The 72,089-nt window shown below is 37.7% G+C and overlaps 1 protein-coding gene across 1 annotated transcript; it reads left to right on the top strand.

Moving 5' to 3' along the window:
• The first annotated feature begins 17,341 nt into the window (after positions 1 to 17,341).
• On the top strand, positions 17,342 to 56,487 carry TACR3 (tachykinin receptor 3). The gene is made up of 5 exons (XM_042049891.1): positions 17,342 to 18,103; positions 31,036 to 31,224; positions 32,974 to 33,124; positions 49,924 to 50,120; positions 53,026 to 56,487. Exons 1-5 carry the CDS (start codon positions 17,628 to 17,630, stop codon positions 53,339 to 53,341), a joined length of 1,329 nt encoding a protein of 442 aa, XP_041905825.1. The 5' UTR covers positions 17,342 to 17,627; the 3' UTR covers positions 53,342 to 56,487.
• Positions 56,488 to 72,089: the final 15,602 nt, after the last annotated feature.

Genomic DNA, 72,089 nt, shown 5'->3' with positions numbered 1-72,089 from the left:
AACACTACTAAACTTTCCCATATATGAATGCTAAAAATGCTGGAACTGAGAGACATCTGATTGCCAGCATGTCTATAAAGGAAAAATAATGTCTGCTAAGGAAATAGAAGGAAATTACATAGCAGGGTGATAGATAGCAAACCTCAATAAAAAGTTGCTGCACATAACAGACTGGTGAAGTCAGAGAGGCACTCTGCTAGCTTTGGTAGAACAAACACAGAAGACTTCAGTGCAGACAGAAAGCAACACCTTAAAAAGCCTTCTTTGAATCAGTATTTTCTTATGAAATACTAAATGTGGGGTGATAAAAATTCTGAAACAAAGTGACTAAAATGAAATGGATTGGGATGAAATGAGGGACAGTGAGATGGACTGAACGAGCCTTGCCAAACTGATCTTCATTGAAATCGCAAGATTTCATTTCCTTTCATGAAATGAAGAATTTCTTGAAATCAGAGAAGAAAGTCTAACTAACACTCTGGAAAGGAGATATGATAAAACAAAATGCAGTTAAAAAAAAAAAGAAAATTTTGAAATGGAGTGACTGCAGCCAAATGAATTGCGATGAAATGAGGTGCAGTGAAAAGGACCCACATTTGCCAAAATGATACTCACTGAAATCTTGAAATCAGGGAACAAAGTCAAATGAAAAGACAGGAGAAGAAATTGACAAAAGGAAATTGTAAAAAAACCCAAAAACCTATGCAAGTAATATCCAACTGGGCTTACACTATCAGTAGCTACTCCAGGCAGTGTAAGTAACATGGATGATTTAAGAACGTAGTATTATTCTCTTTGTTAATGTCAGTTTTCTTAAATATTTCTTCAATGATCCATTTTCTCTCACTCACTTCCAGCATGTATTAAAATTTTCTTAAGTCATGATGCTTAAGACGATTCTGTGTCATAGTCTTTTCTGTACTATTATAACAGCTGGCAGAAAAGACAAGAAACAAAGCTCTGTTAGAGTAAGTTTCCATAGTAGTAAGTATTTCTCACAATGGGAACAGCTGTGAAAAACGGAGATAGGTAAGCAATTGTAACCAAAAGTCCCAAATTGCAAGGATTTCTATTCAGTCTCTGTCAAGAAGTGATGGCTGTCAAAACTATTATTTCAGTACTCTGAAACAACAATGTGAACTGGCTGATGAATTTACCTTTGAGCAGGCATTGTCACTCCCAAGCTATTCCTCTGTACTAGAAAGTCTGGGCTTTCAGCTATTTTTCCAAGACAAGAATATTATTTGTACCATTTGAACAATCAACACTTACAGGAACTGCTATTACGCATAAAAAAAAATTCACAGGATTTCTATTAGAGTCTCCATATAGAACGAAAATGTTAGGAAGAAGAATTGGTTTTCCTCCCTAAATAACATGAAAAAGTCAACTCGGACCTCCTCATTAGCCTAGAGAAATGCATCCCATGAAACCCATTGTGAGATGGATTGGCTCCATGCCTGAGACAAGTCATTGCTGTTGTTAATGCAATGATTCACACGTAGTAACAACAGTGAGCATTTGCACACTGTTCATATTCATATTTTCCAAAAAGCTTTATAAACATCAGTCATTTACTTTACAAAATAAGCATCCAAAGGAAGTGATTATTAGATAAATGCCTGAAGAACACAACTTAGAGGTATTTTCTTTAACCTTTTCTCATGCTTTGACTTTCACATACTTCTAACATAAATCTCTGCCAGAAAATTATTCAGATAATTACTGTGAATTACTGTTTAGAAGTTTATTTTTTCTACTTCAGCTGCAGAAGTGAACCATTTAAAAGACAGACTGTCTTACCCTTTTTCAAAAAATCTTCCTATTAACTAAGGTCTTTGCAATTAAATAGCATCAAAGGACAGGCAATGGGTGACTTTGTGAAAGGTGGCTGTTCTTTGTTCAGAATGCTGTTGCTGTCCTAGATGGCCTGTACCTCTCCAAGCACAGCCAATTAGACACCATGGTAAACTTTATTAAGAACAAAACAAGATGTTTCTGCTCTATGTTTCTCACTGCTCTCAGGCAGCTATTTTCAAAATATTCATATTTAGAGAAAAAAAATATTGCCAGCTTTTATAAAAGGGAATAAGTAGCTTGACTAACATTTATTAAAAGTTTGACTATTATTAATAAGAGCTTGGTGGTGGAAGGTCCTTCTTTGAAATTAATTCTGCTACTTTTCCAGAGGCTTTCTTTAGTGGACAGCAGCTACACAGTGAGCTCTGTCCTTTGTGCTTCTATACATCCATCAGCTGCTTCTTCCTCAAGACAAGCACCTTTACATTTTCTTACCTCTCCTTCTCTCTAATTAGCACCAATCTTACAGGTATCTGGAAGGAGCTGGAAGTGCCACCTTCAGCAAGGAAGTGGCACACACAAGTCACTATAAGAGCAATGGAGAACCCTCCCAGACTGCACAATTTATTCACGGATGTCCATACCAGAGGCTTTGAAAGGAAGGACTACAGGGTATTTTCCCAAGGTGTAAAAGCAGACTAACATTTCATCACCAAAAATGCAGTACTCTCTTCCAAGAAGATCCTGTACCTCAATTTAGATGCTTTGGAGATTATCTGAATAAGTGCTAATGATTTTTGTTAACACCAGGCTCATTTACAAACAAGAGCTCCTGAGCAGTTCCTTACACAGTTTTGTTAGCTTCCACTGGAGTAGCTAGGCTGATGAAGGGCTCAAAATTCTACTTCAGCTGCTCTAAATCAAAATTCAGCCCCAAGTGCCTGAAATGAATGCCATTACTGAACTGCAAATACTGTCACTCTCATGAAAATATCACTAACTCTTATTAATGTTTGAAAATAAATAATTTCCCCTCTTCAGTGTTTTCCATTAGTCAATGGAACATCTCTTACAAAATGTCAGCATTCTTCTTCAATGACAGTGTATATTTTTTACAGTGTTTGATGTCTTATTGCTGTATTACTTAATTTATTGTTTTCTTAAAAAGAAACTGTATTGACCTTTAAGAAGTAGATGTGACAGACATAAATGTAAACAGCCTCCTGCCCTTCTGAAGCAAATGCTAGTTTTTCCCCTTATCATTTAGGCTGTTTTCAGTTTTCTCTTGTCAGTGTAATTCTTAGATTCTTATCCCAAGAGAATAGCAGTTATGCAGTCAAGGTATTTCTGGCACAGACTGTTTTTCAGATACAAGGCAGATTAGAAGATAAAATTAATCAACCAGCCTAATTATCATAGAATCATAAGATTGGAAAATACTTCTAATATCATCAAGTCCAACTGCTAACCCAGCACCACTAAGTCACCACTAAGCCATCTCCCCAAGTACCACATCTACCCATCTTGCAAATACCTCCAGGGTTAGTGGTTAATGATTCCACCACTTCCCTGCGCAACCTGTTCCAATGCTTGAAGATATTTTTCTTATTATCAAACCTAAACCTCCCCTGGTTCAAGTTGAGGCCATGTCCTCTTGTCAAATTGCTTGTTATGTGGGAGAAGAGAATGACCCCCACCTATCCACAGCCTCTTTCAGGCAGTTGTAGCCTAATACGGTTCCCTCTGCCTGAGCCTCTTTTTCGCCAGGCTAAATACCCCCAGCTCTCTCAGCCACTCCTCACAGGACTTGTGCTCCAGACCCTTCTGCAGTTCCATTGCCCTTCTCTGGACATGCTTCAGCACTGCAATGTACTTCTTGTAATGAGGGGCTCAGAACCAGACATAGAATTTGAAATGTGGCCTCCTGGTCCTTCTGGCCACAGACACAAGCCAGGAAGCCATTGGCCTTCTTGGCCGCCTGGGTACACACTGGCTCATGTTCAGCCACTGCTGACCAGCACCTCAGGTCCTTTTCCACTGGGCAGCTTCCCAGCCACTCTGTCCCCAGCCTGTGGCACTGCCTGGGGTTGCTGTGACCCAAGGACAGGACTTGGCCCTCGGCCTTGTTGAATCTCATACAACTGGTCTTGGCACATTGATCCAGCCTGTCCAGACTCCTCTGCAGACCCTTTCTACTTGCCAGCAGATCAACATTCCTACCCAACTTAGTGTTGTCTGCAAATTGCACTCAATCCCCTCATCCAGTTTGTCAATAAAGATATTAAACAAGACTGGCCCCAATACTGAGCCCTGGTGGGAAACACCACTTGTGACCTCAAAAGTAATAATTAATGAGGGACTAACTGTATATTTTGCCTCTTTTTTTTCTATGTTATTTTGCTAAATAAAGGGTATATTTATCCACTTCTAATCCACAGTCCTACCAGTTTGGAGACTTACTACTTAAAGCTGTTGCTTGCTTTTCATCTAATGCATATTCCTTATAGAGGAATTATGCATTTTACCCATGATGGTCATTTTCCAGAAACTTTAAACTGCCAACAAAAGGCTGGGAGAGTTTGGGTTGTTCAGCCCAAAGAAGGCTCCAGGGGTACCTGACAGCAGCCATCAAGTACTTAAAAGAGGCTTACAGGAAAGATGGAGAGAGACTTTTAACAAGAGCATGTAGTGACAGGTTAAGAGGGAATGGTTTCAAACTAAGAGGGTAGGTTTTGATTAGATATTAGGCAGAAACCTTCTAATGTGAGGGTGATGAAGAACTGGAATAGGTTGCCCAGAAAAACTGCAGATACCCCATCCCTGGCAGCGTTCAAGGCCTGGCTGGATGGGGCTTTGAGCAACCTGGTCAAGCAGTAGGTGTCCCTGCCCATGATGGAAGGTTGAAACTAGATGACCTTTAAGTTCCCTTCCAACCCAAACCATTCTATGATTATTCAGTAGTTTCCTTCTACATTTTCTGCTTTCTATACTTCTGAAAGGCACTGCTAAAATCTCTAGCTAAAGCCTACTATGAATCTAATTTTAAAATTCATCCCAACTAGAAAAATCTTACAAGATTTAGAAGAAATGTTATTTTTATACATTGTAAAAAAACAGTAGCATGTAATAGGGAGTGATATTTTTATACAGGTTTTTGACAATCTATTGATGTTCCCTTTTTTTTAAGTCCTACAGGAATGCCTATATTTTCTCTTAATAGTCCAAGAAAATACAAGAAGGTAAAATCATGTTACTGCCTCAGTTATAAATTATCAACTCCTCATACAACAAAAACCTGCCCTTTCCTACCTCATTAGCTGATACATAGATAATTCTAAAAGAAATTAATTGACAGGTGCCCCAGCTTTCTTCTACCAGGGCAATTCTCATGTCTCACTTATCCTAATCTATGTCTTCTCCTAAGGGATAGCTGCTTCAAAGATTTCTACAGCCAGACTCCTATCCTCTCTCTCTGGGCATTCATCCATTGCAATTCCCTAACACAAGGACAATCATATCAAGAATCCAGAAGTTAGGATTCTGATCTTGGAAGGCAAAAGCGGTCCAGTGAAAATCCTTCTCATTTGCCTTCTGGTTTCTCAGGGTATGTTTTCAGTTCTTCAAATTGCCTTCTGCAAGACTTTTTAAAATATTATTTTAATGAAAGGAATTTAAAATCCTATAAATAACAACATGGCATGTATAGAAAGAGCCTTTACTACCAAGAGTCAGTAACAAATTTCACAGAATAAAGAGCTTTTCCCTGTGGCTATGGGCCCACCATGTTAGGCTTTAAATGGCTGCTTGACTCTTAAAAAGCATTGGCTTATAGCAACTAAAATTCACATATTAACTATTCATGCTAATTCACATATTAACTCTTCATATTAACTGCCAGAAAGGGTATAAAGAACAAAACACAATTATACTCCTCTATTAATATATAATGCAACTATAACCATTCAGGAAAAAAGATACAGGTAACTACAAGATTTGCAGAGGAAGGCAACAACATTTAACAGAAATGAGACTTATGATGTATTTTACACTTGGGAACGTTTAAAAATACTATAAATCCTCTCCTTGCAAGAGAAAGACATCTGATACATCTTAACAGATTTGGAGAAAATAGAGAATGGCTATTTTTTGAGTTTTATAAACCACAATATTAGGGAGAGTCCAAAGAAATTATCAGGCCACAAATTTAAGAGACAAGATGGAATACCTTTTTGGGGAAGGATATTATTTACTTTTGGATCTACCAAAAGTGTAAATAAAACCACTTTTTCTAGGTCTCATCATGACTATTAAGAATGGTACCCTAAATCTGATCTCCTCAGTAAGTTCCCAGGACACCATAGAACAAAAAGTTGAATAGCACACTGGGGGAAAGACCGTAATACACGTCTTCATTTCTTTATATGTCTGACATAGAAAGTTACAGCTGATCATAGTCACATAGAAGGTTCAGCTTTACCCATCTTTGTACTGGAAAAGACCTAGTGGCCAGCTCTTCACCCAGAAGCCCACCTTTCAAGAGCCATCCCGTACTTACCTGGAACTATTGAGGCATCTTTTATTGGATTAAAACAAACAGAGGCAGCATCACTTTATTCGAAACCCTCAGTGGCTGTTGAATAAAATTTTCATTGCAGCAGAAATTCAGGAAAGTAATTTACTTCACTTTATTTTAAAATAAAGCTTCCTTTATTTTAAAAATTGAAGGTTTTTATCTCTAAATCTAGCCTCACGCATTCTGTGCCAACCAGGAAATACTATATATAGAGCTTAGAACTAGAACTTTTGGATACATGTGCTTTTCAAGACTTAACATCATAGGATTGAAGAAGAGATTTCCACTGGACCAACTGCTCAGTGAAATCAATGGTAAAGATAGAAAAACTTATAAATACATACATACATACCTATATATATATATATATATATATATGCATACATATACAGTAACCCCTTTGCATGGGATTCCCAGCTAGGGCTGGTAACAATTTACAATGATAAAATGCATCGTAGATGTATCCAAGAGTCTATGATTGCACCATGGACAAAAGATGCAGAGTATATACAGCAGAGAAGATGATGTCAGTTCTCTGTGCTGGGAGATGATTTCCTGGATTAGATGATTAATTGCATTAGCAGAGCATCTTGCAGAAAATAAAGCCTGTGGGACAAAGAGCCATTCTGACAGGAAAGAGCTTGGCACAAAGGTGACAACATACATTGATTAACATATCAATGTGAATTTGTCAGTCATATAAACCTGGAATGCCAGGTTGCACTTTGTTTTACAAAAAGAACAGTTTGCTCTTTTCAAACAAGAGGTGACAGCAGTGAAAAACACATTTGATTGCTGCAGACTGATGGCAGTTGTGGTGAGGAAGTTGCAACTGGGTAAAGAAAATCCTTAAGTGAAACATACCATTTTATGTCCATATTATCAAAATGCAATTTCTTGACATTATGACTTAGGGATGCCGGTAAGAGATGCCATAATCTGGATAGTATGCAAAAACTCAGCCTCCAGTGTATAGCCATGAGAAATTCCAATATGTACTTTGGTCCTGAATCAAGACAAAAATATCAACATAGAGCTGGAGATTTTTCTCCCAAGTGGAAATTCTCAAAAGTTTAGATTTAAAAAAAAATAAAACCCAAACATTAAAAATCCCACCCCCAAGCAAAATGCTTTGCTGTATTTCACAACAGAAACAATTTCCACAGTCTGCAAGTCAAATGCTTTCAATTGAAGTCTGGAGACATGAGAAGCATCTGGACTCTGTGGTAATGGAGGATGAATAAAATTCTGCTGCTGAAAGACAGGGGTCTAAAAAAGGCTGCTCTGTGATGACAGATAAAACTGCATCCATCACTATGGATGCCTGTCAAAATTCATCATTATACAAGCCTTAATACAACCACAGACAAAAGCAGTGTTTCAGTCCTTCCTTCTCTCCCTCATCCCCCAAACAATTTGGTTCAGTTTCCAACTATCTTCAATGCTTTCTTTCCAATCACCCATTTCTCTGCTATTCAGTGATTTTTCTTTTACCCTTTAATTCTTTCTTTGGATTCCTTCTCTTCAGTTTTCTCTCTTTTTGTAGTGAATGTAAATTGGTTTTAGTAGCTGTCATTGTCTACTTCCACAGATTCAGACTCCAGTTGCCCCGTGCTTTTCCTTCTTGGGCATCCCCCACACTAACTCAGTAAGGAACAAGAACACGAAGGAAAAACACTGCTTTGCAGCAGGGAACATTAGTTCATCTTTCTAAGATAGCAGTGTTTCATTAGGGCAATGCTGGAATTTGTATGCCAACCCAAGATTTCCCTATCTTTATCATCCATAAAAGAAAATGTGTGTTCTACAGCAGGAGAGATGGAGGGCCCTTTCTCCATCAGATAAATCCGGAAATAAATACATTAGATAACACTCTGAATACATGAAGTCAGACACAAGAAATTCGTTTCTTCAGCCTACAAATGCTACCTCTACACATAATTCCTACCACTACAAATTCTACTTGATAAAATGAGATTATCTGAACAATTTAGAGAGACAACAAACATTTATCAACACCCACCATCTGGTTTTAAAAGAGCTAAAGATTTATAAAATAGCTTCAATCCCCAGTGCTTGCTATATGAGAACAAATTATTTTCAGACAATAGCTGGAAGGGAATGTAAGAGATTTAATAGAAAGATTTTTTTTTTCCTGTTTGCCTCAGGAAGGGTAAGGAAGACTCACATTTTAATTTTTACAATTCTGGTTCCCTTACCTCCTTTGATAGACTGTTTATCAGCTACTCTCTTATAAGAACCATTGCATCAGGCAAGGGTAGTTGCATCTGTTTTTCTACAGCGAGGTTTAGTTTTTAAGTTCATAATTCCATAGAACTCATTTTCATTTGTCACTTGTTGGAGTCAAACATCTTATTCAACCATAAGACAAAAAAATTATCTTCAAAACAACCTTGTCTGTATTTGTTTAAGTCTTTGAACAGGGGTGTGCACATGTGTGAAAAATTCAAGCTGTGAGCCTCTTCCTTCGCTGTTTACCTAGACATGAAAGGCTGTTCATCTTTATTTTAAAAGAAATCCAGCAAAGCTAGAAGGCATTTTTAGCAAGATATAGCTACCTGGTGCCAATCCTAAATAAATGGTACTCTTTAAAGAGAACAATGTCTTTGCCAGATTAATGTGGTTAGAGAAATCGCCAGAGGATCAATTACCGTCACTGTTAACACAATGACACGTTACAGGTGTAGACACACTGTCAATCCACCTGCCTTGACTCTGGGATCAGGAAAGCCGTAACAAGGCTATCTACTGATTTTTTTATCATTTCCACATGAAAGTTGCTTTCTTGTTCCAAAACCAGCAATGAGGATCAGAAGTGGCTTGTTACTTGAGAATTAATTTAAAAAACTGTAAAAGAACCTTATGATAAAAATCTAAGTACCTTCTACATTGTTCAAAAGTTATTAGTCACCAAATCTAAATGCTAATGCTTGGAGCCAAATTAATAAGATGCATTCTTTGCAAATTATATTTAGTTACTACATTTTGCTTTCATGCCTCTCCCTCCCTCTTTGCTACTGCTTGTTCAAAACTCATCTAGTGATATATGTCATATCCACAAAAAATAAATTAGCCTAAGTCATTTCACCTCAGAAAATTAATTGCCTTCCTTGCTGTTGCCTTACAATACCTCCGGAACTTGCTGAATTATTGAGAAAGGTTAGGTCACGCGAACTCTTGTTCTCACTTAAATAATCTCTTTCAACACGAATATAGAAAATCAAATTAATAGGAACTCCTTTGTAAATATATGTCATAGCAGAAATAAGATAGTGCAATGGTTTGCAGAAAAGGTGCAAGAGATTGACTGACTTCTTGAAGCCACAAATTGAATTTCACTGATATGGCAGTAGTTTTTTTCCTTTCATTCCAATTCCAAAGGCAGAAGAAAGATCACACAACAGAGAAACAGACCCTTAATATTAGGGAGAAGAAAAGAAATACATTTTGGAACAGATAAACTTTCAGCAAAAAATACTAGTTCTTAAAACATGATAATTTCAGTAATAGGCTCCATAAAAGTCTACAGAGGTGATTCATATGGGATTTTGGACAAATAAATGAATTATTTTGCTGAACACCAACTAACCAGCAGAAGTTTTGGCTTAAGAAACTCTATAGTTTAGAAATAGAAGGTGTGTGATAACATGTCATAAGAATACCATAATCTGTGTGCATCAGTTTTGACAGTAATTTTTTTTTGCACTGACAGTCACCTGGGCAAATGCACAAGATATGACAAGACATTGTCACCATTTAGCCCACAACAGTAGTTTAGGATGTGGAAAAGACAAGTTCAGATATCCTTTCCACTTGTATCTCAGATGAAAAAACTGGATTCTGAAAAAGGCAGGGCACAAATCAGATTAGAAAATGTAGACCAGGAAACACAAGTGTTGTTGCACATTTGAGAGAATAGCTGAGAATATCTTCATTTTATCCTTTACTTCCCATGCAAAATAGATATATTTCAAGACAAAAGTTTGCTGTGTTGCCAAAGGCTCCCTCCTATATTTATTACACATTGGCAGATACAGCTTTTCTAAATTATCACATGCCTACCACACAAGCAATTACAAAATTCACTTACTCCGATCCTGCTCTAGCACTTAGAATGTAAAATAATTTTTGGTCAAAAGTCATATGGACATAGTAACATCATATGTAAATTTATACCTTTTTTCCTTTTTTTTCCCTTGTACAACAAAGGGCAACCAACTATTTCTATGCTGACAGAATACAGTTTCATACAAATATTCCAATTAGTCTTCTAAAGTGGATGAGATTCTATTGTTTTTTTTTTTTTAATACTCTCTAGACAGTATTTTAAATCTGTGAATTGCCTGTAGTGCTTTATATGAAGACCAAGCCATAAAAATTTTATTTTAGTTAAGGAAAAAAAAAATAGAATATTCTCTTGATACCACAGTGATAAAGTAATATCTCCTGTTATTAAAAAAACAAGGCAAAAAGTCTGTCTGTTTTACTTTTCTGGTAACAGTGAAACACAGACGTGTCACTAATGCTATATAAATAACATGGTAAAGCTATCGGAAAATCTTATTTTCTGATTTTACTCAGCACTGAACTCCTGTGACTCCATTCATGCCTTTTCAACTTGCTTGAGACCTTAAAATATGCATTTTATTATGTAAGAATATGGATGTAAATTTATTATACGCGATATATATAACTGAATAAGTAGCTTCAAGAGTCAGAAAAGTGACCAATAAAATCCCCCTTAATTTGGATGTTTGCAAGGAAATATTGCTGGAAAGAGCCCCATAGGTGACAGAGGAAATGGCTTTGCCAGTAGGTGTATTTTCAATTGACATCAGTGGACTTGCAAACAGGCCCACAGGAATTTAAGGTGGCTACAGCAGCTACCCATTAATTTCAAGACTGTAGGTTCTGAACCTACAAGATCCAATTGAACACATTCTGACTTACGTATAATTCTGTTGTTAAATGTAACTTTTTAAAAAGTTATTTAAGCAATTTAAAAGAAGATAAGAATATGGGGAAACACGTCTTCAGTGCACACATAGAAGTTAGTTGCTAATTCATCTCACCTATGTCATTAGATGGCCACTTAAGAAGTTGGAGAAAGATAAAAAGGAAGAGGTTCCTGGATTTACAATTGCAAAGAAATTGTCACCCACTAGAGAAAATAAAGCATGTACAGCAGTTAGGGGAAAAAAAAGATCATGAAGGTTCCCCACTAATTTGTGTCAAGGACTGTCCCACAGAATGTAAAGGGGAAAACAATAATAGCAGGAAAGAACACTAATCACAATAACCCAAGAAAATATTTATTTTATACCATGGTCCATTTCACTTTGCCTTTACCTCCTCTCCAGATATACTGCTGTCGGGTAGAAGAACCACTTGAATAAATCCACTTAATTTCTTCCAAAAAATTGGTAGTATCACACTTTGTATAATGTATTTTCCTCTCAAAGCCCTAGCTGACCAGGAAAGCAAATGAATAAGAATTACTTTTCACAGAATGACTGTGCCCTACAAATTACATTTTGGCACGGGCACCTCACTGTACCAGCTATTTAGCACCTTCACTCATGTCCTGTGTGTAGCAGCTAAAGAACAGAGGGTTAAGCTATGCTGATGAAAATGTAAAACACATATATTTATCCTTTCAGGAGGATAAGAAGATTCTTAATGGCTGAAGAAATCTTTCATCAAAGAAGAAAAAAGTTTTCTCATAGAAAATAATTTGTGAATACTATCTGAAATTCAAAATAGTCTTCATTTCTATTTACTGTTTGTTTCTCATACCTGATCTCTAGACACATTGAGTTTTACTTTATTCTAAAAATAGTTCCAGCAAAGTTGAATCTCAGCATCATCTTCCAGAAGAAAACTTCTTTCTGATCAGTTCTTTGGCTCTGATTTTCCCCACCCTTTGACCCACTCTAGCCATGATGAAGAGCCACGATGAAGAGCCACATACCATATTTCTGGTTTTGGTCTACCTCTTTGCTGCAACATCTGAGACACTGGGGAAATGAGGGGATTTTCCCATGGAAAATGGCCACCGTTCACATCCAGGCGCATATGGCTGACAGTGGGGTGCTGCCTCCTAAAATGGTGAATGGCGCAGGATTTCTCCCAGACCAAAGCTGCCCACATCTAGGACTCGTTATGCTTGGAGCCCCAGACACCACCTCTGACCTGACCCCAAGACACCTGGGGGCTGAGGTTTTTGCCCCATTGAAAATGGCCATCTTTCTCCTCCAGTCACATATGGCTGACAATGGGGCGGGGTCAGGTGAGAGGCGGCATTTGGGGCTCCAAGGGCGGCCACCATCCTAGTTACTGGCAGCTTTAGTCTGGGAGAAATCCTGCAATGTTCACCATTTTAGGAGGCAGCACCCCACTGTCGGCCACATGCACCTGGACATTAATGGTGGCCATTTTCCATGGGAAAAAAAAACCTCATTTCCCCAGTGTCTCAGGGTCAGGTCAGAGGTGTCGTTTGGGGCTAAATATCCTACTGAGTCATTTGCAGTTGGTGACAGGAATAAAACTTTTGCATTCATAAACAATTATCAGAAACCAAGTTCAAACAGAGTTTTCCAACTGTGTTTTAAGCTACACAAAAGTAACCCGTTCAAAATCTAGGTAGTTTGGCACTGTCATGACAGCAGCACAATGCAAATACGCAGGCATGATAAATAGGACAGTGCTGAACATCCTTAAATTGCATAAATTCTGCTGCCCTAGCTGAACCTTTTCATGACCGACTGATGAACGGGAGCTATCAAAGCTGAAGAATAAAAAAAGTTCCTGCTGAAGGATCATTTCTTGCAGCTGGGCACTGCAGGAAGTAGGCAGGGAATGAGGTTAATAGGCTAAGCCTAATCAAGCAAGCAAATCCAAAAGCAAACTTCACAATGCCCTCTGTTCTATATACAGAAGAAAGGACAGAGGACAGGCCTTGTAAAATATTTTAATGATGCAGTTATCGCTTATGCTAATTAGATATACTATGCAGGCTGCTATTTTACCACCAATCCCTACTTGTGCAATAATGATGATATTCTCTGTCTATCATTCCCATAGCACACAGAAAAATTTACTGGAAGAACGATTTCCAACAAAAACTTCAAGAACACCAGAAGAGCTGTAGAAAATTAAATCATAATCTCATAAATAGCTAAGAAAAGCATAACTATTAAATCTGCCTTCTAGTCAAGATGCTAAGTCAAGAGCTTAGCTTCCACTCTGGCTATGTAGGAGCCAGCTAAGCTGGAACTGTGAAGAAATAGCTTCAAACTATATAACACAAAGAAAGAAGTAGAGACAATCACAGCTACTTTTCTGTTCACACTTCAGATATTTCTTTTACATTTCCTAGTGTTTCTGTGAAGCTGGGAATGGGGAGCTGCTAATAGTGGCAAGCTTAACCACAGTTTAAAAATACAACATGCTTTTACACAAGCACAAAGTAGCAAATCAGTGGAAAAGCAAAGGAGCAAATGACCATCAGCAAATAGCAGATAGCAGACGACCAGAAAAAAGTCACTCTAAAATTGAGTAGTCTTACAGAGCGGAAAATCAAACATTCCCACTGCAAGTATGCATAAGCTGGAATGGCCAAAAGTTAGCGTAAGAAATCACATACCTGTAAGAGTTGTGGAAGAAAATGCCAGCACAGTTACCCTCTATTGTCTAGGAGATACTGAGAAAAAACACAGATCCTTCTCTTTTGTACTACTCGTTTGCATAAGGTGCATCCCAGTTAGGCATATTATGCTACTCAGAAGTTATTAATACAAACATTTTCACCAAAGTCACTGTGGAACTTTTTTGAGAAACTCAATACAGATAGCTTTCAGCTGACTAAACTCCAATCAGTACATGTGTAACCAATACAAATTTTGATGGAGAAGCACAGCTGACATCTCTCTATATATGTGAATTTCCCCTATAGATAAGATCTAATTAATGACTGGCTGCCTAGCATCTTTTCTTATTTAGTTAAGTAAAATTTTAGCAAGGCAGGTCACCCTATTTTTTTGCTGTAGCCTTTTGGGTGTAGGACAATCTAGTTTTTCTCCAATTGATTGTACCAAACTGCTTCTCTATGGTTTCAGTAAGAATGAATGACAGAACACAGAGAATTTATTCTAACAAATTTTTACATCTCCAAAAGGAGCCATAAATATTCCCCACAGGAGAGTGATCTAGCTGCCCAACATTTGTCCTGTGCTGTTCAGTTTCTCACTTTTCAAAACAAAGCAACTCCGGGTAATTAGCCACCTCTTCTGCCAGTTTCAGATGCATACTGCAGGCCAATAACATTCACCTTACTGAGCAAATGACTAATAAAAAAATCTAGGTTGTCCTTTTATGCTAATGGTACCCCACAGTTTTTCTTCTCATCTATGGGGGAGAGGGGATGGGGAACAGCATAGCATATAAAAATTTCCCTACAGGAAAGGCTTATTTCCTCAGGGTACCTCTGAAGAAGAAAACAGAATGAATGATACTTTGATTTCTACACTGCAAAGCTGACACTCCTGTGTTGGTGGCCTGGCTGACATTTCATAAACACAGACTACAAAGCGCTCCCTGATTTGTGTTTAAAGGAAGCCTCAAGGACTCAGTTTACCTATAGCTCTGCTAGAATAAGGAAACGTTACCTTGTACTGACTTCTCACGTTGTGACTAAGAATGCATTAAAAACAAATTCCTTTGGGGGCACTGTAGATGATTAGGAAAAAACACATGGGAATGGTCTCTCCTGAAACCCTGACATGCAATGGCAAGCAGTTTTTCAAGACAAAGCTAGAATAAGCCTCATTCCAGAACAGGAAATTAGACTTCTGCTTTCAAACTCAAAATCCAGCCCCTAGTTTGCAGCACTACTGCATATTGCACATTTTTCAGGAAAACATGAGACAGAATTTGCAAGTGTGACCAGAATGTGACTCCATGAACTATAGCAAGTAGTTCAAACAGATCCTTTATGTTCCTATACAGGGAAAGTTACCACAGTGCTCTACAGGACTCTGCTCCTGTATGTTTGCACTCTGCTGCACACTTGTCAGTACAGCGTGCACGAAATAAGGTACCTGTGTCTCTGCTGAAATCAAGGGAAAGGAATAATAGAGCTGAGGTTGGGAGAGCTGGATGGAAGCAACAGAAGCATGTGGGACACTTGTGCTGCTGGTGTGGGAATGTGAAAAACACATCAGCTTAGTAAAAGGATAAAGTCCTAGTCCTAGTTTGTTCCTAGTTTGGCATAAAGGTAGAAAGGTATAGGCTACAGGGCTGGGTTTGTACTCTCTGGCTTATAGCCATATGAAAATCTTGAATGAAACTGCTGGAGTCAAGAGCTGAGTGTCCAAGTCTCTGCTATAACTAGTCAGTCCATTGTTCCTCACTCTTTGGAACCACCATTTGAATTTTTTCATCTCTCAAACTCAGAGATTTTCTACCATGCCTTTCTTCAGGCTCACCTCCAGGGAGAGGAAGAAAGAAGAGGTAGGTGGAAGATTTAGAATTCAAAATGGAACTGTGGGATTAACTCCAGTGACTTTCCTGTTACAAGCATCTGCAGTGTATGGGTGGGTTCTAGACATGCTATAGCACCAGGTGATTTACAGCAGAGCCTCTGTGGTTTTCAGCAAAGCTTCTAAGCCTGACGTGGGCTGCTGCTTGGGCTGGGGTCAGCTGGTAAAAGCTCATATAGAAACAGCCACAATTACAGTCATTCAAATTAAAACTGCAGTGAAGACCTGACAATTAAAGTGCAGGCACTGCTTCCACTGGGTAAATACATCAGGGAGGACATGGTACACGGGAGTATTTGATTTTTGTTTGAAGCTTTTGTTTAAAAAGTACTGAATGTGTCATTGCTGATAGGGACATTGAATAGCTCCCACTGCTGTGATACAATTGAAATCTCTGCTGATGAAAGTAGTAGCTCTAAATTGTTGAAACATGAAAGATTGTCACCAAAACAGATTTTCTCCCTTAAGAGTGCAGCTTATTGAATAACAAAGGTTTGTTAGTTGAAGTCCCTTACAATCAATCCTTGCATAAAGCATGCATTCTAATGCCAGCTGCTGTTAACATATTAAGAAGAAAACCGATTTGGGATGTGAAAACAACAGGTCTTAAATTTCCTCATTTACCCTCTCCTACCATTATAGAAATCATACAAAAAAGGCACATAAAAATATTGTTTGCTCAAAATAATAATAGTACTAAAAGCAAAATAAATGCAAATCAGTAAAAAGAACTAAAATAATGTTTTCCAAAGACAAAGAAAACAATATTTTGCCCATAACTAGGGACACATATGTTAAGGGCTGCATACTGTTTCAGTAAAAATCAGTGTCTGCTGAATATGCAAATGGCTTTATAAATGTTTCTTGATATCAGTTACGTATTACAGAATGAAAAGTGAAATTAGAGAGCAGCAGGATGTATTTATTTGTCTGAAAGAGTCACTATTCTAAATCTGTAGGTAACAGAATGGTTTAAAGGAAAGTGTGTACTAAATTAAAACACAGCAGCAAAAAAGCAGATCTGAATTGATCTGGAATAAATTCATCTGGAAAGAGCTTTAATAAAAAAGGCAGCCTCAGTCCTGGGATTTTCAACTAAGCCAGCTGATTAGCCCTGCAAATACAAAGCAAAAAGACTATTTAAAAAAGGAACCACAATAATGAAACTTAAAGAAAGACAATATAAAACAAATCTCTCAACATAAATGAGATGAGAATTCATTTTCCCTGTGATGGTCTCCACAGCTTCTGAAAGCGCCTGCTGCTGGAAACGAATGAAATAAAAGGGGAGGGAGAGCAGAGGGAAAGAGGTGTTAGCTTACCAGCCGATGGAGTTTATCGCTCCACTCCCTTCATGACGCTGGGAACTCACAAGCCTATAAAACGTGCCTTGGCTCCCAGTCCCCTTCTCCTTGAGCAAAATCAAAAGCACGAGGCTGTACAGAGGAGAAGTAGGATGCTGTTCTACTCTGAGGTAGCTCTCCTGACGTGTCTGTTACAGCATTTCTAACAGTTTGAGCAGCATAGCCGAAGATTTTTTCTCACAGAGCTCTCCTTCCCAGTACCTGCTCAGCTGCCTTACTTCCCCTTTTCTTCCTTCCCTCTTCTTACCTGGTGCTGGGGATTTTGGAGGGTTGGGAGAGGGAGGTGGGAGAGGTACATCATTTCTGGAAGAGAGGAGAGGAACACCCAAGATGACTTTGGTCCCCACAGCCAACTGGAACATGAGCATGAGCAGCAGGTGGAATGTGAGCCTTGCTGAAGCAGGCAATCCCTGGGGACAGGCACCAGAAGCACCAGCTGCAAATACTTCTGCCCCTGTAGCCTCCTCGGAGGGCAACTTCTCCAATCAGTTCGTACAACCTTCTTGGCGCATTGCCCTGTGGTCTCTGGCTTACGGTGGTGTGGTGGCAGTAGCTGTTTTTGGAAATCTTATTGTCATCTGGATTATCCTGGCTCACAAGCGCATGAGGACAGTGACAAATTACTTCCTGGTGAACCTGGCCTTCTCTGATGCCTCCATGGCTGCTTTCAATACTCTCATCAACTTCATCTATGCACTGCACAGTGAGTGGTACTTTGGAGAGGCTTACTGCCGCTTCCACAACTTTTTCCCAATCACGGCTGTCTTCGCCAGCATCTACTCCATGACAGCGATCGCTGTGGACAGGTGAGAAAAGTTTAGGGGTGAGAGATTGCGATCAGATTCTCTGCCAAAATAAAAATACAGAGATAACAATCATAGTGGTGAGAGGCAAAGACCTCAATAGTTCATTCCTTGTGCTCCTCTGCACTTCTTTAGGATCTCTCCCTAACACACTTTTTCTCCTGGTCTCTGGTCATTCTCCTTCAGTCTTTCATTGTTTTTATTCTTCTGCTTTCTTTTACAATAAACATTTCCTCTCTCTGACTTCAGCTGCTTTCTGTGCTCTGTCTTTTAACACTTTGTAACAGCAGCCATTGCTCAGGGTTTTGCTTCCCATTGTGAAAATAGTCTGTTTCTCAGCCAGTCATCTAATACATACTGACAAGGAGCTCTAGAGATTGTGTGTAAAGGGGGAGGATTTCAAATTTCCTTCTTCTCTGTATTTCTGCAGCTGGCAAAGACATTTGCCTCCTCTTCAGAAATCACTTCAGACCCTGTTTTTAACAGCTTTTCTCACAGACAGCTCTGAGATGCTTTGTTCCTCCTGATTTTAACTAATGAGACTATTTATGTTGCCATCTGTGCATATCTGGAGGTCTGGTAAGAACATAGTTTCAAAGTGCTCTCTTTTTTTCCTGATTTCTTGAAACAAAATAAAGCTTTGTGACTGTCAAAGAAAAAAGGTCAGGGAAAAACTTTACGTTTGTACTCCTGACAATAATGGAATAGGAGAGCTGTAGTACCCATACAGCAAAGGGGAGATGTAGTTCCCAGGTTTCCTACACAGATGCATTGATGGACTGTTTCTCAGAGAGTGCTGCAAGTCTCCCCTGGAAAATGTTTCTTTATTATTGTTTACACATTTGCTGTGCTGGAGAGATAACTTACTGTATTTTCTTTTAGAAAAACACATCTATTTGTGTTTCAGATCTTTTATTCCTTTTAGCAATGCACTGAAATTACTCACTAAACTCCATTCTACATCTTTGCTGAATTGACTTGTCACAACTGCAGTATTTCCAAGTGAGGGTAGTTAAGATTTTATAAGGTTCAATCCACCTTCTGAAAAGTTATTTCTTATTTCCAGGTACAAAAATTGGGGTACGTTGTTGTGCCTTTTGTTTGTGCTTATGGACAAGTTCATAATAATGCTTTTCTGTTTACCCTACTAATTGCAAATTTTTGGTGGCATTCTCAGCTAGATGCATTTCTATTCTGTAAAGCTAGAAATGAAAGAGCAAATGAGATTCTTGGCAACTCTTGTACTTCTCTGCTCTGGGAATGGGTGAAGACATGAGGAAATCAGTATGCTTTCCTCCTGCCAGTGATGTATCTTCTCAACTGTTAGTCCCCATTAAAAATTGAGAAGATAGTGTAACACCAGTGATTGTACCTTTAACCAAGCAAAGATTTCTTTCATTGTCTTTTTGAGTTTAGCTTAAGAGCCTCATCTAGCTTGAGGTTTTCAGAACCATAAAAGAGCTTTAGTTAAAGTATTTAACAGTTAGAGCTGTGTATTTATTAGTTACTGCTGCAGCTCATCAAGGCATTAGTTGAGCAGTTACTTGGATGCTCTGAGTAAGGCTTTATTTCATTTTTCCTGAAAAAATTATCCACAGACATGTAGTACTTACTACTTTGGCAGTTCCTAAATTTATGCTAGGAAACTGGGAACAAAAGTGAATACAGTTCCTTAGGAATCCAAACTGCATTTCCAGAGTGAGAGAAAATAGCTCTGCTCCACACTGACAATGTGCAATGGACAAATATATTGGAAATGTTTTCCTTGGTTTACCAATGAAATGCTGGTGCTCAGAAGTGAGTAAATAACTACTGTTATTCACTCTGATCTACTTCTTGTCTGAAAATCCCCTGAAGAAATCACAATTTGCACCCCATCACATCCTCCAAGTTCACCTGCCTCCAAAGGCAAATCGAAATCTTCCCAGTGAACAATGCCATAGCTGTGTTTAGGTGATCTCTCTGTAGTACCATGCAGCATCACATAAAACAAACAGAAGAGCAGTCTATGCCTCCTTCCCTATTCTCACTGCTATTCCTTTTATACCAAATCACACCTGATGCATTCAGTGCTTTTAAACATTCCCTGGCTACCTCTGAAAAACAATTCTGCCGAGTTGAGGAAACCCAAGGGTCAAAATAGATCCCAAGAAATGTCCTTGGATGTACAGACTGCCCTATTCAAGGCAAAGATCTGCTGGGTGGATGATTTTTAGAAGTTGGGTTCCCATGTGCCTTTCGTAAAAGTTCAGCCAATACTTTAGACAGAACACTCTGCTTTAGTCTTAACCCAGTAAACTCATCTTTAAACATTCTTTTAATTTAAAACAAAACTGCAAATTAGGATAAAGCTGCTGAGGAAACTGAAATGATGGGATCAGATGACTTTCCATTAGAAATTGTTACCATCCCAAAATACTGAAAGGTCATGGGTTGTAACTCACTAAAAAGTATGTTGTGATATTCTCCACTGGTTGCTTTAGAGCATCCAGATGTTCATAGAGTATAAATGTGTCACTGTAAACCTGGACATCACTGAACATAGGTCATGGGTAGTACATGTTTCCTTTCACATCTGATTCTGTAGGGCATTCTAAACTGTGTGAACTGTGAGATTATTGAACTGACACAGAATTTGTGCACTAGGCAGTTCCTGCAGTGGGGTGAGCTGCATCTGGAAGCTGAGGATGAAAGTATCCAAGACTGGTGTAAGAGTACCTGATCATTGAACACAGACTCAAATTTATGTGGGTTTATTCACACTTCTGACCACCCCTTCCTGGTGGTTTTTTTCCCCCCTGCTTTCTCCTTTTCCAACAGGCTATCTGCAGTCTACTATAGAGATGCCATAGGTAGCTTTAACGGAGTTGTCTCAGGTGCCAGAAGCAGCACAGATTTTACACTGTGCTGCTTCATGGGCATTCATTCCTGCATTCTTCTGTAGCTTGTGCTGCACAGTTCCACAGTTACATTGCTTCCAGTGCAACAGTTCCTTTAGCTACCTTATGGGGATAAACTGGTAAACAGTCCAAGACAGACAGAATAGGAGATAATTCTGGAGCCAATATGCCCTTGTCACTGACCAGTGCATGATCCTAAAGGGCCCATCCATGATCCTAAACTCTGTGATCATTGCAATACAGTGTGTGACTGCAGTACTGTTCTTGGACATACTAATGACAGTAAATTAGGCAGAATTTAAGCCACCTGGTCATTGAAGACCCACTGTCCTTTCCTGTGAGATCTTTGCATGCAAAGAAAGTGGCTCAGGTATGCCAGCAATTGATTTTGAGTCCCAAGACTGCCTCATCATATAACCAGTTCTGTGTGTGGGCCTAAAAATTCTCTGCAGATACCTGATGGTTACAGTGCAAGTTTGGGGGTGTAGTAATATAGCATAAAATAACATGCCTTCAGTAGAGCACTTAGTATTATGCATTTTTTCCTGGTTTTAGCACATGTAGAGTATTACTTCCTCAGTTACTTTTCCCTCTGCAATTCCATAATGATTTTCTCATGTCAATGAATTTAACTCTTTTTAAAAACAGCTCCTCTGGACTTAAAGTATTTTAATAGCGATGGTGAGCAGTTGCTAATCCTATTCATATCTTAGCATTTCTTTTTTTTTTCTAGTATGCAAGCAAGTTTTTGGTCTTTGAAGCAAAAAACATTTATGTGACTTTAAAATATATTTAATATACAGTTTTATTTCTCCTCTTGTACAGTCTTTTCTCATTTTTATGAACCTTAGTATTACCTAGTTTCTAGCATACATATATATGTCCTTATTCAATACTTGTCATTCTAGTTTCCCACCTTATTTTCTCACTTTCAATAGATCTACAGAAGTACACATATACTAGGTCAGTTTTCTTTTTTTTCTGTGACATTTTTCAGTTACTGATGGCTGTTAATAATCTCTCTATACACTCATTAGACTCCAGCATAAGTAATATGATACAAGCTTGTAACAGAAGACAGATATGAGGCATAAACACATGATTCACCTTATAAAATAAAACCCAAACTCATCATATATACACACTCACAGCCTCAAAATATCACTTAGGCTCTTCAATCTCTCCAGGTGTATTCCGTAAGAGCAGTTATTATTGTCACAAAATAGTAGCACAAGCCCTATAAATTAATGTTACTGAAATTCTGAAGTAGGCAGTTGGCACACTGAAAAATGTCTTATCTTTCCAGTAGAATACATTTTGGTATCAGTCTCTGCATGATTTCCTATTCCTGGGACAAATTACTCACGGCCTTCATGCACCATAAACATTTTAAACTGATATTCCTTCCAAACTATCTATTATCTAACTGTTATTAAGTATCTGTTACCCACCTTGTGTGCCCAGAAATACTGAAGTACAGGGAAAATGTATGTGTAAAAATGATCTCAAACATTTCTAGCAGGTTAAGATATGGAGTGCACAGGGCATGACCCTGTTTTGTGGTCACATGGTAGCAGCATGAGCAGAAGATGCACACTGAGAAGATCTATTGGTACTTGCATCCTTGAACATGAGCTTGGCACCAAGTGTTTTGTTCTTGGCTCACTGGTCAATGGAGGAGGCTGAAGCAGTCCCAGACAGGAAAGCTGCACTGCCCAGACAGTTGCCAGCCCTGGCAGAGCTTAGCTCAAACAGAACTGCAGCCTTTGGCCTCTCTCTCGTTCCCTTTCCCTCAAATTTAGATGTCTCAAAATAAATTATTTTCATGTAAAAGAAGTGGGAATTTGCACTGAAGACTTGTGAGAGGAAGAACATCAGAACAAGAAAAACAAAAAAGAAGATGGAGTTTTTTTCAGGTTTCTTGTGCTTCACAGGCTAGAGATCTCCCCCTCATACCTGAGAATATTTTCACCAGAAGAAATGGATAGCATTTCTGTCTTTTTTTCCATAAGATGCCACTATACTGTTACCTAGCTTTTCCTAAAGCCTCTGGTGCCACATAACTACAGAAAACACTACCTACCATACCCCCTACTGCCACACTGAAGTGCAATACTACGTTTTTTTCAAACTAATGGATGAGTTCATAATCATGACTTCAGGAATCAGCCTTGGTCACTGCATATCATGAAGGGAAAAAATGCAAGATATGCTTTAGAAATTATCACTATTATTTCTATTCTTACTTTGCCCATCAAACTATAGAATTCAAAGAGGAAATCTCTTCCTCATTTCTCTGTCTTCCTTAAAGAGTATTTGAAGATGAAGCACATCTTATTTGTGCATTCCAGTACCTGGGCTGCCCTCAGAAAAATACTAGTCCTCAGAACTGGAGGGAAAAAGTTGAATAGGAGGGCATTAAGGGTTCAAATATCAAGAGCTGAAACATGAAAGACTCTCTATAACCTGGGGGCCTAAAAATATTTTCTTGGATTTGACAATTCTCTTTCTTTCTCTCCTAGAAAAGAGAAATCATTTCTGCAGAACATTTTGATGCAATGGCTGCAGAATTCAGCATGCAGAACCCTAGGAAAAATAATCCTTTTCTTGCAATGGGACAATTTCATAGTGATCAGGCAAAAAGACAGGATTTTTTTTTTTTTTTTTTTTTTTTTTTTTTGCAGTTTTGGTCAAAATTCATGTCAGAGTTACATTATTAATAACATACTGGGGCAGTCTGGGAAGAAATACAGGCATAACAGCTATATTTTCCTTTTTGTTTTGTACTGAGTAAGTATTTTAAAAGCTGCTTTCAATAGGCACTGTAAAAAATGGAGGTTGATACACCAATATCTTTAGAAATATAAGCCACATTTACAACAGCAACGGCAACTAGCCCCCAGACTCCTTTGTCCAGACAGGAAATATCCGATAAGTTTCAACCTTATGTTCAAACAAGAGGTTCCTTTAAGACAGTCTTAGCCTTAAGTACATCCTCTGATTTATAATTTAATGAAAACTATCAAAATATGTATCTGTGGTTTACTATGCAATGTAGCCTGTGGTACTTCTAAAAGTTAGTCAAGGGTTGAGGTGTGGAGTGTTTTGGGGAGAGAGGTTTGCTTGATTATTTTCTTATATATTATTGCCTAAATGCATGCTTTTCTGACTGATTTACCAACCAGGAGAGAAAGTTGTATCATTCACATATTTGTGTTTACCTAAAATAAAATTATTTCAAAATAAATGCAAAAAGAAGAAGTAAGCCATCTAGATGACAGTGGCAGAAACACAGACACTAAAAGTGGGTTTATGCAGATGGAGCTGTTTCCACAGACTTTGCACTGATACTGGTCCTTGATAGCCCATAGATCACATTAAAAGAAAAGGAGAAACAGAAACCCTTTTGTCAGGGGAAGTCAGTTAGTCTATCATTTTACGAGACAGACCAAAGAAAAGTCTTATCCCTTTTCTATCAATATTCATAGGTATGGAATATATTGTGTAAAATCAATTACATACTCATAAAAATCTAGCCCATTGTCAGTTACCAGATGCTCCTCAAGTAGAAAGCACTGTTTATGAGAGCTCAGCCTTCCTGAAGACTTTCAGTATTCCTGGTTTTCATTAAGAGGTACTTGTAAATAAGGCATTGGAAGCCAGTCCTGATTTCAGAAAAACTTCAGTGTTTCTCCCTTCTCAAAGCACAAACAGCCATTCACCCAGTGTAACACTCATTCCTCTGGGTAAATCAAGGCCAGGTTACACCCCTGGGATATTGCCCACTGATCTCTCAAATGTACCATGTGTTTATCTGACACTTTGTCACACACTCTTTCTTTTTGGCGTTAGCTTTAAGGTGATCACTGCACAACAGACCCTTCAGGCCACCAAAACCAGTCCTTCTCAACAGCCGGTTACAGCCCTACAGAAAAGCCCACAGCCACTCTTCCTGCAGAGAAAGTGAGTCTGAATAAATGAATACAAACCAGTCCTGCAAGAGAAGAAGAAGCCTTGCTCTAGTAGGAGGCAGATAGAGATTAAAGGATACAAAAGTTAAAGACTTGGTTTCCAACATACAAAAAATGCCTTTAAAAGCTCAGTTCATTCCATTACCTTTAGTCTACTCTATATAGCTTACCTTTTGTAGGATTTTCCACAGCAATGTTTTAAACAAGGACAGGGAATCACAGCAATTTCCCTACCTAAGTTTCTTAAATACCAGTTGATTCTAAATACAAAGCCTCAAAATCAGCTTCTGTCTTGAGGGAATAACAGCTTCTGTGTATTCAAGAAGGAAGCATGCTCTCCTGTCTCCTGTTGACAAGCCACTTACATGCAAGCATTATGATTTTTCTCTCAGTCTCTTCCTCTGTCAAGTTCCAATTTCCTGTTGCAATCTGGGACGATTACATTTTGCCCCATGTGAGTTTATAAACACATTGTAAACAGGTGAAACAAATCAGTTAGGATGATTAAAGGCTTCCAACTGTGTCTCCAGATGGGCATTTGTAGGATCCAGTTCTGAACATCATTTTGTTTTAATAACATCTTGTGTATTTTTGCCACAATTTTCTAAACGATGTATTAAAGATGAAAGGTTTTCCTGGCTGTATTAGCCAGTGTATGCTATTTTACAAAAAGACAAATTAGGTTTATTTTTTTATCTTTTCTACTGTTGGGACCATAATACACAATCTTCTTAAGCTTTTATAGTATGTACCAGCTATTTGTCTCATGTTCATTGCAAACTGTAAGAGATACATGATTATGCTGCCAGTAAAACTACTGACTTAAAGAGTGTATAAGTATTAATCAAAAGACGACTGTCTCTACTATTGTTTCAGAGAAAACAGATTTTCTTGATTTGGTGAACCCGAGAAACAAGAACAGAACACTAAACTGTAGATTCTAGACAAACAGAGCAGTTCAGAAGGGAACTAGATCTATTCTGACCCCAGCAGCTAAGAAAAGAGTGCAGCAGCAAGTACACCATGATGCACCAACCATTGTATCATGCAGCCTGAATGATTTCTCATTAAGCTCAGTGGAAAGACTCTTGTTGACTTCAGAAGTAATCAGTTAGGGACAAAGATTAACACAAGATAAAACTGTAAGAGAACTGATGACAGTGAGATATCACATAGTCACAACAAACAAAATCACATGCTAATCATGTGCGTATTAAACTGGAATGCTACCTAAAAATACTTTAGAGTCATACGTAGAAGAAGATGGTGCAGTTGTTGAGCAATCCACATTCTTAGAAGTGCTGGCTTGAGTCTACCTGCACATATTTCCATCCCTGCATTTCTAAATGTGCATATTCAATCTTATAATTATTTTCCAAGTATAAATGTTTATGTTGGGTGGGGTAATAATGATTTCTGCTTGTTGTGATAAATGAATATAATGAGATCATTCCTTTCAGCAATGTATATTTTACATTCTTCATCCCTGCTTTGATGTGTGGAATAAGCTATCTGTGGCATTATCAGCAGCTCCCACTGGAGTGAGAAAGCATTAGAAGTCCAATCTTTAAATCAAACCACCTCAGTGGAAGTTCAGAGCCCTTATTTCAGCAAGGAGTCTCACTGCTCAAGGCTGGTGACAGACTGAACAGTAAATGTCCAAAGACTGCAAAGCAAATTGGCACAGCACCCCTCTGAAAAAATGTCTGTGTAGCTACAGAATACTTTTCAGTGGTATAACAAGCCTTCCGTTGCTTGTAGCCATTAGAAATCCTTCTTCAGCTCAAATGACTACCACCTTTTACTGTTCTTGGAGACAAGGTGTAGAGAGGTCTGTGTATAAATATCACAGAACATGGTGAACCTCTGAGGGCTTCTGCACTTGTCACTGGCTTCAGAACAACCAAATTTTAGGCACTGCAACATAAAAAAGGCATTAATCTATCAGAGAGCACCCAGAGGAGGGCCACAAGGCTGGTGAAGGGTCTGGAGGGGAAGTCTTATGAGGAGTGACTGAGATCACTTGGTTTTTTTCAGCCTGGAGAGGAGGAAACTGAGGGAAGACCTCATTGCAGTCTTTAACATCCTCACAACGGAAAGCAGAAGGACAGGCACTGATTTCTCCACTCTTGCAACCAGTGACAGGACCTGGGAGAACAGCATGAAGCTGTGTCAGGGGAAGTCTAGGCCAGGTATCAGGAAAAGACTTTTCCCCCAGGGGGTGGTTGGGCACTGGAACAGGCTCCCCAGGGAAGTGGTCACAGCACCAGCCTGTCTGAGTTCATGAAGTGTTTGGACAATGCTCTCAGGCACACGGTGTGATTCTTGGAGATGGTTCTGTGCAGGGCCAGGAGTTGGACTCAATGACCCTCGTGGGTTGCTTCCAACTCAGCATATTCTGTGATTCCATGTTGAAGTTCAGACCATTTGAAAAAACAGTGGAGTAGCAGAACAGTCTGTAATACAGACAGATGACACCAGAGCATCCAGGAAGTCCTGCTGTTGCCCTTGCATACAGTTTATGGTTGACTGATTACAGAGAGAATAATTCTTTGGGAGTTCTCTCCCATACACCTGCAGAGACAGAAGGGCTTGCCACCACACAGCCCCACTGCCAAAATGCTCTGGTTTTATACCAGTTCTACTTACCTTGGAATCTCTGGTATGATAGGGCTGATTTTTGTCATGTCTTTTGCTCTTACATGACCCCAGTTTCCTTTCTTATTCTCTCCTCTCTCAACACAATTTCTATATGCTGTTGTTCTACAGTTCTCCTTTCTTTGCTTCTATTGGTTTCTCATTTTCCTCTTTTCACTTCTGTTTTTTCATTCAGCAAGCTGTTCCCCAGTCTCAGTGCTTTTGATAGAGCCTCTATCTCATCATTCTCCCTTTCACTCTCGGCCTACTCAAACATTCCTATTTTTCCTACACCACGTTCAGCACCATTCAGTGCACAATTCAGATGGCATGTCTACTCTTCCTCCTTGTAACTGGCATTTTGCCATCCTTAATATATGTAAGGATATCACACAGAGTAAAAAAAACGAGCCGTAATGACACAGCTACACCATGAGACACAACACACAGTTGTCAGCCATGAGTAATTGTAATATATAGGGGCAATATTATACATACACATTATCCCATCCTTACCCTCCTTTCCTCATTGATTTTCTGAGCAACATGTAAGCATGGAACCTCTAGCCTGTGCTAGCAGGAACTTTCATTCCTGCTGGAAAGACCCTTGCTAAATGGACAGAGATCAAAGAGCCAACTGAAAAATTCGCTACTGCTACTTCAGATTGAGCCTAAAGAGATAAACTACCCTTAGATACCTGTAATGGCAAGATAACATTTACAGCAAACAAAATTATTGGCAGAAGTGTGTGTGTCTCCTTTGCAAATGACAGCTAACAGTGCAGGAAGAACTCAGTTCTTTTCAAGAACTCAGCTTCTTTTAGCTACAGAGATTAACATCCAGATTCTGTTCAAAGGTGGAGGTAGCTTTTGACCTGCAACTGAGAGTCGTTCCATGTTTTCCACTATACTTGTGGCAATGATGGCTTCTCTAAGAAAATGGTACCAAACTTGTTATGACAAATCTGAGTGAATGTAACAATTGCAGTTATAAAGTAATATCTCACTATGCTAATTAGGCAATTTTGTTTCTAAGAAAACTCACTTAGAGAACAAGTTAGATACCTCACTGTAATTGTCAGTGTATTGGCAAAGTAGAATAAATTAGATTTGTTATCCATAGCTCTGTAACAAAGAGCTGTCAATACTCTCCTCAGCTAAATCTATCCTGCACAAAGGTATTATTGAGGGAATAGTCAAGGTTCCTCCACTTCCTTCCAATCTTGTTTGTTAGAATGATCACCTCCTACATTTTTGTAATTGATCTTGTGCAATATCTAGGCTGTTGGCTTATCACTCAAATTTGAACTCAAAAGATAAATAGCCTGCTTTTCATCTAATCCTTGTCCTTTGACTTACTTTACTCAGACACCCAACTGTTAAAATTTCCATCAGTACAGCTGTATGAGTCATTTCACCCAAACAATCTATGTCTTTAAAGGGCAGACAGGGAGATAAAACAACCAAATTTTATCTTAGGCACCAAGAACTTCTGTTGGTACCTACTGGGAGTAAGAATAATATAACTGGGAATAAGAATAATATGAATGTAATGGAAATCTGACAATAGCACATAAAATAATAGCAACGTGCAATCTGAAGAAAAGTAACAATTTGAAGGAATAATTCCAGGCTAGAAGGAGATGCCTTAAGAGTCTCACAAGCATGTGAAAATGATTGTTTATGGCTTATCACTTACTACAAATAAAGATCATCAAGCTTTTGGACAGTACTTGGCAGTCAACACAAATTTGAAAGACGGGGCTCATGCCTGACTGGCAAACCTGACTGCTTTACCAAGTTGTACTTAGTCTTTGGAGGAAAAAGCACCTAGATGGTAGAGGGCAACAATCCAACTGATGTATATTTTCTTGGAAACTGCTATTCTCAAGAAACAAGAGACACCCAGCACTCAAAACTATTTCACAGTATGTAATACCAAAAGTACCAGTTTAGCTGAAATAAAAAACTAAAAGGCATGTGAAAGAGAGGGGAACTAATTGTTACCCTGTGGAGAAAAATGTTGAAGTGCAGTAAAAACACTAAATAAATGAACAAGCTTAAAATTCTAGATATGGAAATTGACGATTCAGAACTGAAGCTGGTTTAGATCACTCCCTGTTTCTGACAGCATTTAGAGGTTTTAAGACATTAGCGCAGTTACCATGTCTACTAGAGGATGCATAGCACTTTTTGTTGGATTATCACATATTTTATCATTAACTATAAACAGAGTTACCTTTGCTAAAACAAACATCTGTTCTGTAATTACTCATCTGTCAAGTATAAAATTTTCAAAAAAATAAGACTATCTTGAGTGAAATTTATGTACCATAGCAGGTAAATACAGATGCAGAAGATTCTTGCACAAATTCTCATCAGGAACATTATCCTGCAACTATTATTGTTATTGTCTCGTGGCTAATGTCTGTACCTAAAAATCTTGGGAAAGTCTACCAAGAACCTAGGTGTGTACTGTAACAATTAAGATATATCACACCTTCCTTCATTTGAGATGAGCACTTGTTTTTTAATTGCAGCAAACACAATATATTCATAAAAATGTGATTGATAAAAACTTTCTTTCTCCCTTGCTCCTTGTATCTCTAACAGAGATCAAGAGGCAGGAAACAAGACTTGTTTTTCTATTACTGTGTGTCTCGATGCTTTCTCTCTTGTTGCTTTTTTTCCCCTAAGCTTTTGCATTGTAATTGCTTAGAGTAAACTTTTTGATGATTTTTTGCATGTTCTTCTTAGGTTACCAGCATACATTAATTGCCAATACAATTATGGGGCAGCAAGAAGAACACTATCCTACCCGGATATAATGCTATCCTACAGGAACTGAGAAGGCAAATGAGGTGTTTTCTTGCTTCATGCATCTATTTCCCTTGGTGCTCTTACCAGTTCTAAACTGGCTCTTTTCTCAGCCTCTGTATGAACCAGTTGCTCTGGGGTTCTTTGGCAAACATTCTAAAGTCAAGTCTATCTCTACTGAAATAAATGCATGTGGACTTACCAGGTTCCTGTAGCTTTGGGACAGATGACTAACAGTCCTGACAGCTTGGCTGTTAATTTTCTTATTAGAAATAAATGCTGTATGACCTAGCAGAGAAACAGAGGATCCAGCTGCATTGTTGATTTTCAATCAGGCTGTACAGTAACAGAGTGGTCTAGGTCTTAGCAAAATCGTTGCCCTACTGATATACATATGATTAACTGGGTGTCCCATGCCTGCAAAACAATATCCAATGAACCTTGTTTCCGCACTGCCTTCATTGGAGCTGAACCACACAATGAGCACAATGACATCAAAACTCCAGGAACACGACTATCTCTGCATTTATCCTTCTCTTTCATTCTAAGCTTTGGCTGATTCTAGATATATATGAATCTCTGACACAAAGGTCTTTGCTTTCTTTTACAGATACATGGCCATTATTGATCCCTTGAAACCTAGGCTCTCTGCAACTGCTACAAAGGTGGTCATTGGGAGCATATGGATTTTGGCTTTCCTGTTGGCCTTTCCCCAGTGCCTATACTCCATAACCAAGGTGATGCCTGGAAGAACTCTTTGCTATGTAGCATGGCCAGGTGGTCCAAAACAGCATTTTACGTAAGCTTTTGTTCTTTTAAACTTGTGTATGGTGGTGTCTAGACTTGCAATAGGCTTGGCAAAATCTCTAGAGTGTCATGAAGATACTCTACATGCAGAATAACTAGCAGCTTTGATCACTGAGAAATGTAGAGCCAATTTTCCAAGTAAGGATGATAGAGCATTATACGTGATAAATGGTACGAATTTATTCTCTTCCACGTCTCTGAGTGTGCTCCCTCCCATGCTGCACGTTTACCATCATTGCTCCATCTAAGATGGCTACTTCTATACGGACAGAGACAGGTCAGAATCAGGAACATAACATGCATTCCAAAGCAAGCTTCCTTTTTATCCTAACCAGGAAAACAAGGATTTCTAGTCTCTCCTTAAAATAATATAGGCTGGAAAAGACCTCCAGGGTCATCAAGTCACACTACCAAGTCCACCACTAGTCCATGCCCCTAAGTGCCACATCTACACATCTTTTAAATACATCCAGGGATGGTGAGTCAATTGCTCCTCTGGGCACCCTGTTCCAATGTTTGACAACCCTTCTCATGAAAAAAATTTTCCTAATATCCAGTTTAAACCTCTCCTGGCACAACTTGAGGCTATTTCTTCTCTTGTAACTAGGGAGAAGAAAGAAACACCCCCACCTCTCTACCATCTCCTTTCAGGTACCATTACCTTTCAGGCAATTGTAGAGAATGAGATGGCTCTAACCAGATCTTTTTCTCTAGATCTCTTCATGAGAGGGCTGGATGGATTTTGGCATTTCATTCTGTTACACTGTCACAATTACTTATGTCAGCTATTAGTCCAAAAGAGAAAACTGGATAAACCTATAACTGGTTCCACTTTCTAAAAGTGAGAATACCAGTCATTAAATATATCCTGTTTGTCCTCTGGTAGAATTAGGAATAAGTGGCTGCTTAGGCATCTGTCCTTTCAAGTCTTCACTGGCATTTAAGAAAAACATTGTGTTCAAGGCTGAAAGCCTGTGTAACCATCTAGAATCAAATTTGACCTTTTGCTCTTTTTGAGGCAGGTGAAAGAAGTCCCGGTCATATGTAATTTTTATCACTTTAAGAGCCATACACAGACATTTCTCTTTAGGGCAGGAAGGTCACGCTCACTGACAGCTGAGGATTCTTCACTGATCATTCACGGGGATTTTATCCGAAGTTGGCATTTAACCAGGAACTAACGGGGCAAAAGAAATGATCTTTGTTTTCCCAGTGCTTACATCAGCAGTAGTGACTATATTGCACATAGGCTACAGATCTGTGCTGTCTGTGTGCAACAGATCTGCTATATGAAGAACACTGAGTGACAGGACTCTTATCAGGGTCTTTGCATCAATGTATCACTAAAATACTTATTTTCCTCTTTCATTTATGGTCCAGACTAGAGCTCCAAATGCCTAGCTTGCCCTCATGATACTTGGCTGTGCAATTAAATGAACTCAGCTAGTTATGGACAAACATACCTTATTCTGTAGTCACTAATCATGATAATTATAGAGTAATCCATAATATATGCTAGTGCAGGCTCAGCATTAGACACCCCACAAAGCACATGCACTAAAACACATGTAAATTTGCAGCACAATTCAAGACTTTCAAAAAGACAGTGAAAACACCAAGGACTAGACAGTTAATATAAAACATGCCTTCTACTAAAGTAGCAGTCTTGACTTCTAGTAGCCCATTCCATTGGTATAGCTCCTCTGAAAGCACTTATCACCTTAATACCTTTTCATTGCAGGTATCATGTTATTGTGATTGTGCTGGTCTACTGCTTTCCACTGCTTGTTATGGGCATCACTTATTCCATGGTGGGAATTACTCTCTGGGGAGGAGAAATACCAGGCGACACATCCAACAAATATCACGAGCAGCTCAAAGCTAAAAGAAAGGTACTGTTCCATTAAATCCCGCTAAGTGAATACTTACAAAATCATCTGCAATTGTGTCTCAATGTATCACAGTAGATTCTTTCAGAAACACCAAATCACTAGAAATAGCAGCAATGAGAGATCATCTTCAATACAAAATTTGATTAAGTTGGACAAGTTGTTTTCTATGTTCATTAGCTGTTCTTCTTGTAACTTTAATGTTTGTCATTAAATAAAGGAAGCATTTGGGTTTTAACTTCTTACTCCACATGTAGCAGCACATACTGTATCTGATATATGGAAACTAAGACAAAAAGTTTAGCCTTCACAGAGTTAAAATACTGGGTTTTGGACAATGGGCTAGCAAACCATTAGCACTTGTTAGATAAGATTCTCATCCTACTGAAACAAAAGTGAATCTTGCTGTAATTCTCAGGTGGTTAAGGTCCATGTATATTTGAGAGAAGCACTGATCAGCCTATTTGTAATGAATAATTTAGATTTTTAAACAATAACCTTTTTGTGAGAAATGCAAATAAATTTTCCCAGATATTTTCTTTCAATCTTTTTCACTGTAGGTATTGCTTAAACTAGATTTGGGACTTCTTATGAACTGAGTATTTGACTATCTCCAGTTTAGTTTTCATAATGTTTCAGTGCCATGAAGGTTTCTTTCCTATAACATTCTTTTTCTTAACCTAACTTTTCTTATTTAATAAGGCAGCCTTCTCCTTTTTATTTCTGACAAAATTTTTTTCATACTAAAATGTATTTAACTTTTCAGATTTGAAAAAAGGGTACCCTAATACAAACTTCTCATTCACAATGATGAGAACATTTTCAGTTGCTCAGTTTGCTTCCTATCACTGTGAGTATGTTTGAACAGCGGAATACGCTCCTCTGCTGCAGCAATAGCAGAGTGGGACATATTGGGTCCTGAGACAGAACGAGATCTTCTGCAAATTCTGGAGAGCGCTAACATTTTCATTTCTTTCAGGACACTGCAAGGAATATGAAAGTGGGGTTTTTTTCCCCCACCATACTACACAGAAAAAGTTGTTATGGCAGAGGATATATGAAAAGAAATATTAGGATCATTTTCTCCTTCACGCATCTTCAGACTCATAAGAGAAAAGTGCCAAGTTGTCAGAAGTTTCAGTTGTCAGAATAGTAGAGATGCCTAGACAGCTTTATGGCATGACATGCAATGTCTACCATGAAACCAAAAGTGTCATTTATTTTTGTTTCAACATAGCTTTTTTAAGAGGGAAAAATGTTAGCCTCTCTTAAGGAACCAGAATGCAGCTTGACCAGTATTGTCACTACTATTGCTTTGTAAATGTTCAAAGATTATTTGGAATGAAAGCAGAGAAAACTACAAAAAAAAAAAAAAAAATCATAGAAAGCTATGCAGTATGCTCAGTATGCTTTGCATATTTGCCCCAAAGCAATATTATTGGACTAATTTCCAGAAATACTGAAATCATTTCAAAAGATCAGATTTCACACTCTGACATTACCCAAAAAGTTCAACATTACCATTACAGTCTTCACCATGCATGTTGTCACTTACCCAAAAGTGTATTTTCAAAGTTATGAGATTACCCTTCCTACAGAACATAAGCAGAAAAAGATTTCACTGGTCAACTAGCTGTGCTATCACCAATGCTCCCCTTTAACCCAGCCATCAGAAAAAAATAAAGCAAATACTCCGCTGGTGGTGACGGGGTTCTGATTGTAAAGACAACCTGAGAAATCACTTTCTGTAACAGACACAAGTTGCAAAAGCAAATGTGGAAAGAAAATTATTAAATTATTGGAGATCCAGGACATACCAGAACTTCAGGACCTGTTATCATAATGACTAAGTAAAATAATCATCTTGTGACATGAAGAGAAAAACTGACTTTTATCATATGAAATAGAGGGCCCAATTAAATCCCTTGAATGCTTTAAAAACAGCACCTGTTTAGAATTCTAAATATATATAAGAGACAAGGAATAGCATCCTTAATTAAAGGATTTTAAATGTGAGAGTACAGGAATGCATACTTTCAAGACGTGCAACAAGGGAATTAAATTATGTGCAGATATATTATAACTGCACCAGTGACTTTTTGGGTAGAGCTCCATGACAGCACTTTAGCTACACTGCTGTGCTCTCCAGCAGGATTTATGAAATAACTGGTATTTGGAAAGATGAATCATAATTGGTTATTCATGGAGAGGAACTAACAGACTGGAATCCAAATAAAGCTATAACTCAGCCTGTCTCTGATAACAGAGCTAGTGCTTTGCCCTTTTCAGGCAAAGAAATCATCTGTTTTTCTTGATATTTAATATATAGGTATCTAGACATATGGAAAATCTGTGCACTTATAATGAAGGAGAAATATACAATAGTTGACTATGTTTCATATCAGGCAATGATACAGTGCAAAGGTGTTGGATTAGGGTTGTTTGAAATGGTATTTAATATTAAGAAGGTAGTTCATGTAAACAGTTCATGTAAAACCTTTAAAGGAAACAATGTTTGCCAACAAAAGATTTGAAGCTCAAGAAAGCTGTTAGTAGTTCAACAGACAGTCTCATCATTTCATACATATGATTGTGCAACACAGTCCTGAATCCTCCTGAAAGTGAAATTAAGGAACAAAGGATTCAAAGAATTTCACAGTGCATACTGTAGGTTGGACAACACAAAGTCATGCTTAGTATCTTTAAGGTCAAAGACAAAATGTTTAGAAGTTCAGGACTGGATGCAACTACATCATTACTTTTTCGGGTTTTTTTCTTTTTTTTTTTTTCTTTTTTTTTTTTTTTTTTTGACAGCTCAAATATCTCAGGGACTGACTCATTTAAATCTGCCTGACGTCAGTCTTTTGAACTTCTGAATATTTGCTTCACACACAGACTTTGCAGCCATTATCCCTTCTTCTTAAAGCTCCTGGCATGAGACTGACTGATGTTCAGCTGAACATCATTTATTCTCCTGCAATTCCCATTTTCATAATATGGAATTATAGTCTCAATGCTGTCATACATAAGTTTATACAGGTGTCTCATAATATTACTATAAGATTTACTAGGTCAAAATGTTCTTTATATCCACTGCAAATACTTGCTCTCAGATGTTGTCTCTACACCCTGTTTTTGCTATCTAACAAGTTTCAATCACTCTTTCAGCTTTAATTAACCCATAAGAGGGAATAACCATGTACTGCAAATAAAATCAGTTACTATTGTTTTTATCAAGAGATACAGTTCTGATACAACTGTTTTCTGAAAAAAGAACATTCATCTCAACAGAAGATGCCATTGCCTGGCCACAATGAGAAGAATATAGAGGAATGGGAAATGTGCTTAACTTTTATATTTTCTTTACTGTTCCTTTTACTTATGACTGTTAACTTTGTGATAATATGTCATCAGGCATCTTTTTCAGTAATTTTCATTCCTCCACACTTATGCTTCTGCCTGTAATTTTTGCTTCTCCTAACACAGTTTGAGGTATCATCTCAACTTCTTTTAGCAATGAAGATTGATTAAAAACTGCATTGTTTCAATATAAAAATTTTTCCTCAAATTTGAGTCTAAAACAAGAAAAAAAACCCCATATGTTTGCTGGCGAGTCACAGTCTTTGTGAGAACTCCTGTATGAACACTTCATACATATTTCTCAGGTTTGTTCTCATTTTCTTCCCCCTCCATTTCATAGATTTAGAAAAAGTCCAAGGAATGGCAGCTAAAAATCATCAATGGACTTACGAAGAGATGAAAATGGCCTGAACTTTTCAGTTTGGAGACAAGGAGGCCAAGGGACAAGATGTCAGGTTTTAGAGAAACACAAAGGTGGTGGGTAAAGTGGCTGAAGAACTGTTGGTCACCAAATCCTGAAACACCAGAACTGATATGAGAGCAGCTTAAGGCAGGTAGAAGAGAGAGTATTTTAAGAAAGGGTCATTTAAAAGTTGGTAAAGAGCATCTGAGGTGCTCTCCTGCCAGATGCTTATGATTTCAGAAGATTCAGAAAGGTTTTAGGCAAATTAACAAGCAATAAATTCATAACTCATAGAGTTCTTAAGGTTGGAAAAGACCTCCAAGATCAAGTCCAACCTCTGACCAGTCTCCACTTTGTCAAGTAGACCACAGCACTAAATGCCATGTCCATTCATTTCTTGAACACTTTCAGGTACTCCACCACTTCTCTGGGCAGCCTTTTCCAATGGCTGACAAACATTTAACCATTCAACTTCATTTCAGTGAAGAAATGCTTCCTGATGTCCAAAAATTCTCCCTAATGTTCAAGGAGATACTGAGAGGATGAATCAGGGATGCACTCCAGAATGGTACAAACATACACAAAGTGCCACAGGCACCTTCCCCTGGGAAGGCACCTCTTCCCTTTAGCTGATCTCACATTTCTGGGAGCGATACGTGGAACAACCTACCCATTCTGTTGTGGGGTAATGAGGTTCAGAAACTCAATTTGTGTCTCAATTTCAAACCCTCCTGTCAAAAATAGGCGTCTGTATAGCTTTTTTTTGTCCATCCGTATTCACCTTCTGTAAATAGGTCTACTCTTTGACTTTTCAGAGAGTGACAATGAAAATAAAATGCAAAACAGAATAAATAAATACTAGAAGAGAACTAACAGCAAAGATTAAGCTGGAGAAATAAATTTTTACATTTTAAATAAACCTGTTTTAATAACAGGTGGTCTCACTGATCTAACAGTCATAGCCCTATAACTTATATGATAACATGTCGGTGGCTGTATTGCTTGACTAGCTGAAATTTCCTACAGCTACAGTTAAATTATCATTTATCCAAAATGCTGATGCACTGTGAGCACCTTTTGTAGGCCAAAGCTCTATTGTGATTGAAAACCACAGGTGTACTTCAGTGCAGCCACATTCACAAATTTAGCAATCATTGTTCAGCACATTCAAATAAGCAAAAATACTAAGTAATATGAGGTTGAAGGACAACCCAGCTAGCACCACTCCTGTACACTCCACTGCTTTGTTATCAGCTAACAATCAAGAGAAACAGAGATGCATTTTAAAGATTCCGGTCCTTACGTGGAAATGTCTGCTGATTAATTCCTCAGGCAACTGAAGGTGTGACAAAAATACCACACAAAGTGTCAGCTTGTTATGCTCATACACTGTGTTTCCTCTGTGTGAAATACAAAAAATTGAATGAGAAATTTCTGAAGCAATTAGTCTGACTTTATGACTTCATACTTTTAAATCAGTCTCCTCCAAGGTTATAATCACAGTCACGTACCTCAGACTTTGTGAAACTACTCTAGAAACTAAATCTTTTTGAAGATCTTCACATCAATGAGTCATGGCAAGTTTTAATCTATGGTTGTGTTTGACAATGTCACATTTGTTACTTAATGTAAAGAAAAAGAAAAAGAAAAAAAAAAACAGTAAGAAGGAATTCTCAGATGCTTTTAAAGGCTCTCCTGAAAACAAGCTCGTCCTTTGTTTGCCAGACACTGGAAGATGTTGAACTATGTCCAGTAATTTCTCCACTTACTCATTGAGTGTGATTTTGTCTCTTTCAAAATTTAAATGTTAAATGAAAACAGAATAGGAACCAGCCTTCAGACCTGTCACCACAGGCAACTCTAACAGAATTCCTCTGGTATCATCTTAAACCTCCACCTTCTAAAAAATCTCACCAATCCTAGAGTTCACTTTTCCAGGCTAAATTTCTTTATAAACAGCTCTATTTATGTCACTATTTTCAGATAGCTTAATTAATTACTTAATATCCCTCAGTGGTGTCACCTCTGCAGATGTTTTTATATCCATTTTCTCTCTGGTTTTGTTTACATTTGTTATATAAATGAAAAAAGTGCTTCCGATCTTTTCTATAGCATCTTTACATAACATCTTTATGCAACAAGTGACCAAAACCAGACAAGGAATTCCAGCAATGTAGTGTCACCATGGTCCTGCACAGGGGTAGTTCTCTGTTCTCCACTGAGAATGCCTCATCTGGAAGATCCTAATATCTCATTTTTTCCTTTCATTAAATGCATGACCTGGTCATGCTATAATCAGTCAATAACATCTGTCTCCTCTTCATCTGTTCACAACAGGCAAACAAATTCACAGCAGATAATTTTATTAGCCCTTAATTGAGCAAATGCCAGAATTTTTCTGAGTATGATCCTACCCATGGAAGTACAGTGTAAAATGTCCCCCAAAACTAGCACAGTACCAGTCCAGCCATTTCGATCTGCTCTGTGATATCTGTCACTGCCACCACCCCACCTAGGGACACAATCACTACTGGTACCATACAAAGTATATGACCAGCACTGCAAAGCTGGATTTCTGCTCCTGCAGTTCTCCCACATCCACATTCTTTCTCTGCCTTGCTTCTGTAGCAGCAAAGTTGCTTAAAAGTGTCTCGTCATCAAAATTATTTGGCATGCCTTTATTTTGCTGTACAAAACTCCTCAGTAAATACATTAAATGAGGCAGATATCAAGACTGGTATATAGAGATTATATCCCAGATTAGAGGGAAATTAGTATTAAATACTTTCTAACAAAAATATTTTTCTCTCAACTACCTTTCCAGTGCAAAGTGTTTCCCAAATCATGCTCAGTAGTGAAATGTAACAGGTAAAATTACTTACAAAAATTAATACTAAAGGTATGTTTCCTCTCATTCTGCTTCAGGGCACCTCTTACTATGATATCCTTAACTCTGATCATTTATGGGAAGCATGAAATAACCCTTGTTAATATGGTAGATGTAAAACAATCCTAATAAAGCTAGAGCTTGACTTCATGAACTTACATGTGCCTAAAACTTGGTTTGTAACCCTGCAGATGGAATTAGTTACACTAGGAGATGTGACACACTGCTTAGTATGCTTCTTACAAAGCACAGATGCTGATCCTGTCTGCTGCTCTTCTCCATGGTTCTGCATGTGTGAGTCATGACTGCTCATTAAGAAGGTTATTGGACCAGACTGCAAATGTTAGTGTTCCACTAAGATTTTGAGCAGTTGTTCCATAACCATAAACACAAATACCCTGCCAGACTCACCAGATTGGTATTAACACAATAGTCAAAGTCTCTACTTGCAAGTAATTGCTATTACAGCTAAAAGGATTTTTTTAAAGCTTATTTTCTCTTAAGAAAAACTTCAAAAGGGTAATGAGGGTCAGAATATCATATGAATATCTTTGTGGTGAAAATACTAGCAGAATAAGATATCTTTTCCTATTTTGATCCGTAATACATTCCCACAGTTATCAAAAATCTCAGCAAGAATATAGAGTATTGACAGGAAGGCCTGATTTGGGCATTTTCATTTGCCATTAATTAAATTATTGCAAAATCATCACATTGATTACAATGTACAACCCCCTCCCTAAACACATGCACACAAAGAAGCACTTTTTTCCAGTAGCATGAGGCAGAATAACCAATAATCTTTGGGTTTAAGTTTTAAAAAGTTCTGTTAAACTCTTTCTATTACGGAGTATACGGACTGAAAACCTACTAAACATGTAGGGAATGAGCGAAGTAATTATTAATGTTGTGAATCATAATTTTTATTTCACAGTCTCACTCTTCACATGCTTAGAAGTTGCCTAGGGAAAGATTGGGACATGAGGTACAGGGGAATTATTTTCATTGCATGTTAAACCCAAAATATTTTTTACAGAGCTATTTTATGGTCTTAGAACTTGAAAGAAAAAAGGGTTCACCTGTTCTCCTTTTCAGGATTTTTTTTTTTTTTTTAGCAATTTGTTCTCTTTTTAATGATTTGCCCACAATTTTGAACAAGATTTCCTACTGAGGTAAAAATAAAGTCAGACCTCTTGATCATTTTCTGAACACGACTGACGCAGTGAAATGTAACAAAATTACTGGAAGCTGCTTTCTCTGCTCTCTATATCTGAATAGCTACAGAACACTCCACAGCAGTGCCAGCTTCCATTCATTGTCTCAAGTTCCTAAAAATCAGCTATGAACTGTGAACAAACACATCTTTCCACAGGCATCATCCATGCTTCAAGCAGCAACCACAGGGAAGTAAAAGCAGAGTAAATACTAAAAGTGGCTTTATACTGTGCATAAACCTTGCCAGTTTAAGTATTTACTGACAAACTGATGGAAGTTTTCTGGTTATAACTTTTCCATAGAACAGCCGGCAACATCTCCATGTCAGGGGCAGATTTAAGAGACTGGTTCTGCAGGGTCAGTGATTACGCTCAGAATTGTGCACTCACAGTTGCTGTGATGTTTCTCCTCATTATTTTTCTATTTCTGATAACTGGTGGCAGAAAACTTATGTGAAATATTAAGTCTAGGGACAGTCCTAGGGCAAAAATTTCTGCTTAGTAATGTCTCATATTTATTAAGAAGGGAAGTAACACTAGGTTAACAGACCAAAAATTTCAACAATGCTTCACTCCAATGTTAGTGAGTTCAGTGTGTTTTCAAATGCATTGCTCAATTCAACTATAAATGTTCTTTAACAATAAAACCAAGATACCTACAAGAAAGACAAATGAAAGTCAAATGTCTCCTTTTCAACATTCAGATTTTCAGCATGGAGATTATGACCTCCATGTTTCAAATTATAGAGTTGGGTTTTTTAAGACAGACTTCATTTTCTCTGTGCAGTTCTCCCCAAGTTCAAGTCTGGGACCTGATCCTCCAGACAGATAACCTTAAAATCCCACATTCAGGAAGGACAAAGTATGTTCTTTAAGTTGTATGCAAATTTTTTCACCAGCATATAAACAAACCTTGGAAACTTCAAAAGGTCTTTTGTTGTCTTATATAATCTGCAGTCAAAGTTATCCCATTATATATCCTAAATTATGACCACATGGATAGTCCTGTGTGTGCATGGGTGTGTAAATATATATACACACACATATATATACAAAGAGATAAGAGAGAGCACATAAGAAATCTCTTCCTCATCGAGTCCTTGGAGGGAAGTCATGAACTAATTAGTTTAGCATGAGTTTTCAGTCTGTTGATCTTTCTGGAATACTGCCAAGCATCTGTGTGGTGAAAAACCCAGGAAATCTGATCAGTCATTTTGGAGGACTTCAGAACCAAGATCTGTATATTCAGCAGAACACAACTGCAGTTCCAGTATTGCACTTACACACTTTTGCATTCATTCCAGGCTGCTCTTCATATGAAAACAAAACATAACTTCAGCACAGTTTTTTTTCTGAGTTAAAGCAGAAATCTACACACCTACACACAGAGGGGTGCCTATGTTATGTCTATTAATGCCTTCACCTAACAAATATAATCCTTTAACTCAAATACTTCATTGTTTAGAAGTTACTGTACTGCAACATTGTAAATAACCTATTCAAAGCAGCTTTATTTCATTACTCATTTGCTGGGGTGGATAGTAGTTTTTTGATTTCTCCCGGTTTTAGAGCAGGTTTCCTAGGAAACACTTTCAGCCACCCTGGCATGGGTCAGCTTATACCTTATTCCACAGAACTGGGATATCACAGGAGTATCAAACCAGTGCAATAATGACCAAAGTGTTGACCATTATGGCCAAGTCATGTGATTACCTTAATTCTTGAAGCAATGCTTGTCTGTACAAAAGTAGATGCTGTCAGGAGAATGACACTCCTGATACTTTTCATCAATAACTGACCAGAGCATATATCACTTTTTATTGACCAAGTATTTCCAAAATGTTCTGTGTGTGAGTCACAAGTCTACTTCTCCTAATAAATTCACAACATTGTACAGCCATTTGCAGAATGACGAAAATAAACTAGGTGCATCAAATGCAAAATATAAACCTCAACATCACTGACATTAACAGTTTTCTTTGAAGTCAACTTAAAAGAAAATAGACTGGGGGACAATGGGACAATATTAAATTTTTTTGCCTTTTTTTTTTTCCTTAGGTAGTAATAAACATTTTTTTTCAACCTTTGTAAGGGAAGATGCTACTACCACTGCAAATGCATAATTATGATGGCAATAAGAAAATAGCTTTAACTGTGCTTTTTTTCCTAACAGAATTTTGCCTACCAATTTACACAAGTAAAGTCCAGGAATAATTCATAGGTTTTTCTTATCAACAGAAAAGAGAAGGAAGAGGTTTTTCAAACTATGTAGTAAATAATCTGCATTCCTTCCCATGATATTCTGGTGCCAAAATTATAGAGAAATATGGTAAACATTCAAATGGCTTCTAATTATATAAATCACTTATTTAATTGCCCTAGGTGAATAAACTGGAAATAAAACAATTCAAAAAGTAGTCTTTCCATATGAAATAAGAGCCTGTGCTCCTCTATTGAAGATAACCAAAGGTACCATCTCAGTTTCAGGAGGACAGCTTCCATTATTAGGAGTCCAGATAAAGTAAACCACAGGTAGGATGGTATGCAACTTTTGCATAATTCATTGGCATAATTCATCAGTTGTTTATTGCAGTGTCCAATATATAAGACCTAGTTTCCAAAAGAGAACATTCACTACTACCATTCCTTCAGAAGTTTTATATGGAAAATTCATTTAAACATTGGCAAGGTTCTGGGAGAGCCTTCAATGAGGATTAAAGACTCCAGAACGCTTTCAGAATTGTGTCAGAAAGTGGACTTCAGAATTAACTACCCCTATTGGGAAAACAAAAGAAGATAGTATTATTTTGTTTCCCCCACACTAAATCTCATATTTAGTTAGAGGCATGGAAGTGAATTATGTCCCATCATTCCTTCCTTACCTGGAATGAAAGTCCTGTAAAATAAGTGGTGGTATGAACCTTAAGTACAAAAGCACTAGATCAGCTTTTTCACTTTTTTCCCAGAACTAGGTCTCAGGTAGATAACCATGCCCAATAATGTCAATCCCACAATAGCCACACAGAGTCATTTTCTAAAGAACATAAACTTCTTATGCTACTCAATGCTTAAGACCAAGACAATGATACAAAGCCACTTACCTTTACTTGTCGTCCAGCTTACAGAAAAAAAACTCTCAGTCTCAGCAGCAGACATTATCATATTGCCTAATATCCAACAATCTCTCTTGTGAGAAATTTAGACATCTCTTCTTAGATAAAGTAACATAAAGCTTGTGGAAACTTTTCCTCCTTGTCCCCAATCAGATGCTTGTAAAATCATGCATTCTCAAGCAAAATAAAACTCTGAGCAAAATATTTACCCCTTTTTGCAATGGAACAGATATTTCTTGACATGTTGAGAGAAACTCAAAGGCACTGTCAAACCTGTGGTCTATGCAACCTTGGGGAAACATCATTTAAAAATAGCAGTAGCTAAGGCCACTCACAAAAAATGTCAGAATTGCTTTGGTTTGAGGGGAGCCCCACATTTTAGCATTTGGAAGTATACAAACTAATTAAAAAGTATTCACACTAGAAGAGAATACATTTTTGAACTTCAGAGCTTAAATAACAAAGTAAATGATTATGAATTCTGTTTGCGACAAGGGATTATGCAAACTGAAATGAATAACAGTTTCTTTATTTCAAGCAATTGAGAAAAACAGATGGAAAGCATAAGTCAGAAGACTAAAATTATCTGGAGCATTGGAATTGCCAAGTACCTTACCTAGCTGAAAGACTTTCAAGCTCTCACATACTTTCTCCTCCTAAACGTGCATCTCCTCCAGCTATTAAGAATCTGTCCTTTCCTATGAGCTGAGAGAACACAGAAAATCCCTGAGCTTGTCAAAGCACTTGGTATCTTAGCAGTCAGTCCTATTTCTGTACTACTGCCATTAGAGTTACCCTTTGAATCCTACTTTTCTGGCACAAAAAACAGTTCACTTCAAATAAGCATTGTGGAGAAGCAAAGGCATATCTGTGTTCCTTTCTCTCTGGTGCTTCATGCGTAAGTGCTATGTATGTCCCCAGGACTGGGAAGTGGATTTACTGGCTGCATGCTAACATGTTGAAAGAAACACTTTGTGAAATGTTAGTGTGGCATTTTATTTCTCCCAAAAGAGCACAGGGCAAAAGTTATGATCCTCAGGGATTATCTGTGGACTGTGTTTAAGTTGTTTTCATGAATAAATAACATCCAGGAGAGGGTAAACAAAGACATTCTTACACTCCATGGGCTCAAATTGGTTGCTTCTCATTTCTATCTGCATAACAGCCAGGAGTAAAAATTCTGCAAGTAATTAAGTTGTTCTGTGTGATAAAAGTGCAAATAAAATCAAAAGCCAAATTCTTGTACTTGTAGAAGCAGCAGTATCAAAGATGACTTAGAAAGACAATAAGGAGCTGCAGAGAAGATTGAAAAGGAAATGATTGCATGGTTCAAGTCTTAGGTACTGCTGGCAAATCAATGCCTTGCAATGTGAATTGCTATATTCCTCCAGCAGCGACTGAGTCTCTCAGAAAAGTATATTTTATTCCTAATCTTTCAAGAGTTGTTCTCAATGCTACATCTAAATTAGACTGTTTTTCTAGCTATTCTTCATGCAAAATAAAAACAGTATGGGGGGGGAAAAAAAGTACTTACTGGTTTTTCTGAGTGCAACTGAATCTGCTAGTTCCTTTTCACTTTTAATGTTTCAAATGTTTCACAGCAAAGGCAAACCTGCGAACTCCAATTCCAATGAACTTATATACTTAAAAGAGCAAAAAAGGTATTTTTTCCTCATTACATTCATTAATGAAAGAATGCTTCTTACTCAGACAGAAAGGATTTAAAGGAATGAACAAGACCACAAAGCACATAAATTAACTTTCTTTACTAGACACAGGCAGCAGTGCATCAATATCAGCAGAACAGGTTGATGAAAATCAGCGCAGAAAACAAATACTTTGGTTTTCCATTTACCAATCTAGCCTCTAGATTTGCACGAAGGTTGCACAACAGAGACTCAGTATGACTCATTTTAACAAAACTATTGCCTAGAACAGAAAAAACACTCTTTCCTCCAGTCATGCTTCGTGCCCACAATACACAAAGGGAGATTGAACAGAACACCAGGGAAAATGGTGCCACCAGGATAAAGGTTAGCGATTTTCACTGCAATTCACACTTTGGAAAGCTCCATGGTGAAATGGTGGCAGGAACAGAGCTAGACTTTAAGCCAAGCAACTAAATTCAGTAATTTTCTTGCTTTGAAAATGTTTCCTAATGCACAAGAGCAAACCCTTATTAATGAATTCTGTGCAACTCGGAACAGAAGGAAAAGCAACTGAAAAATGGTAATATCTCAAAAAAGTGAAACAGAACAGGCTTATTAAAAAGAACTTTTTTTTTTATCCAGTCACAGGTTTAAATAGTCAAAAACAACCCCAACACTGAAGCTGTCTTTTATACTCTGCAGTTGGACCTGTGAAGTGTCACTGGAGGTTCTTTAGTGAATTGGGAAAAGACAATCAGGTTTATGTGGTAAATTCATAGTGGGTCTGTTTAATTTATTTGCCCTATTGGTTTGTGGGCACTTGTTCATCAGAACTTATTCCAAGTAAACTCAAGGTGCCCTGGACTTTTAGACCTTGAAATCATGTTCTGTTCATAGTTATTGATATAATCAATAAATGAAACTTTATACTGGGAAGACCAACATTATGGACAAGAACTGCAGCTATAAACTGCAAGGTAGGGCCTTGCACAGCATGCGTGCCTCTCTCTGAAAGAGAAGAGGAAATTGGTAATAATCTCCCTCGTTTTCCTCTGATTCTCTTTTTTTCCTCTGTTTCTGCCAACACACAGTCATTCTTAGATGACAAAATGAGAACAGACTAGGGCTTTTTGATTCCTCTCACGACTTCTGTGGTTGACTTCAAATTTAACCCTAATTGCCTTGTGTTTCCAACAACTTTACACCACACAGACTTGCAATATCTCACTTGTCTTCTAGGAAGTATGTCAGTAAGTGCACAAATACTCAAAATGACAACTAAACGTTGACTTTTCTTAAATGTCCCTTTCTCCAGGAAAAATTTGTACTTTTTTGATCCAGGGAAAAACCATTTTATACATGAATAAGGAAACACCATCTTATGTCTGCCCCTAGACATACATTTATCAGTATATCACCATTCACGTCAGTGGAACGCAGACTGATACAGCCTTAGTTGACAGAAAAATGATTCTGTACATTTTAGATTATTTTTTACATTTATGAAAAACAGCTGCAAACCTGAAGGATTAAAAATGTAATATGTTTCACTGTGTGTCATTCAAGTGACTTGTTACTTCACAAATTAAATCAAATGCTAATGCCCATCTAAAATCATCTTTAGCTTTTTATCTAGTTCCACTATTTGCTTCAGAAGTTTCTGCTTTCAGAATGATGATGACTTAATATTTAATCATAGATTTCCAGACAGAAACAGCAACAAAAAATCTTATACTACTCTCACTGTTTTAAAAATTACTATTTTGTTTTAAATGAAACAGTAAATTTGCAGGAAAAGATGCAATTCTCTGGGGGTGATTTGGCATTTTTCATTTCAAAACTTTAAAAAGTTAAAACATTCAAAATTAGGATTTTATTGCCTGAAATTTTGACAATAAAAACCGTTGATTTTCTTTGCAGGGTAAAAGTTATTTGGGGATTTCTGTTCCCTTAAATATAATATTTCAGATTTTCTTTAACAGCAATATAAACCAAAACTTCATTCCTTCAGGGTTAATTTTTGCAGCAGCTGAAATCTAAAAGCTATTTTTTGTACAGATTGTGGAGGTTTATTAGCTTTTAGGAGACTTCTAAGTAGACTCTTGAAGCACTGCTTGCCTTGCCCTTCAATATAACACAGAAAACTAGACAGTAAGCATTTGGATGTTAGAAAAAAGACTAACAACTTTCTTTTGGAAAATATTAACACAATTGAATATGCCAAATGAGCAACCTGGACTCTTTCTGTGATTTCTAGCAACTCTGGGGCATGAGTGACACAGTGTTCAATCACATTAAGCTACATTAGTTGCTGGGAAGCTCTACTGTTTTGGTTCTCAAGCACTGCACAGATGAAATGTAAACTGTAAATAGAGGTTTGTCTGTTTACATTTTGAAAATCTGGACACACAAATCCTTTAATTTAGGACCTATGATAGTCCAATGATTAATAACTCTAGGAACAATTTCACATGCACAGATGGTACTGCAAGAATTGCTAATTAAATCAAGGTAAGTAATTAGACTCTCAAATGTTCTGAAATTACAGAAGTCCTGAAAGTCGCTGAGGTAACACTTACCATTCCTGACAGATCTATAAGAACACAGTAACAAGCAAAGTGCACCTGTAAATCAGCAGACAGAGAGCTTAAGTATTGTGGTAAAACTACAGAGTTAAGTCTTCTATCTATACAATGTGTGCAAGGCAGAGCTGGAAGTGCCCAGTCCCCAGCAGAAGAAAGTGGAAGTCCACATAATATCATAACCTCTTCCCTCCCACCCAAAAAAATGGCATATATAGTCCCATAAACTTCTATATATGCTTAGATATAGACACACAGATGTACATGTGAAAGGTGAAAGTGATACAATGTTTTGCTGTGTTGCCTTCCTTTATAATAATACTGATCTTCCTGATCACAGGATGATTTATAGTTAACTGATGAAAAGTGCTTTAGAAGAACCAACTATTATTAATGTTGTATATGTGGTCAGATGCCTCTTTTTTACCTTTAAGTGATGAGCAGTGTATATATATCAGCAATAATAAATATTCTTATAGGTAAAATCTTGCACCCTACAGTCCCACCCAGCAGGAAAGATTGTAAACTGGTGCCAGCTATTAAATGAAAAATTGCTTTATGTTTCCCATAGGAAGATGTAATATGGGATAGGACACCATAACATTTATAGGGAAAATAATTTAATTATGTTAGTTGGAATTTTATAAAAGTATTAACCAAAGGCACATAAGTATGGCAAATTTCAGCTTTTTGGTTTTTCCCTCAGGTAAAACTAGAAACAGTATGAAATGCCACCTTGTACAGAGAAAATAAAGGGACTGTTAATAGCAATTCCTGTTATTCCTCAGTATTCACAAGTACAAAGGAGCAAGAGACTTCCCAGCATAGATCTATCATGTCTAGTTTCATTTTAGCTACAAAAAGAAAACCTGTGGTGTAAACATGTGACATACTGCACTGAAAATGGTAGCTGGATTAGTGTTTCACATAGCTGAAAAGAGAAAGATTGGAGTGAAAATTTTACATGACTTGCAAGATTTCTTCATGTGTTTGGAGCACAAAACAGAGCTCCTCTTCATTTGTGCTTACTGGAAACTATAGTAGCTAACAGATGTTGTGATGCCTGCAGAAAACAACAAATAAAGATCACCAGCCAAGCGAATTGTTAGGCTCTGAAATTATACAGGATGCTGCAGTTGCTCATTTCCTACAACCTAGTGTTATTCAAATCACATCTGAAAACTGGGGACAAGAAATAGACTCTCAGCCCACAAAAAAAGACACACCACGGTAAATAAAGATCAAAATGAGGGGTCCTAATAAAACACCCTGTAACGTTATGCCATGATTACGCCTACAGAAAAAAGTGCTATTTTAGAGAGCCGAATATAAGTAAGCAAACACACTACTTGGAAAAATAAATACAAATAAAGTTAGGGAAGATTTTCATGTTATTTTTCTTAGGTAAAAGAATATCTCCAGTCAAGAAAAAAAATAATTAAGAGAGTCAGATTAAAATGAAAAACTATATAAAAGCATATTCATCTTTCCTTTGACTAACTTTAAAAATTAATTACAAGAAAATTATTAATGGATTTTGAAATGCTAGTCCAAATAAAAAAGGCAAAATATCATTATTATTTCTTTCTTTCAGGTGGTAAAAATGATGATTGTGGTTGTGCTGACATTTGCCGTCTGCTGGCTGCCCTACCACATTTACTTCATAGTTACTGGGATCTATCAACAATTAAATCGGTGGAAATACATTCAGCAAATCTATTTAGCCAGCTTTTGGCTTGCCATGAGCTCTACAATGTACAATCCCATTATCTACTGCTGTCTTAATAAGAGGTAAGAGCTGGTTATGAAACGAGATGCATAATGTCAACAAGAATATAAATTGTTTCAATCAAATAAAAGACATAGACTTTTCACTTAAATAGTTTTCAGTGAGTGGGAAAGAAAAAAAAATGAAAAAAACCAAAAACAAACCAACCTTTCTTTAGGTTTGTACTTGAAAAGAATCCCAAAAAACCAAAGGTGTACTTCTAGTAAATATTTTGGTGTACTTAAAATTTCAGAGCAAAATTCAGTTTTCAGAAACCAGTCCTTCCTATGTCCACTTGCAAAATTTAAAAATCTATGGCAGTTTAATGTTTTTTGGTTTGCAAAAGATTAAAATAAAGAAGATGGCCATTAGCAATATAAAGTGCAAGCCATATGTTCACTAACTGCAGCCCCAATTTTGTTTGGCTGGAAGGACGTAACATAAAACGTGATTTACTGTGTTTTGTATACCTCACCATTAGATTTCTGCTGTGCTCCGAGAGCTGCAACAGGCTCATAAATATTATACAAAGACTTATATTCTCATTACTCAATACTAAATTACAGTATTGTTTGATAGCAACACATTATGGTCGGAATTTCAAAGGCACTGCACCTGTTGAGTTTGGTGACATTTTACAGATACTTGATAGTCTGAGACTACTGCATTACAGAAGGGACTCAAGTTTTTCATTTCAACTTGTAGGACCAGGATCTACACAAACATCTTCCTGGCAACCCTATTCTCCAGTATTTCTTCTAGCATTATTAAATAAAGATCACCAAGAACAATTAATTACTTCACAAACTCAGTCAGTATGAATCAGTAATCCTAAATATTATTTCAAATCTCTTTTGACTTAGCAGCCAGTGCCAAGTTTAATTACTGTCAAACTTTATACCAATTTTGCAAGATAATTCTAAACCCCCGCTAAAGATTATGCAGTACCTGACAAAAGGAGTCTAATCAAAAATGAAGTTAACAAATCCTAATGAGTTTTTATTGGTATAAAAACACTGGAGTCTTCCTCCTTGATGAGGATAACTTATGACAATTAATATTCATGATCTTTTAAAAGGACAAGGTAATGACTAAATTCATACAGCCTTCTCTGCCTCTTTTCATCATTTACACCTGCTAAAAGATGAGGTAAAATTTTAGCATGCCAGAACAGAACCATAACTCAAATGGCAAATTTTCCATTAATTTCAACAGAAACCAGATTTCAGTAAGTGTCTGCAAAAATCAAAGGCAAGGAAGAATGAGGCCTCATATTTTTCAATTACTACCCTAAAACTTCTAAACTAACCCCATTTTCTCGAAAAACTTTTAATGGCACAGTTACAAAAGCATTCTTAAAAAAAATTATTTCTGATGTGGCTTATGTTGACACTTGCACATTGTAAAATTAAACGTCTGGATTAAAAAATACAGCCAAAGAAAAATTAATAATTTTGAGACACACTAAAGGTCACCTTGTTCAGAATTTGATGCAAGAATGAAATACTGGTAACAATTTTCTTATAATTAAGGTCCATATTGAAATGAAGATGCCAGAATGTCTGCTTCCTTTTCATTAAGTAGGAAAATAGAGCTTGTTGCTGGGAGTCAGATAAATTCATGTCTCTGCTGGATCTAGTATCAGACAGAGTTAGAACATCCATTCCCAGCTTCATCTTCCAGGCTAATTAGGGTATTACATATCTAGATAAAGAGAGCATTATTTCAAGATGAAAAAAAAACATGCCCTGAATTAGAAAGAGGATGGAAAGTGCCAAGAAAAGTAATACAGTTTAAAGATGTTTTGGTTTTACAGTTCCCATCACTAAATCCATTTCCATCTGAGGTTCTTTCAGTATTTTTCCAAAATATGGACTGCATGTAAACAGAGAATGCTGCATAGCAACCTACCTGCTCCATTGTCATCATGTGAGAACTCCATGGCAAACTTAAAAGTTTGAGGAAGGAAAAGTCACTTCTGTGAGATCAGTTAACTTTAACTGAACACTTCATCTGAATTCTTAACTGCAGACATCACTGTGGTAGTTGAACCATTTTGTAAAAAAACTTACAGACAGGATAAACAACAGAGCTGATTGTTGGAATAAAAGAAAAGACGCAAGACAAGTGAGAAAGTCAGGTAAGCTTTAGGTCTAGGTGAAAAGGTGTTATTTTTCCAGTTATACATAGATATATAGGGAATTGCTCCTCTATTATATTAAACGTCTATTCTGGAAATGGATACACACAAAACATAATGGTCTTTATGGTAAATCCCTGCCTCTGAATTAAAATAACTCTGTATGAATATTGCAAACTCTAATAATCTAAAGCCTCAAAACACCTGTTTTTATATTGCTCACATTCAGATTTCAACTTTCTAGGATCCTCTTTAATTATTAAAAATTATTTTCCAAATATTTTACACAAACAATTATTAGTCGTTACACCATTCCTGTAAAAGCATCTCTTAAGAGAGAAACACAGAAGAGATATTGAAATTTGGAAACTGGGATAGTATTTTAGAGAAAAGAGCGTTACAAAGTTTCTTGCTGAAAGAAGATGAAAGTGCAGATTTCATCAGAGATCAAATCAAAAATAGTTTCTGTGAAGACAGTTCTATGAAAGTTGGTGTTTGTTTACTTAAGCACGGGCAAAGGACAGGAAATTTATTATGAGGAAAATACCACTGTTAAAATGCAGGGAAAGCACATAGAAAATCAGAAACCAACATTAGTTGTTACTACCATCTTTTTTACCCTATTCAGACTTCAGTCAAGGAAACTCCAACTGACTTCACCACACCCAGGTGTAGGGGCAGGATAATTGCCAAGTCAGTGCCCTGCCAGCACCATGTATGTTTTCAGATGAAGGCCTGAGGCTGGCTCTTGCCAAGCACAGGCTTTCACCAGGCTTCTTCCCTCCTAGGTTCCGAGCTGGCTTCAAGCGAGCTTTCCACTGGTGCCCCTTCATTGAGGTGTCCAGCTATGATGAGCTGGAGCTAAAGGCAGCCAGGTTTCACCCCACACGGCAAAGCAGCCTCTACGCTGTGTCCAGGATGGACTCCAGCATGACAGTGGTGTTCGACACTAATGATGGAGACAGCATGCACACCAGCCATAAGAAAAGAGCAGCTCCAAGGGACCTGAACTTCAATGGTTGTTCACAGAGGAATTCCAAGACCGCCTCCATGGCCTCAAGCCTCATCAGTTCACTGCACACATCAGCAGATGTTTATTCCTAAACATTTCGCATTGCTAGAAGGGCAACCCTGGTCAACGTTCTCCTACTTTGGGACTTGATATTCATACCACAGGAAAGCAAACCAGATTCCACTAACAAACCCTAGCTATAAATATTGTGAGACTTTCAGCTATCTCTTACTTTTTTTGCTTGGGAGAGAAAGAGGAATTTGAAGACACACGTATGCCTCAGTCCAAAAGCACAGTTGCACCTTACATACAACAGTGTTTGTAGGGATTATCCAAAATAAATCAATGGCATAAAAAACTTCGTTTGAGTTGTCTCCGACCTCTGGTATTTATGTTTGACTTCCTGAAATGTAACAGGCTCCTTTACTTATTGTAGCAGAAATGTACAATGTTTTCCATTACGAGTGTATTAATTCTACAGTAACAAAATTACATAAGATTTGATTATAAAAATGTACTTATAATGAACACCTAATGAGCCCCATGTCTATTAAGCTGTTTTACAATTTAGTCCCATTCCCAGACAAATAGATAAAATTAAGTTCACGTGAATGCAGTTCAGTTCTGCCTGCAGCAGTACAATTTTGCAAATATATATAAGAACAGGAGAACATGACTAGGAGACTAAGTTAAATTCTACCAAAGTTTGCATATTAGTAAACATTAGATTCTAATGGGATCTGTACTTCCAGGGGAATATATTGCTTTGATGAATGTCTAACAGCTTTGTACCTTAGTACTAAGTCTGTCTCCAGTGACCTTAACAGAACCCTTCTCATTGACTTTAGAAAGGTCAAAAGATTTTAAACTGGAGATTCGCATATGAAAAAAATACCACTGTGGCAATGAACTCTTCTCTGCAAAAGAGAAAGTAACAAGATTCATGATGAAAAACTTCCACAAGGGAAAAAAAAAAATTTGGGCTCTTTTCACAAATTTTTCATAGCTTGATGCATGTAAAAATACTCCTGTGCCTGCATCTGAAAATATGCTAGGCATTCTTACACAGACATGTTCCCACCAAAATCAGACAAAATCCACTGTTGCAGAGAAAGCTGAATGAGAGCAGCCTTTGTTTTAGTTAAATTACTACTTTATTTTTAGTTAAATGACATGTCAGTTGCATGGATAGACTGGTTACATAAATGTTTGTTATCAAACAGTTAAAACATTAGCAAAAGAGTGTGAATGTCTTCCTGAGTTAGCTAAACCAGCACAGGGCAGTGTTTATCTGGCTGAACCCAACACGGCACCAAAGCTGAGCAATTGATAAAGAGAAGTTTGAAGAAAGGCTTGAGCTGGCTTTAGTCCACATTCCTTCCCAGCAACTGGGGATAATGAGCATTGTAACAGTGTGCATATCACACAAGAACAGTAAAATAAGAATCATGTTTGTATTGTGATTCAAGTATATAGTCAATTGTTATGTTCTGCTAAGTGTAACTTGTATAGTGATTTCAGTGCACTGTGGTATCACTTACTAAATCAAAACCCTGCATCAGGTAAAATATCCTCAAATACATAAACCTAGTACATTAAACTCTCTATGCATGGAATAATTAAAGAACCTGGTCATAGAGTATTGTACTCTTATAAAAATGTATCACAATTCCAGACTTATACTTTTCCCATCTATGGCCTGATCTTAAATCCACTGAAGCAAAGAGCTCCGTTCATTAATGACTTTCCTTCTAATGTCAGTCCGTGCTTTTCAACAGTCTGTTTCTCTAAAAAAACCCAGCTATTTTCCATCATGTCATTGCAGTACTCTCACTTGTCCTTGTTTGGGTTTTGTTTTTTTTTTTTGACGTGTGTAGTAATCCAGCAAATGTCATGCAATGCCTATAAAATACTTTTACATTTTTTCCCCTGAAATACTGTTTTAAGAACTTAAAAATCTTCACAGGTTTTTAACAACTCTGTTGAGAAGATCCAGGACAGCCAGCCACACACAAATGAAAAAATGACCCTAAGTATATTAACCTGATGGTGATGTATTACAAACATATGCTGTGAAGTCCTCTGTCTGCTCATGTACAACTTCTGAGAAACATATACAGAGAAAATGTATACTTGTTAAATAAACTGTCTTTTCTAACTATGGCTATCACAAAATCAGTGTTGATAAATTTATTGTTTTTAAATGTAGAGGATAAATTTGAAAAAGCTGTATACAAAAATACAGCATCATGAATGTATAAAACATCATCTTCGTGTAACTTTTATGATTCTTCATTGACAAGTATCAAGAAAGCAATGGTGGCTTCCTCAAACTTGTACCTCTAGTGAAACAATTTCACTTTGTTTTATGATGCAACCTCCTGGACAACTAGCCCAGTTGATAATCTCGCTATATTTTGGTAGGCTAGAGGTATAAAAAACACCATCACGATTCCTGTAGTTCGCCTCTGAAGTTACAGGATATTCCTGTATAACAAATGAAGAAACCTGTGCTTGTAATCACAGCATTGCTTTAACAAAACATTACAGTGATACATAGTGCAAATAAATCTCTGTGTCTCAGCCCCCAACAATATGCAGGCTTACACAGTTAAACAAGCAGCACAGCAAAAGCTGTGACTGACAGCAGTTTCCATATGAATTACTATTTCTGAACAAACATTTTCAGCAAGTGGCCTGGTCACTATAAAATTCCTTGTAGGCCTCCTGACACTCCTTACTGAGTGCAGAGGAAATCAGGTCATCCCCAGTTTGTGTCAATAAGACTGCTCAAAGTAGTAGCCTGCATGCAGAGTACATGCTCCTGTGTGATTGCTGGTGCAGCACTGTGGCTGTCTCCTGTCTGCAACCTTCAATCCACATTCTTCAATTTTGCTAGGAGTAAAGGAAAACAGACTGAGCTAGGTTCTTACTGAGAAGGGCACAATAATACTCCAAAACAGCTACAATAAACGGCAGCCGGAAAGGTCTTCTGATCTTGAAAATCTTCTGAAATATATTAGTCCTTCTCAGTATAAGAGTTTATAGTACTTCAGCCCAAACTCCTACTGGACTCTGCCTCTAAAACATGTATGTGATGAAGAGATTTCATTGCTCCCTGAACAGCCATTTTGCAGGGAGACTCCCTTGGAAGAGGAGAGGTTTACCTTTCACAGAATGTTCAGCATCAGTTTATCCTGTCATTCCCTTGACATTGGCTAAACTTGCAAAAAGAAGGCCAAAAAAAAAAAAAAGAAAACAACCAAACCAACCAACCAACAAAAGCTAAACATAACTATTTAAACAATAACCCCCCTCCACTCATTTCTTGTCTCAAGTCTCAATGGTGGCGCATTCTCCTCCCCACACCCTTCCTTGGAACCACTCAATGACCTCAGGAAGCCCCACTGGGCCTCAGCCTTTGTGTGATGAGTTGGGTTGTCAAGCTTCCCTGGACCATATAGGAACTCTTGCATGGTTAAGCTGGGAACATCCCTTAGATGAAGGGCAAGAGCACAATCAGTCCCCCACTTACAGCCTTGCAATTTTCCCTATCTGAACCATAGCCCATGGGGAATGATACCACTGTGGCTGGAGTTTTGAAAACAATCTGTATTGGAAACAATTTATAATTGTTTTGGAAACTCCAGTGATTACTGGTCTGAGGATGGAAATTTTACAGATTACGTCTTGCTACCCTATAAATAGGGGTCCTAAGTGTGGCCCTTTGAGCTTTCCTGGACTTCAGTGGGATGTGCCAGAATATCCCTTTGAGTGAGACGGTTCTTGGAGCTTGCAAACTCTCATGTTTGTGAGGGCACTGGCTGATAAAGTCTCACTCTTTGAGCATCAACCCACCTCAGCTGAGAAAAGCCAAGGCACTCAACACAGGTATTTGACTGAAATCACAGGGAATTTTTCACAGGTACCTTCATACACACTTGTTTGTGTCTGTGTGCATGCATATGTGTGAACGGATTTAAATAACCTATAGCAAGTATAGCATAAATATTGATACCTCAGAACTATAATTAAGTAACTGTTACAATTGTAGTCAATTTTATTGAATTACTTTATAAATGCTGGTTTACTCAATTGAGTAAGTGCTACTTAAAACCTTTAAGCATAAAACAATCACATCTAAGGTTAAGTTTGGTGATGGGGTCCACTCCGAACCTTGTGACTCTATGGGAGGGTCTTCCTTACCCTTTACACCCTTATCACTTGCATCCCTGGTCTCTATGCAAATCATTCTAAAGTGATTTTAAGCCAATTTTCCTTTGCATGTTTCATTTACATATTAAATAATAGAGCGAATGTTGCCATTGAACTTTGTTGCCCTTCCAGAAATTTATATTAAAACTTACTTTCATCAATACCTTTGAGAGTGATTTTTTAAGCTGCCTAAACCACTCAATTGTGACAAATTGGCATAGTCAGCAGAATACTAAATCAGGATTCACAACAGTCTTCCACATAAAAGCATGATTTTGAGAGGAAAAATGGACTCAAGCAAGCTCACAGTACTCAGACAAGATGCATTCAGTAGATTACAGCCTGTATCTCTTTGACAGGAATCCCTTGACAGCCTTCCTTCCAGTTCACTTATGGCGCATTGCCAAGGTTGGGAGGCACTGGCAGACCTGCACAGCATGAGCTATTTGCAGCATCTTTACATTTGGTAACTAAATGCATCACTGAGGAAGGTCACTGACCAATACCAATACATATTTTCAAAAATAACATACAAAAGGAACAAATATAAAAAAAGAGAGCAAAACAGGTTTTAGAAGTTGGTGCTTTTTTATATAAATAAAAACATTCAGGTATTTTGGATGTGGATGTTTCTACTTTAGTACTGGGGAACATCTTTCGCACCAGTGAAGAAGAACCTATTTCACTGATAAAAATTTCAAAACCTCTCAGGCTGTGCCCACCAGGAATTTAGAGAAACTCTTGCTCCTGTTGCATTTATTTCAAGGCTTTTGAAGTGCCTATTTCAAGTAGAAATTTACATGTGCCAAACTTCTTCCTCTTATTTAAGATGAATGTAAATTTATAGTGCCAAATACTATGGGCTGTTTGTTAAGAAATACCTCCACAGATTACTACAAAAAATGCAGGAGATGCTGCTAAGGATACACCACTGTTTACAAATGTCTTGTGAGTTTCCTGTATTAAATATTGCATTCCATTCAATCTGTCTTCCTGCTCATGAGCAGATTCAAGTGGTTCTATGTTCATAATTCAAAATGATCTGTCAAAACCAGTCAAAGATAAAGAATTATCAGCCCATGAGCAGCTGCTGTGGGTATTTAAATAAAAATTGTATTTAGATGGGTTCATATATCACATGGGATATAGTTACTAATTGAATTGCCTCTCTCCCATGTATAAAACTGGAACATGCATATTGTATTACAACTGGAATCAAGTTTCCCAAAGCAAAGGTTAAGCTTACAAATACTAAACTTGCCTGTTACGAGTACTCTGTAACATAGCCTCTGGAATCACCATTCCTAAGTTTCAAAACAATGAGTTTTTCACTGCAATATTTGTGATGCAGAAAGAAAAAGGGACACCAGGACCAGTCACATGAATAGTGTTCCCCAAGTACATTTACTATGGAAATTCATGCTGCCCAGCTTGCTTGGATTTACATGCTTTAGATTAAAAAAAAAAAAAACAACAACAAACCAATCAACTAATAATTTAATCAGTAGATATTCACCAATTAAACCCTACAAATCTGTCAACACTTGAAATGTTCAGCAGCACTTCAACATTGCCCACAAATTCATATGCAAATGAGAGTAACAATAAATCAAGTCTGTAGATACTATACACACCTAGACTTCAGGCAAGCTCCTTCTTGAATGCAAGGGAAAACTTCCCGGACAGCATCTCCAAATTTGCAGAGATTCCACCACGCGAGTTCTGACCAAGGACAGGGAAATGTTCCAGCATTAAAGGACTTCACAGAGCAGTCCAGCCAGCAGCTCTTTCCTGTTTGCAATACTGAAATCTACATCTTGTATGAGAACTGAAAAATTTAAGGCAGCCAGCAACACCTCCATGATCAAAGGTACAGCTTTGCCTTGACCTGAAGCTCTATTCAGCAGGGCCTTACACTAGACAAAGTAAGCTTTTATTCAGAAGTGTGTTCTAATACATTCACTGCCTTTTTTTGTTTAATTGAGTTTGGACTCTTAAAAACATATAGACAAACGTATCACCAGGAAGGCATGGGCCAGGTGAGGTGGCTCACCTGAAACAGTTCTCCTGAGGACTGGCAACTTCAACAAGGCAGAAAGGAAGTAATAATAGAAGCATTATGATCTTCACTTCTCATCCTGTGTATGCCCTGCACTGCAGCACCCTCATGGTTACTAAGTCATGCCACTGCTGTCACCTAGCCAGGCTAATGTGTATGGGGTAGCAGGACCAGTACTAACAGAGGAGGGAGAAAGCAGCCAAACAAATTTTCTCTGGGCCCAAAACTACTTTTCATAGCTTGTCAGACATGTAACCACCATAAAACTAACAGGATGTAGAGACACTTCAGAGCTAGCAGCAGATAAGCTTAGGTACAAAAAATAGCACAAGACTTACTGACATAGAGCTCTGTGAGGGTTAAGATTTACCTTGAAGTTACCAAACTACCACAGGTAAACTTGCCCATGCTGGCATTTGGCTGGATCATTTCTATTATCCCTAATCACATACATCCCACTCATAATACATGTAGCTACCTCCACATTCTAAAGCAATTATTATCCTAATGTATACCAAGGGTGGGGGTGAAATTCAGTCTAACCATCTGCCAAGCTCTCAAAAAAGGAAAGTGTAGAACTCTTTACGCACCCTACACACCTCCCACCTTACTGCCGTAACAAGACCTTTGGCAAGCCCTCCTTGTTTCAACCCAAGAGGGGCCTGACCCTAAGGGCATGAGGGAGCTGTGGTACAGCCTGACAGACTTCCCAGCGTGGCTTCACTGCTGCAAGCTCTGACACAGAGTTCCACACCTTGTCTCAACATAGACCTAAATACCGGAAAGAGCCAGGAGTGATAATCTTAACCATTTTCTACCAAAAAATTCCATTTGCCTTGCCTGCCACCAGGAAATACCAGTGTGGGTGTTCCACAGAAATTCTTTGAAATAGAACAAATAATACACACATACACAAGTTCCAGGGAAGGAAAAAGACCCTGAATGAAATCCACAAGTTTCATCCACAGAAAAGAACTATGCAACTTCCCAGTGTACCTTAGTGGTACGCTTAGCAGTGGTTCTGAGGCCCATTCACAGAGCTCAGATCCTTGCAAGAATTTTTAAGTAATATAATAAACACCCAACAGGAATTCAGAAATGAGACACGGGGACAACCCAATAGTTGAAGGCTAATAATCTCCCTATCTTCTTCCACTGTCAGGTGAGTATTTCTATAGAAACCCACATGGATGTGTCAGAGGTTGATATAATTTTGATATACAGCTATGAGGGGATCTGGGTCACCATTTGCCTAATCAATGTAATGTGATCTTCAGCCCAAAATGCATATTCCTGTCTTACTGAAAAAATTTTGCCTGGAAGCTAATAATTGCATTAAGGGTCTGAATTCTTTTGAGGCCTCTGTGGAGGTGATAAAGGAACTTTGAGTTTGGGTACCAAAATACAAGCCTTTGGCTTTAGGGGTAATTGAAAACAGAAAAAAAATTAAATTCCTCTTACACAAGGCACCACATGCTTCTGAATATATTAGAACAGGTCTTCATGTTTTAATTGACAAAGCCCTGCTAATATTATTCTGTCTTTCCAATCACTGAGAAAACTCTTAAAAATTAAGGTCAAATACTAAATTAACTTTGCTAAGCAGGTAGAGTACATATCAGAGCTGTTAACTCTGCAAGGCCCTCAGTTCCTGACTAAACCCTAAGGGTAGAGAAAAATTGAACAGAATAGACTAGAATAAGAAGTTACCTTTTGCCTGACAGACGTGAATTTGAAATTCATAAAAGTATTGTCTCTGGAGAGATGTTCACTGGTGTTGGGGAACACCAGAGGCAGCAATTCTAACACATAACTCAGACCACAGAAGAAGCAGCCTGCACATTGATGTTCAGCAGAGCACTAAATCATGAGGAAAAGAGCCATAAACCTCACCTGGAGCTACTTGTGCCTACCGTGGCACAGACTCAGCAAGCACACTACTCTAGATGTACTAGTGCTGCTGATTCTCAAACCCGTCTCCTGGTTTGTACAAGGCCTTTCCTTTTTTTTTTTTTTTTTATGTGATAAAGTTTTTCCTCAAACTAAGAAGTAACTTCATCTGCTCTCTTTTCATGGGGCATATTTAATCAGACTGAAGAGGAAGGCAGAGAATTCTGTTGTCTATGCTGGGATTATACATCAGTCAACCTCCAAAGAAGCAGCATAACTATCCTGAGAGCAGCTGACACTTGTAACAACTGAGCATCAACTGGATGCTTTTAGAAACCCAGGACTGTGAACACAAATTAAATTAGCATATGTAAGTAACTTGTTATCACAAGTTATTGATGCACAGGGTCAGACTTTACTATGATATTATTAATCAAAAGCAGATTTTGCTCTCTTCTTCCACAGCTTGGATGAATGCTGCACAAAATCACACTACTGCAGCGTAAGACACTGATGAAATTCAATCCATTGAAAATATTTGGAGTTTCTGTCTTTCTCCAGTAGATTAAGTAGAGTTATCAGTTTCATCATCAGCTTCTGCCCATATTCATAAATTCCACTTCTTTTCTCTTGCTCCTCTAGCTGACTATTACACATTGCCTGTACTTGTAAGGCAGCCTGGAAATAGTCCTATCGAATTATTGCCACCTCCACAAGAAAAGTGTGTTAGAGTTAGGCCACTAAAGCTGAGAAACATTAGTCTCCAGATCTTCCTCCTCTTTTAGAAGGCTTGTCCCAAATTCTGTAAATGGAAAGGGGATAACTCAGGTTTGTTCACAATCTTAAAGATGAGAATTGCAGAAAATGATTTAGTACTCAACAAGAAAAAAATTACTGCTTAACACAGATTCAAAGCAGCAAATGTCAGATCATGATTATAGTTATGTACTGTCCCCTTAAATAATCAATGGAAATGCTTTTAAATAACACTCTTAGAAATAGCTGATTATTCATTTTATTTCAAAGAATTTCAGAGGGGAAAAAAGAGTAAGAGATAAAGGGAAAAGAGAAAAGAATAGGGAAAAAAAGTATATTAATCTTGTTTACTCTGAGGGAAAGCAGTCAGTCTCTAAGCTATAGAAATCATTAAATGTGTATTTTTAAAGCTCAGCACTTTCCTCAATGAGCATACCAGAAAAGCTTTTACTGGAAATAGAGGGGGAGGTGGCAGGAAGGCAAAGGTAATTCCTTTCAACTCATTTTCCCACAAATGTTAAGAGAGCTTTTTAAAAACTTTTTTATTTCCCACCACCAGATAATCTATGGCTTTTTACTATCAAAGTACAAACATGTCTGTACCATTCTAATATGAAAAAGCAATAGGTCTTTTTACATATCAAACTGTGTACCCGAGGAAGGTACTGGGTAAGCATGGCACTGAAAACTGACAGGGCATAGATATATCTCATCTTATAGATATTAGTATAATAAAATAAATTATTATCATTTCATAATCCTAACATATAAGCACTGTACTTATTTCTCTCACATTAGTAATATAATACTGACAAAGTTCTTGCCATGGAGTAAGCCACACTGTGTTGTGTATCTCATGCAACAGAAAACAAAACTGCTGCTTCAATGTGCTTCAAATTAAAATGTAACACAAAGAACTAGCAGAAGAAAATAGGTTTGCTGATAGTATTAGTCAACTTAATCAGAAAAGGCTCTCAAAACATCTCCCAGTTCTCCCAACAGAAAAGTACAGTGCCTCTCTTTCCTGGCAAGGTTAACACTAAATTCAACAGATGTCTGAGAGAGAATATTTGGGACGAAATACTATATTCTTTTCAACTGTATGCAACAAAGTTAATTAAATCACACAGTGTTCACTCTGATACGACTGAGAAAAATTGACCCAGCTATTTTCATTGTAATGTTTTGTTTGTATTCATTCTGATAGAAAGAAGAAAACATACCATTATTTTCCTTAGCTTTGCTTTGCACCTCACACATCCATTTACACAGAAATTGAGAACTTGTTAAAATTATAGAGCTATAAATGACAAGTTTTGTTGAAATCATAGAATATGCTGAGTTGCAAGAGACCCACTGGGTTCATCAAAGTCCAGCTCTTGGTCATGCACAGGACAGCCCCAAGAATCACGCCACGTGCCCAAAAGCATTATCCAAACACTTCTTGAACTCTGTCAGGCTTGGTGTTGTGACCAGTTCCCTGGAGAGCCCAGTGCCCAGCCACTATCTGGTGAAAAACCTTTTACTAATATCTTATCTTTTGGCTTTCTGAGCTGGATGTGCACATTGCTGGGTCACGTCCAGCCTCTCATCCACCAGCACCCCCAAGTCCTTCTCAGCAGGGCTGCTCTTGATCTGTCCATTCCCCAGACTGTGTTGGTACCGGAGTTTTCTGCACACGCATGCAGCACCTCACACTGGGTCTTGCTAAATCACATGAGATTCCCATTGACCCACTTCGTAAGCTTGTCCAGGTCCCTTTGGATGGCATCCCATCCTTCAGGTGTGGCAACAGCACCACTCAGCTTGGTGTCATCCGCAAACTTGCTAAAGCTGCACTCAATCCCTTCATCTATTTCATTAATGAAGATATTTAAATAACACTGGTCCCAATACAGACCTCTGAGGGACACCACTTGCCACTGATGTCCATTGGAACTCTGAGCCATTGGCCACTATCCTCTGGACGTGACCATCCAACCACTTTTGGATCCACCTAAAAGTCCACTCATAAAATCCACCTCTCTCCAATTTTGAGAGAAGGATGTTGTGGGGAACCATGTCACGTTTATGGAAGTCCAGATAAATGAAATCTGTAGCCTCCCTGTGTCCACTGACATAGACACTCTACCACAGGGGGCCACTGGGTTGGTCAGGCAGGACTTATCCTCAGGGAAGTGAACGAAAAAAGCACTTATAGTATCCAAACATTAAAGAGACCTTAGGTATTTCCACTAAGCTATTCAAATTATTTAATTTACTGAATGTAAGAGGAAAAGCCTTTCCTGCTGTGCAACAGTGGGTGTTTGTAGAGAAATCTTAGAATTATCAGAAATGTAACAGCCAGAGTCTGTTCTCAGAACCCCATGTCTTTTGAAAGCAAGATACACCACAATGGTGAAATAAAATCCTCCCCTGTGGACACAGAGCACAGCCAACTGAGGCAGCAAGTTGCACAGCAGTCTTTGGCTTCTGCTAGAAGAATTTTGTCTTTCATCCTAAGTCCCTTGGAACTACTAGCTTTTAATGATTTTGTTTACCTTATTAATAAAGAGTTTATGATCTGTCTCAAGTGACTTTTGCTCCACAACTGTCTGATATTTATCTTTCAGTTCTTAACTAATCCAACACGCATGGAAATCTTGACTGCAAGGCAACACAGCTACAGTCAATCTTTCAAAAGCACAAATCCTGCTTCCTAACTGCATAAAAGCAAGAACTTGTAATAGGCAAAATCACCTGAAGAGACAAAATAATTTGAAAAGTTGAGTGTATTAAACAGCAAGAGTTGCTTTTCTATATATTCTAAAAGCTATTAATATGGGTTATTCTGCAATTGGTCTACCACATTCTGAGTTCAGGATGTCACTGATATCATTAAGAAAATACAGACCTTCCCAAAGTATCCATGGCACCACGCCTGACATGGGAGGGCACTTTAGTGTGTTGAGTGATGGGGACTTACTACATCTGAATTTAAACAGAATTTCCCACTACTACAGTTGGAACTCATTATTCCCTCCTCAATTGAGAAACCAAGGGCTGAAACAAAGGGTCTAAACCATCACACACTGTTTCTTTTCTGTATTTGAGTCATTTAGTTCACTCCAAGCAAGGTCTTTTCACACTACAGAAGAGCATCTTTCTCTGAAGTCCTGACAAAGTCAAGGGAGGTGCTTTTAAAGTATTTCAGCATCTTGCCAAAGATGCTTGACACTGCACATACTAGATCTCAATGCTGTAAGTTGTGACATTATAAAGTGGAGATGAAAGAACACATTTCAGATCAATCTTTTTTGCAAATATGAAGCAAATGCACTGAAAACAAGCTATTACCTCAATGACAGCTATAGAGTAGAAAGTCATAACTTAGTTGCTTTAGCCTCTGTGAAACAGGTTTCAGGTACATGTGTCAAAAAATGGAATTCAGGGAACTGGTAGTCCTTTATTCTTATCCACACAATTGCTCCTCTGCAAAAGTATCTAAACAGAAATGGGCCTGACTGAAAGGTTCTTTTTAAATATTAAAGTATTAAAGTCTAAGAAGTGGCTTGCCTGAATTACTGTCATAAGTGGAACATTCTGTTCCAGGGGAAGAAAAAAACCTCCATAACACATGATAAAACCCCCAGCAACACAGTAAGAAGCAAAGAGAAACAACTAATCTAATGCTACAAACTGATATATATATATATATATATGTGTGTGTGTGTGTATTAAATTATGTGGGATGTAAGCATAGTGTAAACAATATAGAATAAAGGGTGGAGATTGTATTGGGCCTGAATATGATGGAGTTACTTTTCCCCACAGCTGCCCTCACAGTGCTATGATTTGAAATCATGGCTAGGAAGGTGTTGTTACCAGTGTGTGGGTACGAATTATGGAAACCATTATATCACATAAGACAAGGCAGAAAGCTACCATAATGTAAATACGAAACTTGTAAGCTGAACAGTGTAATGCACATTCTCTGAGCAACTCAGGTACTGAAATGGATTAATCACAGGCAGAAAGGAAAAAAGCTAACAAAAGTATCACTGAAAATTATTCCTGGGCAGGTATCTTACAAAATGCACACACCCCATCATTACAAGAATGTACAGCAATCACTCATGTCCCTTGAGTAGCAAGAACTATTAGTTGACACCTTCATGTCTGGAACATATTTCTCTTTCTAGTAAGCATCACAGAAAGCACATATTTAGCCTCAGCTATTCCCTTGCTATTGCTAGTGTTCACCATTGAGATCAGGGCATCATTTCACAACTAAATAAAAGCCAAAGAAGTCATCGTTAGAGAACATTATGTAGCGAAACACCTTACAACTACAATGCAGCTGAAAGAACATGAAAAAAACACAAGGATAAAATCACAAAACAGCTTAGAGAAGAAAAAAATATCTCCAAGGAATCAGAGACTTAGATTTTGTCATATTTTCAAGAGAGCTTCAACTCAACTACTAGCTAAATGTGTGTGCCTGTGTAGGTATTTGGGCACACAGCTGAGTTCCCTGAGACACAACCAAGTAGCTCAATACCTAACTAGAGTATCATTGTCCTTCTTCCCACTGCAACCAGAAGTTTTTAGTCTTGGTAAATTTGGAACGAATTTTAAGAATAATTTCTAGAAGCCAATCCCTTTCCCCTTAGAAATTAGTGAAACTTACTGAATCTTGAATTAAAATGACCCACCTCAAGCATATGCAAAAGCTGCATAGACCTTCAGCCAGAAACTTCAGTGGCACCCATTAAAAGTTTTGTTTTAGCAAGTAAAGTACTTTCTCATAACATTTGATTAAAGCAGTACAGGGAACATCAAGCCTCAAAGTTTAAGTGTGCGTTACTTTTACAGACATCTGAAAAGTTTAAGCATGCAAGATGAAAGACCAAAAAAATCTGACACCACAAAGCTTGTAGGTGAGATGGAATGCCATAAACCACTCTTCTCACCAACTTGTTCACTCTCTGCTCTTCATCAGTCCCCCTGCAAATTACCCTGTGGGAAAGACTACATTGGCAGGCTCCATAGGAAAAACAAGTACTGTAGTGTCATCTTCAATGCATTAAAGATGACCACCACTGGTTTTCTACCACAGAAATGTGCCTAAATTTTCCATCTGATAGCTTTCCTAGGGAAAAAAAAAAAGTTATTTCTTACAACTTGTGTTACAATATTTTTCCTACCATGCTTTAAAGAATTACAATTAACAGAAAAGAAACAGAAAAGACTGTTATTTGTTCTCTCATATGACACTTCTGAGGAAAGCACAGATCTTCCTTGGCTTTTGTAGTTGGTCTACTTCATTGCACCTCATATTTATATAGACGCTTACAGGGGTTTACAGCAGTAGCCCTTTCTTCAAAAAAAGAAATTCAGTTTACAATAATGTATTATTTTCTCCTTCATTAATGAACAGCTTTTCGTTTTCTTGGTTTTTAACTCCACTTTTTTCCTCATATATTTGTAAAGATTCTTACTCTCTCTAGTTTCTTTGTCCATAGTAAATTACTATGTTTATGTTTGCTTGACTGTACCAAGTAAAAGAAAGTAGACAATAATGGAGCAGGAAGTATTCTGTGCACTGATCTTCTGGGGCGTGACCTTCTGCTAGAGCTCAAGTCATAGCACAGTCTCTAAAACGCACTAGAACGGGTGACAAACACCACTGCAATAACATTGAGCAGTGCTCCTAAGACAGTGAGCCAAATGCTGCCCTCATGGTGCATTCAGTTTGCAGTGCTGTCAGTACAAAGTCTCATATACAAGTCTGTTGTTATACAGAGTCTTCTGGGTGAAATGAAGTTAAATGTTAAAGAACTTAAATGTTTAAGAACTTTTGTGTAATATAATGTAAGTTAGAATGTCCTGCAAACTTATTATACCAATTATTTAATTTTATTTCTAACAAATCTCTAAGTTTAATTTCAATTTCTTCAAAAAATGCACACACATGTAATTGGGTGTTTTCTAAAAGTAAAGAATGATGCTTCTGCAAATTGAGAAATAAACTGTGCCTACAGTGATGAGGGCGTTTTATAATCAAACGTGTCACAGATTATTAGATTTGTCATCAGGCTGTTCTCATTATTTTGCAACAGGTGAAACAAACAGGAGTTAGATTTGGCAATGGTTTCCTCACTGGGATGTCTTTAATTGTTAAAGTGATAGATTTCAAACTCTCATTGATGGCTGCTAAAATATCATTCAGAAATCAGCACTGAACTTGGAAGTGCATTCTGCTGTTTAATTACCACTGTTGGAAAACTTCCCACCTTTAGATACCTACCTTAACATAAGATCAACACAACTTGCAGCAACAGAAAGCTCTGCTTGAATCCCTAATCTCATTAATTCACAGGTTAAGGCTACAGCAAACACACACTATTGTAAAAAGCAGTAACAAAAATAGCAGTGTCCAGGACAGTCACTTTATTGTGATAAAGAAACTTAGAATAAACAAACTGTTGGACCACACTGAGCAATGCAGAGGCCCAACTGTATCAAGCAGAGTGTGAAGCAAAAGAGTACTCCATGAGGATTCTAAAAGAAAATGGGAACACCCTTGAGAGTAAGAACTCTAGCTGAACTGTCCTTTCCCATCAGTATGTATTCCCATTTTTACTAGCAGTATTTGCTTTTCACCTAGTCAGTAGAGTGCCTCTCTTCAGACACTTGACAGATAAAAAGAGACTGAACTTATCTTTACTATAAGCTAGACAGTGAAATGAGACATTTGGCACCCAAAGGCTTATTCAGAAGATCCCAGAAGGTATCTCATACAGTTCTCATCGATGGTGTGCACTTGCTCACTTCTTTAAAGCACCTTCCACTATCTACATTACTGAAGTCTACCCCATACTCACACCTGAGTGTCATAAAAAGACATTGATGGAAAGTTTACATGGTACTTGAGCTATGTGTAAAGTGGTATCTGTCCAGCAACTTCCATTGAATCCATATAGGAAGAATGCCACTTCTTCCTGCAGGAATTGAAATATTCCAAATGGGGAAAACACAATTAAGGCTTGTTGCCTATTTTTCATACCTAAGAGAGAAAGAGCAGTGTATGCTTTAAGTTTGCTTATCTTCCAGTTTTTCAAGAGGCTTTGTGTGTCACCCATTAAGCCTACCTAGACACATGAGAAAAAAATGGTCAGGAAAAGGAAGAATAATTAAAGATGTTGAAGCTAATGGTCTACGAGAGACAGGAAGGATTGGTGTGTACAGAAGGCAATTGTTCTTCTAAGTCAGATTTCTGAAGGCCATCACTCTGGTGTTTTTCATTAGCGCTGTAAGTTGGCCTTATATTAACTTATTTAGGTAATTGCGCTACGATCATCAAAGAATGAAACTAATACAATGTGAAGGTTCTTTAATGTTATTTTCATTATCCACTTCTGTTTCATGTGAACCAAAGCATACAAGAAAATTTATTTGAGTATAACAAGAAAATTCTTCCTTTCAAGTGAATTCAAGGTGTGTATATGTGAAGGAGAGCAGGAATTGAGTCAGAGTAGAATGACCAATTAGTTACAAACAGCATTGTAAAGAAGACAGAAGGGCAGGTCCCCGGTAGATACAGGAGCCAATTCTAGATACTAATTCCACTACTAAACTGATTCACTGTTGCAAAACAAGTTGCTCACTTCATAGGCAGTAATAGAGATTTCAAGACAGCTTTGGTCAGATGCACTATAAAGGGAAAGAAATTGCACAGGTAAGGACTCTTACCCCTACAAGGATCTGTCTGTATTTGCTCCTGTAGTCAAGCTACAAAAACTGTTCTTGTAGAAGCACACAATTCTGCTGAGTCAGGTGTTAAAGCACACCTTAATGTTACTCAATAAGGACACAAAAAATAAAGTGTTACATCTCACAGACAAACTGTCCTTTATGTCTACTCTCCAGGCTTACCCATGCCAATATTCAGCTTTGTGCTTAGTCATATATGCAACAAATGCACTTGGGAATCTTTCCACATGAAAATCATTGAACAGTTGCATTGGAAAACAGGCAGATGTACATGAACATAAGCACTACAGAAATCTTAGAAAAAATCAGCTACCTGCAGATTCCAAGACTACATTCTAATACTGAGGAAAATATCAGAAGCAGTTTTGGAGCAGAAATGAAAGAAGAAAGTCAAAATTTCTGACCTCATGTGAATGTTTTCTATGTATTAACTGGCTGCCTCTCTATAATAGAAATGTAATTCATTTATAAGAAAAAAGAAAGCTATTCATGTCTCATAGTTACTGGGGGTCGAAGTGGGGATATAAGTGGTCTTTCCAGCTACTGCAACAAATTCAATGCAGTTTACAGAGGATTTTTAGTATTTTTAAGGTTAATATGAAGGTTTTCTGACCTTCTCCTTGCCTGGATGAATACAGAGTCCAGTTTGCAAAAGGAGATCAATTTTTTTTCCCAAACAGGTTGTTAACAAGAACCTATTTACTCTTCCATATGCTTCTATTATCTAGCTTTCAGCTATTAGAACAAATGAAGAATATTTGTCAAATCATTCATTTAAAAATGGCAACTTATTATACTCTCAAAATCATAGAAAAACAAGCATTAGCTAGTCCACAAAAATCTGAACACCAGAAAGTTCTAAACACAGGCAAAACACTAAGTTGTTTGGCATTTTTTTCTTCCCCTGCACTCGCTGTTTTTGCTTAAATTTAAAGCGGATCTTGAGCCAGCAAGAAGATGATTCTTTCTCCACTGACTTTCTGTCAAAGCCACTAACCAACTAAAACATATTTTGAAAGTTTAATTTCATAAAGTTTCTTTTGCTATTCAAATCATATCAAGAAGCCCTATATGGCATTAAATGAAAAATACAAACAGAGCAGCTGACTAGCATAATTTATATGACACATTCAATAGTAACAATAATTCTTTTACAAAACAAATTTATCATATTTCAAGTACTCTCTCTCACACTTTTGGAATTTTACTCAATTTTCCTCCCACATGTCAGAGATTCCATATCACTGCTCTAAAAGACCAAATTTTCTATCAGTTTCAACTTCTTGTTGATTCAAATACATGCCTATTGGCTCCTCTCCTTAGCTCTTTTACAGAGGGCATTGTCTACCTCATTATCAGGAAGTCAGAGTTCATCTTTCCTGGGAAAATGCTTTTCCGGAAAATGCTTTTCTTTTTTTCCAGTTCAAGAGGGGCCTTATGATTTCTTCCATGTTTCCCTTGTGCATCGCAATGCTTTACACATATTTAATGCTCCAAACTATTCTTAAAATCTTCTTTGAACACCTCCCACTTCTGTCACAATGCCTACAAAGGGCAGGCAACTAAATATGTGATTACTTGTTTATACCCAATAAATATATCTGTACACCTTTCATACCTCACCTGCTCTTTTGTTTTCTTCAAAGTTCTGCAAATTCCTTCAGGTAGAATCTGCAGGGACAAGTGAATGCTCCCAAGCCAGGTTGAATGCACATGGGGTTTTTTTTTGCTTAGTTGATATAATTGCAGAGGGATATTCCACCCTGGCTTTAGGGCAGGACTTTACTAGAAATAGAAAAACACTCAAATTTCATGCAGCCAGGAGCGAGGTAACACATTTAGAGCTAAGTCAGCACATCTTCGCAAAGCAGTGGACTGCATTTTGTTGACATGTCTTCAGTTGTCTTTTATGCACTTCAGAGAGTGAAGTATTTATCTCTAGAACAAAACTTAACAGAGAAATCCGTTTTATTATTCTGCAATGCAAGCCTTTCCCAAGGAATCTGGCCTCATTAATCCCCATTCATTACCATCTCATCCCATTTTGTTAACAGACCTTCTCCTGACTATTCTTCCTTTATCTTCTCACTTGATTCTGGCTGACTTGCATCAAAAAAGCTTTACTGGACATCAAGGCAAGTCTGTCATTGCTACCATGTACCACC

Source organism: Corvus kubaryi, unplaced genomic scaffold (assembly GCF_017639235.1).
Source record: "Corvus kubaryi isolate FWS band 111438036 unplaced genomic scaffold, C.kubaryi_AGA036_p1.0 71, whole genome shotgun sequence".
Classification (NCBI taxonomy): Eukaryota; Metazoa; Chordata; class Aves; order Passeriformes; family Corvidae; genus Corvus; species Corvus kubaryi.
The sequence above is the reverse complement of the archived record's forward strand: the minus strand, read 5'-3'. Positions and strand labels throughout refer to the sequence as shown.

Bases quoted from the DNA above. Each gene is read 5' to 3' on its own strand.
- TACR3 (XM_042049891.1), top strand. From the start codon at position 17,628: ATGACTTTGGTCCCCACAGCCAACTGGAACATGAGCATGAGCAGCAGG. The intron at 18,104-31,035 runs GTGAGAAAAGTT...TTTCTTTTACAG, and splicing joins ACAGCGATCGCTGTGGACAG to ATACATGGCCATTATTGATC. The intron at 33,125-49,923 runs GTACTGTTCCAT...TCTTTCTTTCAG, and splicing joins AGCTCAAAGCTAAAAGAAAG to GTGGTAAAAATGATGATTGT.